The sequence below is a fragment of the Brachyhypopomus gauderio genome, unplaced genomic scaffold (genome assembly GCF_052324685.1).
Source record: "Brachyhypopomus gauderio isolate BG-103 unplaced genomic scaffold, BGAUD_0.2 sc34, whole genome shotgun sequence".
Taxonomy (NCBI): domain Eukaryota; kingdom Metazoa; phylum Chordata; class Actinopteri; order Gymnotiformes; family Hypopomidae; genus Brachyhypopomus; species Brachyhypopomus gauderio.
In genome coordinates, this window is record NW_027506866.1 from 1,742,861 (window position 1) to 1,814,949 (window position 72,089).

A 72,089-nucleotide genomic window follows, 5' to 3' on the forward strand; every position below is an offset into this window, starting at 1 on the left:
AGTATTTCAAAGTGCAAAAAGAGCAGAGCTCCTAGGTGTGTTAAACCTGATGTGATTCACTAAAATCTGTGCTCCTTATTTAAAAGGACTTCTGAGTTTAAGGATTTAGCTTTCTGCTAATTCAAAATGTTAAAAACGTTTGACTTTCTTCCTCTCTCTTTCATTTAGAGTGCAGGCACAGTAAGAAATGCACAAACATCTCCATCCTCAAGTAGAATCCATGTTGGGCTTTATTTTTGTCTGGAGGTCTGGCTGGCAGCTCTCATGTGGTCGGGAGGTTCTTCACAATCTCTCTTAGGCTCTTGCGGATATTGGAAGGTTGGTAACCAGCGCAGTCCAGCAGCGCGGGGCCCATGTGGGCATGAAGGGCTTGGCATAGGTGGACAGTGGCCCCTCTCACGCTTCCACCCCTCCCGTGGACCGTACCACTGTTGCTGGAGGTCCCCAGGAGCTACCAGAGCAGAGGGAGCACCTTCTGCTCAACCAGTTGTGGCTTGCAGGGGTAAAGTTCCCTAACCAGCTCTATAAAAAGGACATTTAAAAGGAACAATGATAAATAAATCAACCCTGGACAGCACTGGGTTATTACAGAAGCATTTTCTTAACCTAGAAAGATTTCATTCAATTAAAGTGACAGTATTTGGTAACTATGGTAACTCTCTGGAATGATTATTATCAATATTATAAATATTATTAATGAATATAGGAATTATAGTATTTCTGGTAAATCTTTTATCTTTTTTATATCTGGCATCTCTTAGCATATCAGTGGAATGACTTTCTGAAAGAATAGTTTTTTGATGTCTACACATACATTTGTTTAATGAGTTAACATGGGGCATAGTGGATGGGATAAAAAATCCTCATCATTTATCCAATCATGAATCGCTACCTTGGATTTCAGAGTGAGGACAGTGTCCCTGATGGTTGCCAGGTCTTTGGCAGGGATGTACTTTTCCACCATCTTATCAAAGTCGTGGTGGGAGGACAGGAACAGCAGCATACGCCGGCCAAAGCGCCTGAGACGAGGAACAGACCCCAAAACAGGAGAGAACCGTGAGGGACCCGTAACTCACAGCACACTGACCATTTATCTTACCAGCACAATTTTACAAGGCTGTCTGTGTCTAGAAAACACGATAGTGTATCTATTACTCTACAATTTAGCAGCATTTGCTGACTTCAGAGTATCAGACTAGGAGACTAAAAGAATCAGCAAAATATTACTATCTGGGAAACTGAATAAGCTTTGTAGAATTCTCGTTCTGATCCCAGTACTAACTTGGTTTCTTGTGAAGAGTCCTGTGCCAACTTGGAGACTGCAAGAATAATTCGCGGTGTGACGTCTTTCGCCCCAGACAATAAGCGGCCAGCACCAATCTTCTCTACCAAAGTAGCCAAGTGCCGAGCAGTACACTTTCTTACTGCAGCATTCAGATTACTTTTGAGGAAAACAGAAGGAAAAAAATAACTATTATAATAATAGTAATAACTATTAATCCATCCAATCAATGTATACAGTACAACTTTTAGCTTCTATAAAGAAACTTAAAACCCTTATGTATGATCTAAGTGCACAATCAAATGATCATATTCTATTCGATTGCTTAGCTTGCACCAGTTAGTGTACATGTGTATTTTTAAACAGAAAATGTTTGTATGTCCTCTGTGAGCTAGCTAACTAGCCTATTTTTTAAGCATTGTGAAGGGCAGTTTGGATCAGCAGAGCGGAGATGGAACGCAATAAAAATAACATATAAGAGGATAAATAACTAAAAATATTGATATAGGCCAGGGCAATATTTTGAAAGAACATTGGAGAGGTAAAAACAGCAGCCAAAATTAGTGCTGTGTTAGCTTCTTGTGACTGTTGTTGCTATCTGAAAGCCACAGTTTAAAGCTCACTGCAGGCTAACTGACCAGAGTCCTCCAGCGAGAAGGGCGTTCATGCTCCGAATGGGGGTGCAGTTCTGCACCATGCTGTCCAGAGCTGTGTCCATGTCCTGCCTGATGAAGGCATTGGACTCCGCTGCTTTGTGGAGGAGGACCTTAGCTGTAGCCTCCACTTCCTGGTCCATCCCTTTCTGCAGGCTGGAGTACAACTCCCTCAAGGACACCACCGCCATGCGGGACACGCCAGAGCGCAGGTTCAGCACCTGCAGGAAAGACGACGTTCCAGCTCGTTTTAGCCACATCCAACACTGCCACCGCCATCTTAATAAGTATAATCCACCACTGCAATGTGTTATGTAGGCAGAAATACCTTAATCACTAATTACAGTTAGATATGCCATCTGAATTTCAATTAGATGAGAAATGTTTTTATCAAAAAAGAATTTCAAAGTACTACGTTAAATCTGAGTACTACGTTCAAAGTACTACGTTAAATCAGAGGTTCAGGAGAGTACAAGGGTGCAAGAGAGTGTGTGTGAAAATATGATGCATTCTGTTCCCGTACTGGTTTGTGTGTGATACGTACATGTGTATAAGCTGAGGGGGAGAGAGAGATTGTGAAAGGATACACATTTGGGTCTTTGCGTTGTGATTCCAGCCACATTTTGTTGTCTTCAATCAGTCTCTGCAGCCTCTGGCTATCTAGCTCAGAGGAGAGACTACACACACACACACACACACACACACACACATAATGGAAAAGCACTGTATGAGTTCATCAATTTTCCTTCAAAAATCAACAGCAGCACTGACCCTGTGAGTGAGAGTGAGAGATTGTGAGCGAGCCTGCACAGGTGTGCAAGTGTGTGTAGTCACCTTGCTGGAGTGTATCCACTATATGCTCTGGTAGCCCTCATGGGATAGCGGGCACTGGTATCCATGGAAACTCCTAAAATCAGAGCAGTCTTAATACAGGTAGTGCGGTTTAGATTGAAGCTAATCTGAAGCAGGTCTCTACACTGCACCACACTTGCACTGGAAAAGATCGGCATTATCCAAGCACAGAAAATCAATGGAGGTCATCAACTATGCAAAAAAGGCTATAAATCCAGCAGTGACTGGTTTGTGCTTGAGGGAGAGGCAGAAGTTTTCTATTTGTATTTTAAAGGTTTTACGAGTGATGAAGAAATGAAGCATTAGTGAAAGTTACTGCAGCCCACTGAGGTGACCACTGCTCATCACTGCTAATGTTTGGGGTGTGTCTGTCTCTACGTACCAGGGAAGAGTTTGCTCCAGTGGGAGTTCAAATGAAGGTCAGACCCGTGTGTTTTTGGGACAGAACAGTGTAAGAAACTGTTCTGATTGGCCAATGAAGAGGAGGCGGGGCTTGGTGTCCATGCCCAGGACGGGGCAGGAGGGAAGGAGGAGGACGGAGGTGGCTGAGGGAGGGGCTGGACGGTCCTCCCAGTGAGAGATCCCAGTGCACCCAGCACTGTGTTCAGCTGGCCAGAGATCTGCTGCAGGGACTCTGCTAACTGCTGCACTTTCACTGGCACTGCATGTGCTGAAACAGAGAGGAAGACCAGGGTTTGGGTGTATTACTGCTAGAGAGATAAAAACATCAGACAACTATGAACCATCAAGACCAGAGTGGACTCTAGAGCTGCTTACAGTTGTGGGCAAATTTTTAGTTTTCACAGTTTGCTTCCTCAGTTTATTTTTTTAAGAACCTTTTGTCAAATGTTTATGTGATATAATGAAGTACAATTATTAACAGTCCATAATTGTTTGTTGCTAAACTGCTCCTGAATCGTTGGGAGAAGTTGTTCTGGAAGGATGTTTTGATACCTTCCCTTATTTATGGCTGTGCTTTGCTTAGGCAACATTGGGAGTGACCCCACACTTTGATGGTGTGAGGAGGCTCATAGCTGCCTCCTCTGTAGGAGACGCTCCTGTAGGAGACGCTCCCTGAAGCCTCCTTCATGCAACTGAAGCACTCTCCCCAAAGTCCTTAGTGACTGGATAAATGGTTGATTGGGGTGCATCGTACAAGCCACACTGTCCTTGCCTGTGAAACCCTTTTGATGCAATGATGACTGAACGTGTTTCCTTGGAGGTGACCATGGTTAACAGGAGAAAACGTAAACGCACCACTACCCTTTTAAAGCAACCAGTCTTCTCTTCTAATCAGCATGACGGATTGATGTCAGCTGTCTTATCCTCATCAACTTTTTATCTCCTGAGCTAACGAGATCATCACTGAAATGATCTCCATTAACTGAAATGGAGGAGCCGTAATGCAATAATTTTGTATTGTAATTTTGTATTGTAAAAGGTCATTTTCATCACAGGGAATGACTTTGCAATTAATTGCAATTCATCTAATCACTCTTCACAATCTAGAATCAATACAAATTGCCACCATAAAAAAACTATGGTAGTAAACTTTGTGAAAACCAAAATTAGTGCCTTCTCAAAATGTCTACCCGTGTGTGCGTGTTGTGCATTCAGAGTTTGTCTCTCACTCGTCTCCTCTTGGCCATACTCGTCTCTGCTCGTCTCTGAGTCTCTGACATCAAATGAGACTCTCCGATCTCCCACCAGCCGCTCGCCTTCATCACATGACAGCTGAGAAAAACATTGTAAAGCCCAGGTAGGTATTAATGTGGGTTTGTACGTAAGTGTGTGGGTGCAGGCATACGCGTGTGTGTGTGTGTGTGTGTGTGTGTGTGTGTGTGTGTGTATTACCTCCTCTGTCAGTGACGTCTCCAGCTGGCTGAGTCTCTCCTCTTTCTTTCTCAGGAGCGTGTGGTCCTTCTGGACCGTCTCCCTCAGCTTCTCCTGCTCACTCACCTCCTACAGCACAGGGGAGCAGAACATCTAAGAGGAACTACACTCATGCTTCCTACTGTCTCCTATCTGACCTGGCTACATGGCTGTAGGCACTGCAAGACCTAACGTGCTTAGACCCACCACGGCACTGAAACCGTCTAAAGTAGTCTTAAAATCTCTTAATATTCTCAGATAAAGGTCAATCACTCTCCTGGTTCAAATCCTACCTGAACGATCGTTACCAATTTGTACTTGAAAATAATGAATACTCATAAGGATCTGTATTGGGTCCCATGTTATTCTCATTATATAGGCTAGCAAGCATTTGTAGGCATGGTATTAGCTTCCATTGCTATGCAGATGATACTCAGTTATATATATCTTCTAATTTGGATGATGTCAATACTACTATCAAAACTAACAACTGCATCCAAGAAATAAAGAACTGGATGGCGTCTAATTTTCTTCTTCTAAATTCTGATAAGACTGAGGTGTTACTTCTTGGATCCAAGACTGCAAGAAGCAATTGGTCGAATCTTCTTATTACACTAGATGGCTTTTCAGTAACACCTGAATCTCCTGCTAAAAGTTTAGGTGTCTCTAGTGATTTGGATCTTTCATTTTTCACACACATATGCAATGTCACTAATGCTGCCTTTGCAACTTCATGTAATATTGCCAAGCTGAGACATGTACTTTCGGTATCAGATGCAGAGAAACTGGTCCACAATCTCATCAAGATTGGACTACTGTAACTGTCTTTTAACTGGATGCTCTAAACAGTCCCTGAAGAAAGTCCAACTTGCTGCATTTGAATCCAAGAGCCAGAGTCCTAACTAGGCCTTGAGAAGTCCATCACATTAGTCCTACTCTCTCAGCGTTGCACTGGCTCCTGGTTAAATATCAAACTGATTTTTAAATTCTTCTGTTGGCCTATAAAGCATTAAATAGTCCTCCACAATATCCGAGTTAACTCACTGCATACCATAATCCATCTCACCTGCTGCTCTCTCAAAGCGCAGAAATGCGCTCAGCTCCGAAAACTACAAGATTACAGCCGAAGGCAGAGTAATGTCTCAGTACCCTCATGCCTGTGGTCACCTCCAGGCCCCTCCCTTTAGTTATGCTGCTAGGGATAAGCCTGCTGGAGCCACATGCTAAATCACTGGCACGTGTACTATATATATGGAAGTTTAATTTGATTTTACATATTTAACCTGCATTCTGTATCTTGACTACATGTTTCTACAAAGACAATTCCATAAAGCAGCTAGAAGATGCTCTGGGTTGCCAGTGGATGTGCTGATGCTGTGGATGCATGTGCCAATACGGCCAGCATCCTACCTGAGGCCCAGCATCCATATTGGAGAGACTGTGACTGCTCAGATAGACACAGGACTATAAATATGAACTTAAAGTTGCTGGGCCAATGGAGCATGGCTTCCCTTTTGGGTCTTGGTCCTCCCAAGGTTTCTTCCTAATCCACCTAGGGAGTTTGTCTCTGCCACACTCGCCCCCGTCTTGCTCATTAGGGATCTGGACCCATGCGCTCGTGAAGCTGCTTTGTGACACCATGTTTTGTAAAAAGCGCTTTATAAATAAAACTGACTAGACTTGACGGACCTGGCAGAGAGGCTGAGCAGAACCTCCTGCAGCGGACCTCTGCGGGCTGGGGTTGGCCGTCCTTAGTGCCGCTTGTCTCGCTCTCAGACAGCTGGTCTCTTTCTCTAAGAACTGTCTTGCTCTCTGCAGAGAAACACCTTCACACGAGATATACTCCCGCAAGCTAGAGAGAAAGAGAGAGAGAGAGAGAGAGAGAGACAGAGAGAGAGAGAGAGAGGAGATTACAAACGAGTATATAAACATATGATAAATACATACAATCGGACAGCCTCCATCCCCACCCACACACACCCCCCACATACTCGTCTATGCTGCTGTGGTTGTTGTGGGAGGTGGGCACAGGGGAGAGAGGAGGTTCCAGGTCCTCCACTCCGAGGGAGCCCTCCTTCTCTCTGCTCTTCTCCTTGCTCTCCTCCTGTTTCTTTCTCTCCAGGTTATCGTCTCCATGCTCTCTCTGCTCCACCTCGCTGACAGACACAAACCACACCAACACAGATCTGTACATGTACACACTCTGTGTACCGTGTATTTGTGTCACCAGAGACCAGTACTGACTCGGTCAAAGCTAGTGTGTGTTTGTGTGTGTGTGTGAGAGTGTGTGTGTGTGTGTGTGTGTGTGCCCACACATGCGTATGCGTGTGTATATTATCTAAACCTCCAGCGTATCGACAGAAGTTGGTATACGTATACATTAGCCAAGTCTTCAGGATGTGTATTATAGCATGTTTGTGTGTATATGTGTGTGTGGGTGTGTGTGTGTGTGTGTGTGTATATGGGTGTGTGTGTGTGTGTGTGTGAGAGAGTGTGTGTGTGTGTGTGTGTGTGTTACCTGAGCCTTCTGTGGAGTTCATCACATCTATCCTGTAGAAGCACTGTATTGCTCAGTAGCTTCTCTCTCTCCTCCATCATCCTTCTGCTCTCCTCCCTCTCCCTCCTCCTTCCCTCTCTCTCTTTTTCCAGCTCCTCCCTTTCTCTCTTCCTCTCATCTCTTAGTCTGTCCAGCTCCGCACGCAGACTGTCCCGTTCTCTGAGGACACGTGAGAGAGCCTGGGACACACACACACACACACACACACACACACACACACACACACACACACACACACACACACACAAAACCTAGTATAACAGTTCACAATGACACACACACACACACACACACCTGGGGGACACACACAACCTAGCATAATAGTTCACAATGACACACACACACACACACACACACACCTGGGGGACACACAACCTAGCATAACAGTTCACAATGACAAACACACACACACACACACACCTGGTCATACACTCTCAGATACACACACACAAACACCTGGCCACACACTCTCAGATACACACGCACACACACACACACACACACACACACACACACACACACACACACACACACACACACACACACACACACACACACACACACACACACTCACACGCACCTCTATCCCCTTCTCAACATCATCTTCTTCCTCACTCAGCTGTTGTCTCCTCTTCTTCAAATCTGCAGCCTACAGACCAACAGTACGAACACACAGATCATTTTATCAGGCAGCTGAGTGACTGGACTGAAGATACACACACATGCATGCACGCACACATACACACACTCCAAACTTGACCTATTCATTTTTTTCCTTCAAAACAGGTCATTGACTCAGTTAACTTCTCAGCACAAAGAACTGACTGACGAATGATTAGTAACTTATAAGTACAGTTATAAGGGCACCTAATACAATGGAGCTCAGTGTACCAGTTGCACATACACACTCAAAGTAGCTAAAGTACCTGAGTTTGGAGTAGCACACACACACCTACACACACTCAAATAAAGCAGGTAAAGTACCTGAGCATGGAGTAGCACACACACACACACTCAAATAAAGCAGGTAAAGTACCTGAGTTTGGAGTAGCAGTTCCTGACTTTTGAGCTCTTTGGATTTCATGTCCAGTTGCTCCATCATCTTCTGCACTTCTAACTCCTAAACACACACACAAGAAAAACAAACAAATACAAACAACTCTCACCGTCTTTATACACATAAACACCCGACTGGGTCCGGCAGAAGAGGCGTTTTTGCGCGTGCGTATCGTGTGGGTGTGGGATCTTACTTTCTGCATGTGTGTTTTGTGGGTGTGTTGGAGCTGAGAGTCGAGCTGTAGTCTGAGCTGATCCAGCTGGGATGTGTGTGAATCCTGCATCCTCTCCTTCTCCTCCAGATGAGCCCTCAACAAGCGCTCCCTCTCCACGCTCTCCTGCACACACACCGTGTGATGAACACACATTGGCTCTGCCTCTCAGGTGATCACTGAGCTGTGAGTAAATGAATTCTCCCTACTGCACCTCCTCCAGGTGTTTGTGTCTGAGGGTGAGGAGCTGCTCCTGGTGCTCCTGCGACAGCTGCTCCAGCTTCCTGCTGTGCTCCCTCTGCACCTCCTCCCTCACCTCCTGCAACAGACCAGACAGCTGACCACACTCACACACACACACACACTCCTCCTCTCTCTTTGTCTTTTCTTCCTCCACGTCCAGCTCAGTCTCCTCTGCCACGCTGCTCCTGCTCGCTGTCCCCCGAACCGTCTCCGGCCTCAGCCAGCAGAGGGCGCTATTGTTCTTCAGTGGCTCTTGCAGTCCACCAGAGGGTTTGGAGAGTGAGGAAGAGGATGGAGGGGAGGAAGGCTCCAACATCATCCTGTAACACCCAACAGTGTAATGTTACCAATCATGACACACACACTACTCACAAAGTTATAGACATGTTTGGCTTTCAGGTGAAATTTATGGAAAACGTTCACACCTCAGTGATATTATACAGTATCTTGAAAGTAGAAACATGCAATTGTGATTTCCTCACTTAAAACAATTTATTGAAACAAAGTCAAATTCTCCGAGTCAATTTGCTGAACTTGTGAGCATTTGTGCATTCTGACTTGGAAGTCACACAATCTGACTGCACAACAGAAGTAGATTTAAGATTAAATATGAAAATGTTCAAGGACGATGTCCAAATTTTGAACTGAATTGAAGTTGAATTATCAAAAGCTGTGTGTGTCTATGCATGTGTGTGCGTGTGTTGACCACATTCTGGTATCAACAGCATTAATGAGACCAACCTCTCTGCCACTTGTGGTCTCATCTTCTCATCTTCCTCTCTCTCTCCATCTTTCTCATCCTGAGACTAACAGACGAATGGATAAATGGATGGATGGATGGACGGAAAGGAAGAAGACAAAAAGAAACACTGAAAGAAAGAAACACTCTGGTGCATGACCTCAAATAAAACCCTAACCTCAAATAAACTTTGAGGTCTCCTCACTTATGCCACTGCTATAGTGTTTGTAGAGAAAGACAGGCAGACAGACAGAGAGAGGGAGGGAGGGAGGGAGAGACATATAGGAAGAGAGGCAGTGTGAGTGTTAATGAGTACCTGCAAGGGTGGGTCAGGGCTGTGGTCTCTTAACGGAGTGAGATCTTGGCGTTCTGGTTCGGATCTCTCCTCCACAGGAGCACTGCCACTGACTTCACTGTCCTGCTCATACACAGACAAACACACCAACACATGCAAACACATATACATGAACATGCATGTACAGACATTCACAAGATCATTGTGTGTGTGTGTGTGTGTGTGTGTGTGTGTGTGTTTGCGAAAGGTAGAGCAAGGTGCTACAGTAACACCAAGATCACGTGAGCACACACAGTGATGTTAGTGGCGCTGTATAAATGTGTGTGAAAAGCTGGGAACATAATGTGTGAGTGAGGGAGAGTGAAGAACATCGTGGCCACCTCATACTGCAGTCCCCCTTTCAGGATGTCCAGGTCCAAGTGTATGTTCTGCAACAGGTCTGATGACCCTAGCAGACTCTACGTACACACAAACACACACCGCAACACGGATACAGAAAATCATTCCTCATACTTTACTGCACTGTAAAGACTACAAAGGTGACAGTGAGCTAAAAATCAGAGCATTATATTCTAGCGGGTGTTTTCACCTCATGGACAGACGCCGCCTTCTGCTCTTCATCCTCCTCTTCATCCACCTCCAGATCTGAATTAAATATGGGCGGAGCCAGACTCTCCAGCTGTCGTCCTCTTAGCGAATGCAAATTTGTTCCGGATACATCCTAAGATACACACCATCATACGCTCTACACCTCTGCCATGAACTCAGACCTCCATCACTTCAAAGTCAATTTGGTAAAAGCTAAACTTTGCAGAGGAGTGACGTGTTCTTTTACCTCCAGTGACGTATGTAGGGTTTGTTCTTACACCACCTTATAAAAGTATACAATGAGGTTTCATTCCCCTACTAGAGGATATAGACTGTACATGTTCACCCCTACTAGAGGATATAGACTGTACATGTTCACCCCTACTAGAGGATATAGACTGTACATGTTCACCCCTACTAGAGGATATAGACCGTACATATTCACCCCTACTAGAGGATATAGACCGTACATTTACCCCTAGTGAGGACTTTAAAGGATGAAGGTCTGTGGAGTTGCCCAGGGACCCTCGCAGTCCTGGAACTGAAAGGTCACACATCCCTCTCAGTGGAGCCAGAGGAGCCAGCAGCTGAGAGACAGTGATAGAGTGAGTGAGTGTGTGTGAGAGAGAGAGAGAGAGAGAGAGAGAGAGAGAGAGAGAGAGAGAGAGAGAGAGAGAGAGCTTTAGCAGAATGGCACACACAATTTAGCTTTCTTTCTCCTTTCTGCTCAACTTTAGGCGACTGCTGTCCTAAATCTTTTGATATACTTCGATGAGCAAATAATTGTTCAATTCATTTCAGTGTTCTTAGAAACACAGCAGTCAAGAATGTGTAGAATGGAAGAGAAAGTGTGACAAATATAACTGCTGTGTAACAAAATACATTTTAGGGTACACAGATCCAAACTCACTCTTGGGGCCTTCAGTTCCTCTGGTTCCTTCTTTTTTTTCTCCTTCTTCTCTTTCTTCTTCTTCTTCTCCTTGTTCTTTGTGGTTCCTGTGGAGGCGGAGCCTGAGATGGCAGAGGCAGTCCGGTGGACTGGCCCGTGGAGAAGTTGAAGTAATAAACTTCTCCAGTCACATCCTGACTGGAGAGTAGGAAAGGGAGACAAGCTCATCACATAGATAAACACACACATAAAAACACATGACATGTAGACAAGCCTAGGTTCTCCAGCACAGGACTGTCCACAAAGGTGTCAACAGGACAACATCTGAAACACTGAGTGGTGCTCTGGGTCTCATTGCTCAGATTAATAGTGCCAGAAGGCCAAGTCTACAAGCAAATCTGCTGCATAGAGTGATGAAATATTAATTTTATACTTTGCAATTGTTAGTTTTGGGGACAACTAACATTAAATATCTCCTGGATCTTGTCTTTGTGTGTTTTATCTATGAAGGTACTGACACCACTGTCACACCTGACAATAAGGTTATAACATACTTTCCCCCAAACCATTTGAATACAGAATCCAAAAATGTTAAATAACATGTTTCATATGTTAAAATGTGTCTGATCTTTCATGTCACATCAAACTCCCCAACTTCAAAAAAATCATCTTCTGCCTGTTATATTTTCTCTTGCCCAATCTTATTTCCCAGTCAAATTATTCAGTCTTCTCCAGACTTGCAGTTCCATGGTCTTTAAAAAAAAGTTGGGCTGTCTAATTTGCTCATCTAATCACCTAGGTCATAAGTGATTTAATGCCCACTTCTTGCAAGCTTCCAGAGAGTCCGTGTGACATTATGACACTCACAATAAAGTCCTGATGCATCCTACCTCTATAAATGGTACTTAAAATTATAACTGAGTTACAGGGGACAAAGGGCCTTGGTACGTCAGGTAATCAAGAACCTGAATGAACGGGCCAGCATGAATGAGACGTAGAGTTCTTGGAATGGAAGCCATTCCTCAATTAAGGGCACATTAGAGTATGCTTGGATTTTTCTAAAGGGAACCAACACTCACACCAACGCTCACTGCTCTGTGTGTAAGGATAAGAAAACTGTTTCATTATGGGTGACTGTATGAGAATGAGCTTGTCCTACCAGGGTTTCCATTCAGGAGGTAGTGGGGCTACAGCCACCTCTCTGGCCAGCCATAGGAGCTCTGGCTCCCTCTCAGGGTCAATGCCAATTTGTCTGGCAAAATCATGGATATCTGAGGAGCAATACAGATAAGAAGAATATACCCACAATAAGTATGATATTTTCAAATCAAGACAAAATCCCACAAATTCAAATATTTAAGTCCATAATGCATGGAGATTGATTCTATGTTATAAAGTGTAGCTATAGCTTGGACGAACATACAGGAGTCCCAACTGGAACTGTGTTGTTAATATTATTACTATATATTATAATATTATTATATATTATTAAGTTATTATGTCAATGTTATAATTTAGTTTTTAAATGATGGAACTGTTGTAGCTTGTAGACTTTATCAATGGTGGATATTAAATTATACAATTTCAGTAACATATATTAAAGTTCAGGGCCGGAGTTCAGGGCCACTTTTTCAGCCCGGGAGTTTCATGCCCAAATCCGGCCCAAAATTATTTTTCCATCCCAATCGGCCCAAACTAGAGATTGACATGAGCCGGACCAACGAGAATCCTCCCGAATCTCCCGATTAGCCACTCCGGCTCTGTTAAACATGGCAAACTTTAAAATTATGTTTTGGATTGTACTTTTTACAATGCTGTCCCCCGTTGCCACTACAAATCGACTGAAATACTCACCTGAGGAACTGTATCGACTTCGGGCTAATTATGAACTTCCAACTGAACTCAGATTACATCGTGACGTTCTTCGTCGTTCAAGATATGTTCATCGAGGATCTCGCCGAAATTTCAGTTTTAGTGGTGGAAATCCTGGAACTATTTGTGCACTTTGGTCTTCGCGACAGCGGCATCAGAGGAGCTCTAACCGGTCTGTGGATCATGGTGTGCTAATGCCAATACCTAGAGCACTTGTGAGTGCATACGCGACTTGTTTTAAGTTTGCTCTTTATAACATTCGGTCCATTACCAACAAAGCCCTCTTGATTAATGATTTTATCACGAACAATAACCTGGACTATTTCTGTTTGACGGAAACCTGGCAGCGAGAGAATGATTACTTCCACCTCAACTCAGCAACTCCACCTGGATTTGTTCATATGTGCAAACCTCGCTCTTCTGGTAAAGGCGGCGGTCTTGCGCTGATCTATCGCGAGAGTTTGAAAGTAAGACCAGTCTCTGTACCTGAACAGTCCTCGTTTGAACTTTTGGCTTTTGAACTTTGTGGACCTATACCTACCATTATAGCCGTCCTGTACAGACCTCCGAAATCATCAAGTACTTTTATCAATGAACTTTCAACAGTTTTAACTACACTTAGTGCATTATCTCCTAATGTCATTTTAACTGGAGATTTTAATGTTCATTTCGATGATGCTGATCTTATGCTTACTAAAGATTTTAAAGCAATGTTAGACTGTTTTGGCTTAACACAGTATATCAATTTTTGTACTCACAATAAGGGACATATACTTGACTTGGTCTGTTGTTCTGGCATCATACCATATAATATAACTTCTACTGAATTACCCATTTCGGACCATAAAGTTGTGCTATTTAACATCAACTTAATATCTGGTAAATCAAGGGTGAAGCGTACAATATCCTATCGCAACATTCGTCATGTTAATCCTGAAGATCTTTTAAGTTTCATTGGCTCAGAATCCTCTTATCCATCTACTGTCTCACCTACTGATCTAGTGGACTATTATAACAATAGTCTATCCCTTGCATTGGACGCTGTAGCTCCGTTGAAAACGCGGGTTGTTTCATTTACACATAGTGCTCCATGGTACACCTCAGAGCTACATCAGCTAAAAACAAAAGGTCGACAACTAGAGAGACTATACTCTAAGACTGGACTTTTAATTCATAAACAAATGTATTTTGATCATGTACTCCATTATAAGAATGCACTCTTAACAGCAAAAACGAATTATTATGCGAACATTATCGGCATAAATGCAGGGAACACTAAAACTCTTTTCCGCACAGTGAAAAGATTACTCAAACCTTCCGATATAAATATGAGCAGTAACTCAACTGAACAATGTTCTGTTTTTTTGAAGTTTTTTAATTCTAAAATTGCTGAAATCCATAAGCAGCTAATTTCTGATAATGGTATGCAGTCTAGTTCACCACTAGTGAGTGTTATGAATCTGTCTCCATCAACTGTTCTGTGTGATTTCTGTCTTCCAACCGAAAGTCACATCTATGAACTTATTTCAAAATCAAATAACTCCACATGCAACCTGGATCCTATTCCCACAACTTTAGTTAAAGCTTGTTTACCTTCTATTGTTTCTCTGATAACCTTAATTATTAATTCTTCCTTGACTGCAGCTATAGATCCGCCTGCACTGAAAGTTGCTATGATTCGACCAATTTTAAAAAAACCTGGTTTGGAGCCCAATGATTTAAATAATTATCGCCCTATTTCGAACCTACCATTTATTTCTAAAATTCTTGAGAAGGTAGTTGCAGCTCAACTTCAAGCTTACCTTGATGACAATAATCTTTTTGAACAGTTTCAATCTGGTTTTCGTCCTAAACACAGTACAGAGACAGCTATGGTCAAAATCACTAATGACCTTCTCCGTGCTGCTGATTCAGGCTTGGTTTCAATTTTAATTCTTCTCGACCTCAGTTCAGCCTTTGATACAATATCACATCAGCTTCTTTTGGATCGGCTGGCTGGTATTGGCCTCTGTGGCACTGTATATCAATGGTTTGTCTCCTATCTTGCTGATAGAAAACAATTTGTTCAAATTCAGGATTCTCGATCAGAGACTTCCAGAGTTTGTCACGGTGTACCACAGGGTTCAGTATTAGGGCCACTTTTATTTATTATATATCTTCTTCCTCTTGGCAATATTTTTCGATATCATGGGATTCATTTTCACTGTTGTGCTGATGATACACAGCTCTATGTGTCCAGCAAATCAGCCTCTGTTCTTACTTTGGATTCACTTACTGCCTGTATCCATGATCTACACTTATGGATGACAAGGAACTACTTAAAATTCAACAACAGTAAGACTGAGGTACTTCTTGTGGGTTCTAAGTCCACTATCTCAAAAGTTTCACCTTGTTCTCTTCTCATTGCTGGAATCACTATACCTGTCTCTACGCAGGTTAAGAGTCTTGGTGTTATTTTAGATAGTACACTCTCTTTCTCTGATCATATCAGCAAGGTCTCTCGGACTGCCTTTTATCATTTGCGAAATATCTCCAGACTACGTCCTATTTTAACACAATACTCAGCAGAGGTTTTAGTTAATGCTCTGGTTACATCGCGCATTGACTACTGTAATTCAATTTTGGTAGGCATTCCTAAAAAGATTATTCACAGACTCCAGCTAGTTCAGAATTCTGCAGCACGAATTATTACACGCTCAAAATCTTTTGATCATGTCACACCTCTGTTGATTCAGCTGCACTGGCTTCCTGTGTTGGAGCGGATTCAGTTTAAAATTTTGCTTTTAACTTTTAAGGCACTACATAACCTCTCTCCTGGCTATTTAGCAGATCTCCTTCAGATATACACCCCATCCCGTTCTCTGCGGTCTTCATCAGCACGCTTATTGGCACTTCCTGTCATTAAGCTTAGCACAGTGGGTTCTAGGGCCTTCTCTCATGCTGCACCTAACCTTTGGAATTCACTACCTTATCATATTCGGATGCTGGATTCAATCGCAGAGTTTAAATCTGCTTTAAAAACTCATATTTTTAAAATTGCTTATTCACTTAATTGACTGTGTTTATTTTATTGTATTTTTTACAAAGTGGATTGTTTATATATTCTCTGTATGGGTTTACTGTTTATTGTTATTTAATGTGAGATGTAAGGTGACCTTGAGTGACTTGAAAGGCGCCATTAAATAAAATGTATTATTATTATTATTATTATTATTAAAGTTTTATCCGGGGTCCTAAACTGTAACAGGTAGTATGCGACAGCTAATGTACCTTGTTCAGATGGGATATAATTCTCATCATAATCCTCTTCCAGGATCAACTGGTCTCCAACTGGTCTCTGAAGGGCATCTGCTGTCATGTTGATTGAACATTAAGAAAAAGATTATGAATAACAGTGCAGTAGACAGATCACCTCGCCATATTGTCTCTAAACTCTCCGTGGTACCGTTCGCTAGGCTAACCTAACTAACTAGCCAATAATAGAATTCCATAGCAATAATAGCGTCCACAGCAACCGTAGCATTCCACAAAAAGCAACGTTATACCCAAAATACCCAAATACCCACCAGCAGGCTGGAGGTTGACTGGATCCATCTGTTTCAGGACCTCGCCTTGAACATGGGGCTGAGCAAGGTGTCTCTGCCTCTCCATGTCAGGGCCTAAATGCAAAACACCAACCCAGGGCACAGAGGAATGTGTACTGTTAAGATCATCAGGTCTATAAGAAGGGCTACAGTGCCATTTGAATTCATTACAATGTTGAAGAATATGTCATGTCATATTTTCTGATAAAACTGATGTTTTACTGGTCAGGTCATGTGCAGAAAGCTGATGGTTCTGCACCTCTGCCAGTCCTTACAAACAAATGTAATAAATGTTTTTTTTCTACTTCATCATGCATGGTTATTTGGTTTGTTGAATACGCATGTAATCTTCAGTGTTACACAGTACCAGTGTGGAGTGGTCCTTCTACAGGGGTGTTAACATGGCCGACATCTGGGGGTCCCGCCGTCCTTCTGTGAGGGAAGGGTGCTGGTCCACAGGGATCCGTGTGGATCACTGTCGCTTGGGGGTTGTAGGGCACACCTGAAAATCCCACAGCAGGTAAAGTGAAACCCAGCACGCCTCTCAGTGAGGCTCAAATGCCTTGTAAGTGTTTCCCAATGAACAAGTGATTATAAGAAGGGCTATGGTGCCATGTGATGTCATCAGAATGTGGGGAGAAAGAATTTAAGAATTTAAGAATTTGTGATGTCATGTTAGAAATCTGTTTCTTTTTAAAAATGTTTATTTTTATTTGCTTTTTCCATGGTCAAAGAAATCAAAGAAATAACCCATGGTCTATTAATTATATTATCCTGTACCATGTGTAAATGTAAAATAAAGATCTTGACAGTTGACAGTAGAATAAATATACATGTTATTTTTCTGAACCTTAGAAACCTACTACATAAATGTGTATATTTAATTTTTTATTATTATGATTAAGCCTATGGAAATCCATACTCATAAGAACTAAATATACTGTCTTACATAGAAGTATAAAATTATGTATAGTATATGAAAATGTATTTTTCTCACCATGAGTGGTAAAACCTGGTGTGTCTATGAAGTTCTTCTGTTCCTGCCCAGGCCTTGGCTGGTCGGTTCTCCTGTGGAAAAAACTCATTCTCGAGATAAAAAATTAGAAAGAATAGAAAGATAGAAAGATATACAACAAATAGAAAGATATGGGATTGTAAATTAAATATTATTTGTGAGATTTGTAATGTTTGTAAGTATTGTAAATCACAGCAAAATGTCATGCGACTACTTCTCAGCTTTTCAGCATCGAAATTGAAATCCAAACATTCCACCTTCCCAACCAAACATTCTAATCCAAACATTCCAAAGTTGAGTAGCACGTCATATCACAATTTCCTATTTTTTTAACCAAAACACCAAATCAGCCAGGCTGCTACAATAACCTGATGCAGCCTGGCTTGTACCCAAAGGGTTCATACCAGAGACCGTATATATATCAGTAGCGAACCGTGACCATTAAAAGTGGGCCCCCCTTTCCTAATTAACTGCAATAAATAAAAAATAAAAAACTGAGACGACAGTACAGCTTTAGAAACGCAATAAACAATAATATCTGTACTAGATAACTTTTTAAGCAAAATAAGGTTCCAACAATATGGTCCACAGCTCCGTGATCCTCTTTGTAAACAACGCGCACGTCAGCTAGCGTTGCCACAGCGGGCGGAAATTATCATACAGTTAAGCCCGCCCACTAAGAGGGAAGATATGATTGGTCAATTTTACTGTCATTTGAAACTAGGTGCACGCACCACTTCGTCGTTTGGTGTAAGGATGTAACCATATTTCCGGTTGGTATGCGGAAGTGCAGATGTTTATGGCCGAGTCTATGAAATTCACAAGGTGCCTGTTGGAGTTACCGAAATTTACCGTCAACGATGTGCGTCGTATTGTCAGAGCATCAAGTACAACGCCACAGAGTAAACTTGAAAAGGGTTTCAAGTTCTACGTTTCATCCTACCTCTGCAATTTTGAAGGTAAGTGGCTGACGCTAGTTAGCTAGCTAGCCTGAGGTGGCAGTCTAATGAAGTGATGTTGTTTTTAGTAACGAACCGACCTGTCCTAGTACTAGAAATGCCTTTTAAAAACATGTTTGTATTTCTGATGGAAGTATCAGGCAAAAGTAAGGCTAACGAGATAACAGTGAGGGCTCACTGCTACAGATCTATGAAGAAAACAGATACGCCACACCAGCTGAGAGTAGGACTGGTTAAAATGACACGAGTTCTGTTCAGTGTCACGTTCAAAGTTCTGTTGAACAAGTTCAAAAGTTAGTTCAGCACAAGTTCAATCTTTTATCCTTGCTCTTACTTCACGTAAGCTGTGATAGCCATAGGCATTGGTTTTCAAAGCTTACAATGGTAGCCAAATGCAGAGTAGCTGAGTGGGAATCATTAGCAGTCTGTTTTGCCTATAGTAAACAAATGGGAGTTTATTTTACAGTTCGAGCTATTGTTATCTACCTCTATGACTCAAAAGCAGAATATAGTCCACCTCAGCTATTCTTCAAACTGCATTTTCTAAAATCTGTCAATCTCTTTCAAATCTTTTATCTTCTTTATTAACATATGGCTTCAACACTTACACCTATTAACATATTCTGATAACACTCTTCAAGAAGCAGTTGAAGTAAAACCTGCACTGTTCTGTTGTTGGTGGTGGAAACAACAAAATAATATAAATATAAGTAGGCCTGTTTCACTCCTATGTGTAAGCATTTCATCTGGAGTGAAAATGAAGTTTAAATCTAAAATATATTTTATAGTTTATAGTTGCTCAGTGAACTAGTAGATTGAACCATGCACAACACTGTAGAATAGAAAGACAGTATAGCCAAGTGTTTTAGGAGTGATGCAAAACAGCACAAACGTTACATGAGACAATAGACAAGTGACATTCATAGGGTTGCAACGGTATGAGATTTTCACGGTATGATAACCGTCTCAGAAAATACCGCGGTATCACGGTTATCACGGTATCACAGTTAGTTTGTATATTATTAAAAGATACACCGACCCTTAAAGAAATTACAACAAGTTATTTTTGTTCAATTAACTATTTATTGTAGAAACCTGGAACTATTGTATACAAAATGTGTCCTTTAAAAAAATAAGCTGTACACATGTTTATATAAATACTGCAAAATTAGAGAAACCTAAATCATGGATTTCAGTACAATTATTTAAGTTTAAATTATTTAATATCTGATAAACTCAGCCTGGGTCAGTGTCTGATCAACAACTGTTGTAAACGTCCGTTGTACTGCCAAGTTAGAATATAACCAGATACTGCAGGAAGAGAGGATTTATTTCTGACATCATCACAATAGAGATTTCTATTTTAAGGTTTTCACACCGAGTCTGGTTTTAACATATCAAAAACAGGTACGTTAGAATTTGAACGCATGTAAATTAATAGCGTCTTTCACATCCAGTGAAAGCAAGGACCATAAAAAGCTAGGTTTATACTTTCACTAGTGACCGTAGCACGCGACTCCGCACAGTTCTTTTGTCTTACGTTAACAAATACGAGCCTCTTTTAATTCCAGGATGAAACATGAGAGAACGTGAAGACGTTAAGATTGGGCGTTTTGGAAATAAACAACCATTAAATAATGTGATGAAAAAGCGAATTATTTCGAGTATATTTATAAATATTTAACTTAATTAAGTTTAAGGTGCTGGGAAATATTGAAACGGACCTTTAAAGTGACGTACAAGTGTTTTAATTCCACCTTTTAAACGTGTATGAATCCTGCAAACATGACTTTGTTCATTTCGCTGAGGCGCAGTGCGCGCAAAGTTACAAAATTCGAGAGGTGCACGACCTCGCGAATCGACAGCGCGCGAGACCCTCGCGCACGGGCGGAGCCACCGCGATTACGTCATTTTCGCCGCTGGTTTTAGTTTAGCTTTTTTTTTGTTAAAAAAAAGCGGAGCGGAGTTGCGCATGCGCGGGTCAGTTTCTCCGCTGGCTTGCTTTTTACCGGTAATAAGCAAACGCACACGGTATGATAACCGTGCATTTTAATACCGTGGTATACCGTGAAACCGGTTACCGCTGCAACCCTAGACATTCACCACTAACAACATGATGGGACAGAAATTGCGCCTATTGACATTGCTGAAGTCTTCTTTTCAAGATATTACATTTTGCCTCTTGTGTATTTCAGATGACATTACGTGATTCAATGCCAGTTGTGCTCATTAACAGCAACTGCTCTTGTGTTGCTGGTTGCGGAATCTGCAACCACTTGGTTGCATTGCTTTTCCAGACTGCTCATTATTCTGAATCTGGCATGTCTGTCGTGCCTCCTGTCCTTTCATGCACACAGACAGAACAGAAGTGGCATAAACCACCAACAATGGTTTGTCTTATTTCATTATTTAATGTTAGTTAATGTATCACAGTCACTTTACTAACACCATCTTTTAAATTAATAGGGGGTGAAGCCTGGACCCGTGGATGCCATGGTTGTCCTAAAGCCAAAACCAGGTGCTACTACAGCCAGTGGAGTTAGGTATGTAGTACCAAATTTAATAGGCAGATTACAGTGTGTGGTGAAAAAATAAATGCTTTTGATCATCTGATAAGACCCTGTTCTCTTCAAAATTTAATTTAGCCTCGTTGTACTTCAGATGACATGTGATATGTGATTCACAATCAGTTGTGCTGGAGAACAGATTACAATGTGTAAAAATAAATGTTATTCACTCTTCTTTTAGTACACTTTTCAAGGGCTACAGCGGTGAGCTCCCACACCGGGCCACCCTCAATCCTGGACCGGTCTACGCTGGAATGAAAGCAGATTCTCTTCCACTCATCTGCACAATGAACATCTCGCCTGACAAGCCACTTGTGGACTCCATCTTTGGGAAGGTACAAGTTGGCCGTGTACTGTCCTATCAACAACCACCACCTCCATCTGACAGTGTTGTCATACATGAGGATGCACCCCCATTCCCGAGTCTGCCACTAGAATGTTACCATCTAAGCCCACCTGAATATTCATTTGTGCCAACACACCAAGAACAGCTACACCTAAGCTCACTTTCTGTGACCTTGTCACAGTCACACCTTATTGAGGAGGCAACAAGATCGCAAAGTGCTACACCTGAGTGTCATTCACTTAGGAGAGAAAGAGTGACTGCCTCACATTTCAGAGAGGTGAGCCACGTTAGAGGTCCAGGTGCTGCAGAAAGCCTGGCAGAAAGGATAATCCGAGGGACACGACAAACAGCACACATGAAGAGGGGACTTGAAATGGAAACAGGGGCCTTAAAGGACTATGCAGTTCTGAAAAACTTGAACTTGACCCACTTGAGCGTCCATCATTTGGGCTTGTTGAAATTAAGTGCCCAAATGCACAAAGCTATGTAGACTGCAAATTCCTCAAAGTGGCACAAGGCCTACACAGATTGAAGGAGAGCCATTGTTATTATTGGCAAATCCAGGGCCAGTTATTGATTACTGGTATGCAGTGGTGTGATTTAGTTATCTGTGCCCATGATGATATTTTTGTGCAGCGAGTTTAGAGAGATAGCAGTGTATTAGAAGAGGTGAAAAGGAGGTGTGACATGTTTTTCTTTAACACTTACATGCCAAAATACCTCTCTATGCCCAAGCAATAGAAAATCATAATGAACTCATGAACAATTAAAACAATTTCAAATTATTCTGTCAATTGTATTACTATTGTATTCATTTCATTTTTACAAATACAGTAAAAGTTAAGAAATACATAATGTTGTATTGTGTTGTCAATTTTACATATAAAAGTGAAAGCATTTTATACTATTTATCATATTGCACTGTACCTTAACATTGCAGCCAATATTTACAGACTAGCATGACCTAAAGCAGGGGTCGGCAAGCTTTTTGACTCGGAGCCACAAAAGCAAAATAATTGGAAATTTATTTCAGTGACGATGACATGTCACTCAAGCGAACCGAAACTAAATACTGGACATTTGTGAAATTCCACCCGAACATTTTTTAAGTCTCAAAAATAATATACGTTAATTAAATACTCATTAATTCTATTCAAAAGCTTAGCTGCATGCGGCTCTGGAGCGGCGGCTTGCCGACCCCTGACCTTAAAGGGATCATTTTAAGGTTGGAGAAAATATAAAATAATAATAAATCACCATCATTCACATTACATCATCTGTCTAATTCTGGATTGAGATTAGCCATTGTTTGCCCAGGCTTTTACCAAGGGGCCATTTTGATAATTCACCAAAAGACAGGCAACAGTAAAAAATTTGGTTTATGCTCCCTGTGATTGAAAGGGGGATCACTGTGCTGAATATTTTATGTTCTTTGACTCTGCGAATCACACGCTCAACATGGACTCTCAGTCTTGCAATGGACTGTGACGTTCTGATCTCTGACCTAGACAGTTGAGCTCTCTTTGACAGAAACGTGGGTATGTGGACTTTGCATGGAACGCAGTCTTCAACAAGGAAACCCTTGTCCACCATGATGGCCATAGATGGGTCAAGGAGGGCCACAATGCCAGACTGCTTTAAGATCTCTTTATCACTGATAGCACCTTGATAAAGAGAAGACACAAAGGTCACTGCGCCATGAGGGGCTATCCCAATCAACCCTTTGAATGTACAGTGTGATTTATAAGTGGAAAACACTTCACTCTGGAGGAGAAGGGAATTTGGAGTTTGACATCTCAGTTCTGTGCAATCTAAAATTATTTGAGTGTCAGCATAGTCCTGAAACACATCTGGGAGGTGAGTTTTCACAGTGTCCACATCTAACCAAATAGAAACAGCTCCCAATACAGTATAAAGGAAGTTGGCCCAGGTGTTAATAATACGACTAACAGTTGACCGATGTATTCTAAATCTGTGAGAAGGGGAATGCTGCAGGCCGGAGCCCCGGTGGGCGTGGGTAAAGGGCGTATCATGTGTCAATCATTTTCGAATGCAGCCAATCAGATACTAGACTTTTGTTGTCAATCAATTTTTATTAAGCCAATTATCAGCCAGAGTTAGCTGTCAATCATTTTTTAATGCAGCCAATCATCTTAACAGATCTGCCAAAAGAAGGCGGAAACTGCACGGAGAAGCTCCTTAAACAGAAGTATATGCCGCTCTTACACAAAAGTAGCTGAATAAAAACATTAGAAGAGCCATGACTTTAGACATTTTAAAATCAAAGTTTAAAATACTTCTCACTTATTTTTCTGGAACGGCACTTTAATGTTTTTTCCTTTATTGCACGTATTGCATCATTTGTACATCATATATATGTGGCGAGTGTAAATTGGTAGCGGAGGGGAGGTGTAAATGGACACAAATTATGTATTATATCGCGATCGATCGCCATGTATAAGCGCCTCCGCCGAGCAGAGCGTTGAGGAGCGATTTCGATTGGAGGATCGTGCTCTATTTTTTATTATTCATTTTTTTGCCGATGCTGGTCCAGCGTGTCGCGTGCCACTGATTATGCCTCGGCGTGCCAACGGTGGCCCGCGTGCCATAGGTTGCCGACCCCTGCTGTAGAGCCTTTGAATATTATAACCATTGTCGAAATTAAGCTCAGCAAGTAAAGTCAAAGAAGGACGCGATCACACAGTCTCATTGAAAATGTAGGAGTTAATGAATAAAGTGCACCAACGCAAAACCCGTGACATAATCCAAATAAAGTTTGAAGACTAGTATTGTTTTGATATAATCAAATGACGATGGAGTGTTGGAGTTATCGGACAGAGTTGATCAAATCAGAGTTAATCCAACTCAATGACTCCCGCAAAGATGTAATTAAACTCTGCCCACGAATTTCTCTTGGCGAAAGATGTACACGGTGAGCATACAATAGCTAGCTCTCCATAATTATGAGGATTAAAAGCAATGCCTGATTATATCAAAACAATACTGGTCTTCAAACTTTATTTGGATTATGTCACTGGTTTTGCGTTGGTGCACTTTATTCATTAACTCCTACATTTTCAATGAGACTGTGTGATCGTGTTCTTCTTTTACTTGCGCTACATTACTGGTCACATCTGAGCTTAATTTCGACAATGGTTATAATATTCAAAGGCTCTACAGCAGGGGTCGGAAACCTATGGCACGCGGGCCACCGTTGGCACGCCGAGGCATAATCAGTGGCACGCGACACGCTGGACCAGCATCAGTTAAAAATTAATAATAAAAAATAGAGCACGATCCTCCAATCGAAATCGCTCCTCAACACTCTGCTCGGCGGAGGCGTTTATACTTTGCGATCGATCGCGATATAATACTTAATTTGTGTCCATTTACACCTCCCCTCCGCTAACAATTTACACTCGCCACATATATGTATGATGTAAATGATGCAATACATGCAATAAAGGGAAAAAAACATTAAAGTGCCGTTCCAGAAAAATAAGTGAGAAGTATTTTAAACTTTTATTTAAAAATGTCTAAAGTCATGGCTCTTCTAATGTTTTTATTCAGCTACTTTTGTGTAAGAGCGGCATATACTTCTGTTTAAGGAGCTTCTCCGTGCAGTTTCCGCCTTCTTTTGGCAGATCTGTTAAGATGATTGGCTGCATTAAAAAATGATTGACAGCTAACTCTGGCTGATAATTGGCTTAATAAAAATTGATTGACAACGAAAGTCTAGTATCTGATTGGCTGCATTCAAAAATGATTGACACATGATACGCCCTTTACCCACGCCCACCGGGGCTCCGGGCTGCAGCATTACATATATGAAATCTGTGGGCCAAATCCTTTTGCATCAGTCCCAATGACAGGTAGTTCATGAAGAGAAAAAACTCATCAATTGGTTGAAGAACCTGGGGAAAAAATACATTATCCTATTGTCATATTACATTATGACTATCAAAACTTCTTTTGATGTAAAGATTAATTTGAAAATGATGACATAACATGCTTTGTATGGACAAGACGAAAACATTTACCGTTGCACTGGCAGAGTGAGGGACCTGATCAGTCTTCTCAACAGTCTGTGCTCTTGTAACCCGTATGATGTGGGTGGCTGGCTCTATTTGCTTCCAAAAGCCCATGAGGTGGGCATGGCTTGCAAATCTGTGGAATATAAAAGTTATATATAAAGTTATATAATGGCTAATTCATTCACAATGTATTTCAGACACCAGAGAAGGCCCATCCGTGTACTGTGTCCTGCCATATTTTTTATTTACCTGGTAAAGAATCGTATGTCATCATCAGAGGCAGAAAACCGCTCCAAACAGAACTTGCTGCTGACAGTTAAGTCTTCGATTTGTTTTCGGAGCCTTGGTATCTCCTCGCGTAGCTCTTCATTTTCATTGAGGGAGAGATCAAGAGCAGCAGGCTCATTACTGACGCAGTAGTCATGTTCATGACACGGTAAGGGGTCATCATCATCATGGTCAGTCTGCATCTCTGTTAGATCAGTGTTGGGTGGACGCTCTGTTCTTTCCCATACTCCAGGTTGTGGAGTTGGAATAGTATAGTTATTCCATTGAAATAGCACAGGAAAAGCTCCAGGTCGCAGTCGTCGTCGTCCAGTAGGATTGGGAGGTTCGAGCAGCGATAAAATATCGCAAACACACACGGGAAGTACTCGTGATAATAAAATGATCTCTCCTGATCTTAACCACCCATTGTTTCTGCAGTTCTGAGTCCTTTGGAAAGGTGTGGAAGCTCAGGTAGGAATTACACCTTGTCGATGCTGTGCACAATGGTACACAGCAGTGGTGGTTGGACCTGCTGTCTGTACGTTGTTGAAACGATACTTTTTTTTGTTTAACTGTCATGTTTAGGACACGTAAACGGACAGGAGATGAAGGAAACTTCCAAGTAAATAACGGTAAATATGCTCGTTACAAGACTGGTGAGGTGAATAGCTAGCACAGTGTACGCTTTCAATGGCTACCGGATGTCAACAACCATCCTAAACTTTTAGCAGAAATTAAGTCACTTAACAGCGTGCACATATGCCATTGTCCCCTGATTGTCCTCAGGTATTATTGTTTGTGTGTATTTGTAACTTTCCATATTCCCCAGTAATTGTTCTAGGTAAAGACACTCTTGAACAGTAGAAGCAAGTGCCATATACTCTGCTTCGCATGTGGAAAGTGCAACAGTAGGTTGCTTCTTCGTCTTCCATGAAATAAGTGCGCTGTTCTCACTTAGGCTCACACAGTATCCTGTTGTACTGCGGCGATCACTGGTATCAGCCGCCCAGTCTGCATCGCTGTAGGCTTGTATACCAAGATTCTCAGTGTTGTTTCTCCTAAAGGTTAAACCTTTGTTTGATGTACCTTTAAGGTATCGCAGGACATGTTTCACAGTGACCCATTGCTCCTGTGTAGGCTCAGCTAGGTACTGTGACAGCCTGCTCACCACAAAACTCAGATCAGGCCTAGTGCAGGTTGTCAGGTATATCAGACTGCCCACGGCCTCTCTGTACATTCTGATGTCTGTCATTTTAACTGTATTCAAGCTTTTGCTCACAAGGAGTTTCTCTTACCCTACATTCTGACATGTTAAAACGCTGTAGAGTTTTGTTCGTGTACTTTTCTTGTGACATCTTAATACACCCACCAGAAAAATCAAAATGTATACCAAGAAAATGCTTGAGTTGCCCCAAATCCTTCATCTTGAATTGCTGTGCAAGCATCCCTTTCACTCTTTTCAATTAATTTCCATCCCTTGCAGCGATGATTAGATCATAGAACCATACAATTATGATCACTTTCCCTTCTTTTGACTCTTGAGAATATACACAATGGTCAGCTTGGTTTTGTGTGAATCCATTTTCTGTTAAACAATTATGTAAAACCCTATTCCAATTTCGTCCAGACTGTTTGAGTCCATAAAGTGATTTCTCCAGCTTATATACTGTAAGAACGCCGTTTTCACATCCATCTGGTGGACCAGTAAATTTTCCTGTACTGCCTTTTGTAACACAACTCTTATTACTCGTTAGGTCTGCTGTTGGTGAAAACGTTTCCCCATAGTCTACTCCCATTTTCTGGCTGTAGCCCTTAGCGGTAAAAATCGAGCCTTGTATTGGTCATTCCCATCTACACCAGACTTGATTGCGTAAACCCACCTACCCCCCACGGGTTTCTTGCCCACTGCTAGTGTTGTCGGGGTGAAGGTTTTGTTCTCATTTAGAGATTGGATTTCTTCATCCATTGCTTTTCTCCATTCTTTTGAATTGTCTGATTGCATTGCTTCATCATAAGTCTGTGGAATGCCACACACTGCTCTACAGCAGTAGTCTACTGTGATATGCATTCCATCACTATCCTCGTCTTCAGTTACGTAGTCACCTAGGTAATTTGGTGCCCTTCTATCTCTAGTTGGATACCGCCTACTCTCAGGATATAAAGTTACACAGGTCTAATAATTAGGAACAAACTAAAATACAAATTATTTATAATAAATACATTTTATATATTATATTTTTTTATAATAAATTATTTTTGTTATCATTAAAAGTCAGTTTCCAGTAATTCAATTTCCCATGATGTAATTTATTGACATGAGACAGTACTCATGCATTTACTCACTACTTGAGTAGCTTTTTATCAAAGTGCTTTTTTACTTTTACTCAAGTAAATTTTTGGATGCATACTTTTACTTTTACTTGAGTAACATTTGGTTGAAGTAACAGTATTTTAACTTGAGTAAAATTGTTGAATACTCTACCCACCTCTGTCAGTGTGTGATGTTCATACATGCAGCCCTAATCCTGTAATTAGGCTTGTTGACGCAGCTCTAGTTAGTGATGCGCGGATCGATACTGAAATATCCATTCCATCGATACCAGGTCTTTATGTTGTAAAATCGATTTTCAAATCAAAATATCCATACTTTTGATACTTCAGTCATTTGAGGTAATGCAAAGCACTAACAGGAACACTGTGGAAGTAACAAAAATATTGAGATCTTGTCTAAATGATATGCGGTTGGTGGGAACTACTTTTTCTTCCGCCTGGGTCAGTGCATAATGCGTAAGTACTGCGGCACACACACACACACACACACACACACACACACACACACACACACAGACGCTCACTCAGTGTACTAGGGCGCTGTACGTACGCTATGGCGGAACGCAAGAGAAGTCATGTGTGGAGCTATTTCAGCCCCACAAAGAGCCAAGATGCTGTTTGTGATTTGTGTAAAAAAAAACTATAAGGAGTTGTGGCAACACAAGAAATCTTGTTAAACACCTTAGGGTAAACCCAACGGTCCAATATGAGGCTTTCATGCTTAGGCGGACAAAATAGGAGAGCACTGTGTCAGGTGGTGCTAAAGGTTGTAAAAAAAAATCGGTTGCAGGTCACTAGGAGCCCTTCATCCCTTCAATCGCATGCCATTACCATACGATTCCTTTCCAAGGGAGCGCAACATCTAGTGCTTCCTAACAACACATTTAATGTTGGCCATTTGTACAATATATATAGCACTACACATTCGTATATGTCTCGATGACGGTATGCCAAAAAATATATTACCCTAATGATATATTTAGGAAACAGAATAGTTCTATATTACATATATTTTAGTTCTACATTAACTGTTCAAACGTTATTTTATTTTTTCCCTGTGCAAAATAAGATTTCGCTACCAGAATGCGTTACTATTTTGCATATTGAGGCTACTAAACCAATCAGCTTGAAGTCGCCATATTACGCCCTCTGACGTTTCTAGAAAGTAAAAACAGGAAACTAACGAGCTAACTGTGATGCCCGCTGTTCATTTACAGAGGGCCACGCAGTTATAATTCAGCTCAATACCAGTTTCAAATGACAGCTAAATTGACTAATCATATCTTCCGTCTTAATGGGCGAGCTTAACTGTAGCCCGCTGTGGCGACGCTAGCTGTCGTTAGCGTACCACCGTTAGATAGTTTCCACTCGCGTTGTTTACATATTCCGCTCCCGAGGAACACGGAGCTGTGAACCTTATTTTGTTGGTACCTTATTTTTGCTTATCTAGTACATATGTTATTGGTTTATTGCGTTTTTAAAGCTGTAATGTCGTCTCAATTTTTATTATTTATTATTTTTTAATGGCTTAGGTGCACGCACCACTTCGTCGTTTGGTGTAAGGATGGTACCATATTTCCGGTTGGTATGCGGAAGTGCAGATGTTTATGGCCGAGTCTATGAAATTCACAAGGTGCCTGTTGGAGTTACCGAAGTTTACCGTCAACGATGTGCGTCGTATTGTCAGAGCATCAAGTACAACGCCACAGAGTAAACTTGAAAAGGGTTTCAAGTTCTACGTTTCATCCTACCTCTGCAATTTTGAAGGTAAGTGGCTGACGCTAGTTAGCTAGCTAGCCTGAGGTGGCAGTCTAATGAAGTGATGTTGTTTTTAGTAACGAACCGACCTGTCCTAGTACTAGAAATGCCTTTTAAAAACATGTTTGTATTTCTGATGGAAGTATCAGACAAAAGTAAAGCTAACGAGATAACAGTGAGGGCTCACTGCTACAGATCTATGAAGAAAACAGATAGCTACGCCACACCAGCTGAGAGTAGGACTGGTTAAAATGACACGAGTTCTGTTCAGTGTCACGTTCAAAGTTCTGTTGAACAAGTTCAAAAGTTAGTTCAACACAAGTTCAATCTTTTATCCTTGCTCTTACTTCACGTAAGCTGTGATACCCATAGGCATTGGTTTTCAAAGCTTACAATGGTAGCCAAATGCAGAGTAACTGAGTGGGAATCATTAGCAGTCTGTTTTGCCTATAGTAAACAAATGGGAGTTTATTTTACAGTTCGAGCTATTGTTATCTACCTCTATGACTCAAAAGCAGAATATAGTCCACCTCAGCTATTCTTCAAACTGCATTTTCTAAAATCTGTCAATCTGTCTTTCAAATCTTTTATCTTCTTTATTAACATATGGCTTCAACACTTACACCTATTAACATATTCTGATAACACTCTTCAAGAAGCAGTTGAAGTAAAACCTGCACTGTTCTGTTGTTGGTGGTGGAAACAACAAAATAATATAAATATAAGTAGGCCTGTTTCACTCCTATGTGTAAGCATTTCATCTGGAGTGAAAATGAAGTTTAAATCTAAAATATATTTTATAGTTTATAGTTGCTCAGTGAACTAGTAGATTGAACCATGCACAACACTGTAGAATAGAAAGACAGTATAGCCAAGTGTTTTAGGAGTGATGCAAAACAGCACAAACGTTACATGAGACAATAGACAAGTGACATTCACCACTAACAACATGATGGGACAGAAATTGCGCCTATTGACATTGCTCAAGTCTTCTTTTCAAGATATTACATTTTGCCTCTTGTGTATTTCAGATGACATTACGTGATTCAATGCCAGTTGTGCTCATTAACAGCAACTGCTCTTGTGTTGCTGGTTGCGGAATCTGCAACCACTTGGTTGCATTGCTTTTCCAGACTGCTCATTATTCTGAATCTGGCATGTCTGTCGTGCCTCCTGTCCTTTCATGCACACAGACAGAACAGAAGTGGCATAAACCACCAACAATGGTTTGTCTTATTTCATTATTTAATGTTAGTTAATGTATCACAGTCACTTTACTAACACCATCTTTTAAATTAATAGGGGGTGAAGCCTGGATCCGTGGTGGATGCCATGGTTGTCCTAAAGCCAAAACCAGGTGCTACTACAGCCAGTGGAGTTAGGTATGTAGTACCAAATTTAATAGGCAGATTACAGTGTGTGGTAAAAAAAATAAATGCTTTTGATCATCTGATAAGACCCTGTTCTCTTCAAAATTTAATTTAGCCTCGTTGTACTTCAGATGACATGTGATATGTGATTCACAATCAGTTGTGCTGGTGAACAGATTACAATGTGTAAAAATAAATGTTATTCACTCTTCTTTTAGTACACTTTTCAAGGGCTACAGCGGTGAGCTCCCACACCGGGCCACCCTCAATCCTGGACCAGTCTACGCTGGAATGAAAGCAGATTCTCTTCCACTCATCTGCACAATGAACATCTCGCCTGACAAGCCACTTGTGGACTCCATCTTTGGGAAGGTACAAGTTGGCAGTGTATTGTCCTATCAACAACCACCACCTCCATCTGACAGTGTTGTCATACATGAGGATGCACCCCCATTCCCGAGTCTGCCACTAGAATGTTACCATCTAAGCCCACCTGAATATTCATTTGTGCCAACACACCAAGAACAGCTACACCTAAGCTCACTTTCTGTGACCTTGTCACAGTCACACCTTATTGAGGAGGCAACAAGATCCCAAAGTGCTACACCTGAGTGGCATTCACTTAGGAGAGAAAGAGTGACTGCCTCACATTTCAGAGAGGTGAGCCACGTTAGAGGTCCAGGTGCTGCAGAAAGCCTGGCAGAAAGGATAATCCGAGGGACACGACAAACAGCACACATGAAGAGGGGACTTGAAATGGAAACGGGGGCCTTAAAGGACTATGCAGTTCTGAAAAACTTGAACTTGACCAAGTGTGGGCTAGTGATTCATCCAGATGCATCTTGGCTGGGTGCATCACCTGATGGACTTGTATATGACCCACTTGAGCGTCCATCATTTGGGCTTGTTGAAATTAAGTGCCCAAATGCACAAAGCTATGTAGACTGCAAATTCCTCAAAGTGGCACAAGGCCTACACAGATTGAAGGAGAGCCATTGTTATTATTGGCAAATCCAGGGCCAGTTATTGATTACTGGTATGCAGTGGTGTGATTTAGTTATCTGTGCCCATGATGATATTTTTGTGCAGCGAGTTTACAGAGATAGCAGTGTATTAGAAGAGGTGAAAAGGAGGTGTGACATGTTTTTCTTTAACACTTACATGCCAAAATACCTCTCTATGCCCAAGCAATAGAAAATCATAATGAACTCATGAACAATTAAAACAATTTCAAATTATTCTGTCAATTGTATTACTATTGTATTCATTTCATTTTTACAAATACAGTAAAAGTTAAGAAATACATAATGTTGTATTGTGTTGTCAATTTTACATATAAAAGTGAAAGCATTTTATACTATTTATCATATTGCACTGTACCTTAACATTGCAGCCAATATTTACAGACTAGCATGACCTAAAGCAGGGGTCGGCAAGCTTTTTGACTCGGAGCCACAAAAGCAAAATAATTGGAAATTTATTTCAGTGACGATGACATGTCACTCAAGCGAACCGAAACTAAATACTGGACATTTGTGAAATTCCACCCGAACATTTTTTAAGTCTCAAAAATATTATACGTTAATTAAATACTCATTAATTCTATTCAAAAGCTGAGCTGCACAAGGCTCTGGAGCCGCGGGTTGCCGACCCCTGACCTTAAAGGGATCATTTTAAGGTTAGAGAAAATATAAAATAATAATAAATCACCATCATTCACATTACATCATCTGTCTAATTCTGGATTGAGATTAGCCATTGTTTGCCCAGGCTTTTACCAAGGGGCCATTTTGATAATTCACCAAAAGACAGGCAACAGTAAAGAATTTGGTTTATGCTCCCTGTGATTGAAAGGGGGATCACTGTGCTGAATATTTTATGTTCTTTTACTCTGCGAATCACACGCTCAACATGGACTCTCAGTCTTGCAATGGACTGTGACGTTCTGATCTCTGACCTAGACAGTTGAGCTCTCTTTGACAGAAACGTGGGTATGTGGACTTTGCATGGAATGCAGTCTTCAACAAGGAAACCCTTGTCCACCATGATGGCCATAGATGGGTCAAGGAGGGCCACAATGCCAGACTGCTTTAAGATCTCTTTATCACTGATAGCACCTTGATAAAGAGAAGACACAAAGGTCACTGCGCCATGAGGGGCTATCCCAATCAACCCTTTGAATGTACAGTGTGATTTATAAGTGGAAAACACTTCACTCTGGAGGAGAAGGGAATTTGGAGTTTGACATCTCAGTTCTGTGCAATCTAAAATTATTTGAGTGTCAGCGTAGTCCTGAAACACATCTGGGAGGTGAGTTTTCACAGTGTCCACATCTAACCAAATAGAAACAGCTCCCAATACAGTATAAAGCAAGTTGGCCCAGGTGTTAATAATACGACTAACAGTTGACCGATGTATTCTAAATCTGTGGGCCAAATCCTTTTGCATCAGTCCCAATGACAGGTAGTTCATGAAGAGAAAAAACTCATCAATTGGTTGAAGAACCTGGGGAAAAAATACATTATCCTATTGTCATATTACATTATGACTATCAAAACTTCTTTTGATGTAAAGATTAATTTGAAAATGATGACATAACATGCTTTGTATGGACAAGACGAAAACATTTACCGTTGCACTGGCAGAGTGAGGGACCTGATCAGTCTTCTCAACAGTCTGTGCTCTTGTAACCCGTATGATGTGGGTGGCTGGCTCTATTTGCTTCCAAAAGCCCATGAGGTGGGCATGGCTTGCAAATCTGTGGAATATAAAAGTTATATATAAAGTTATATAATGGCTAATTCATTCACAATGTATTTCAGACACCAGAGAAGGCCCATCCGTGTACTGTGTCCTGCCATATTTTTTATTTACCTGGTAAAGAATCGTATGTCATCATCAGAGGCAGAAAACCGCTCCAAACAGAACGTGCTGCTGACAGTTAAGTCTTCGATTTGTTTTCAGAGCCTTGGTATCTCCTCGCGTAGCTCTTCATTTTCATTGAGGGAGAGATCAAGCGCAGCAGGCTCATTACTGACGCAGTAGTCATGTTCATGACACGGTAAGGGGTCATCATCATCATGGTCAGTCTGCATCTCTGTTAGATCAGTGTTGGGTGGACGCTCTGTTCTTTCCCATACTCCAGGTCGTGGAGTTGGAATAGTATAGTTATTCCATTGAAATAGCACAGGAAAAGCTCCAGGTCGCAGTCGTCGTCGTCCAGTAGGATTGGGAGGTTCGAGCAGCGATAAAATATCGCAAACACACACGGGAAGTACTCGTGATAATAAAATGATCTCTCCTGATCTTAACCACCCATTGTTTCTGCAGTTCTGAGTCCTTTGGAAAGGTGTGGAAGCTCAGGTAGGAATTACACCTTGTCGATGCTGTGCACAATGGTACACAGCAGTGGTGGTTGGACCTGCTGTCTGTACGTTGTTGAAACGATACTTTTTTTTGTTTAACTGTCATGTTTAGGACACGTAAACGGACAGGAGATGAAGGAAACTTCCAAGTAAATAACGGTAAATATGCTCGTTACAAGACTGGTGAGGTGAATAGCTAGCACAGTGTACGCTTTCAATGGCTACCGGATGTCAACAACCATCCTAAACTTTTAGCAGAAATTACGTCACTTAACAGCGTGCACATATGCCATTGTCCCCTGATTGTCCTCATGTATTATTGTTTGTGTGTATTTGTAACTTTCCATATTCCCCAGTAATTGTTCTAGGTAAAGACACTCTTGAACAGTAGAAGCAAGTGCCATATACTCTGCTTCGCATGTGGAAAGTGCAACAGTAGGTTGCTTCTTCGTCTTCCATGAAATAAGTGCGCTGTTCTCACTTAGGCTCACACAGTATCCTGTTGTACTGCGGCGATCACTGGTATCAGCTGCCCAGTCTGCATCGCTGTAGGCTTGTATACCAAGATTCTCAGAGTTGTTTCTCCTAAAGGTTAAACCTTTGTTTGATGTACCTTTAAGGTATCGCAGGACATGTTTCACCATTGCTCCTGTGTAGGCTCAGCTAGGTACTGTGACAGCCTGCTCACCACAAAACTCAGATCAGGCCTAGTGCAGGTTGTCAGGTATATCAGACTGCCCACGGCCTCTCTGTACATTCTGATGTCTGTCATTTTAACTGCATCATCACTGTATTCAAGCTTTTGCTCACAAGGAGTTTCTCTTACCCTACATTCTGACATGTTAAAACGCTGTAGAGTTTTGTTCGTGTACTTTTCTTGTGACATCTTAATACACCCACCAGAAAAATCAAAATGTATACCAAGAAAATGCTTGAGTTGCCCCAAATCCTTCATCTTGAATTGCTGTGCAAGCATCCCTTTCACTCTTTTCAATTAATTTCCATCCCTTGCAGCAATGATTAGATCATAGAACCATACAATTATGATCACTTTCCCTTCTTTTGACTCTTGAGAATATACACAATGGTCAGCTTGGTTTTGTGTGAATCCATTTTCTGTTAAACAATTATGTAAAACCCTATTCCAATTTCGTCCAGACTGTTTGAGTCCATAAAGTGATTTCTCCAGCTTATATACTGTAAGAACGCCGTTTTCACATCCATCTGGTGGACCAGTAAATTTTCCTGTACTGCCTTTTGTAACACAACTCTTATTACTCGTTAGGTCTGCTGTTGGTGAAAACGTTTCCCCATAGTCTACTCCCATTTTCTGGCTGTAGCCCTTAGCGGTAAAAATCGAGCCTTGTATTGGTCATTCCCATCTACACCAGACTTGATTGCGTAAACCCACCTACCCCCCACGGGTTTCTTGCCCACTGCTAGTGTTGTCGGGGTGAAGGTTTTGTTCTCATTTAGAGATTGGATTTCTTCATCCATTGCTTTTCTCCATTCTTTTGAATTGTCTGATTGCATTGCTTCATCATAAGTCTGTGGAATGCCACACACTGCTCTACAGCAGTAGTCTACTGTGATATGCATTCCATCACTATCCTCGTCTTCAGTTACGTAGTCACCTAGGTAATTTGGTGCCCTTCTATCTCTAGTTGGATACCGCCTACTCTCAGGATATAAAGTTACACAGGTCTAATAATTAGGAACAAACTAAAATACAAATTATTTATAATAAATACATTTTATATATTATATTTTTTTATAATAAATTATTTTTGTTATCATTAAAAGTCAGTTTCCAGTAATTCAATTTCCCATGATGTAATTTATTGACATGAGACAGTACTCATGCATTTACTCACTACTTGAGTAGCTTTTTATCAAAGTGCTTTTTTACTTTTACTCAAGTAAATTTTTGGATGCATACTTTTACTTTTACTTGAGTAACATTTGGTTCAAGTAACAGTATTTTAACTTGAGTAAAATTGTTGAATACTCTACCCACCTCTGTCAGTGTGTGATGTTCATACATGCAGCCCTAATCCTGTAATTAGGCTTGTTGACGCAGCTCTAGTTAGTGATGCGCGGATCGATACTGAAATATCCATTCCATCGATACCAGGTCTTTATGTTGTAAAATCGATTTTCAAATCAAAATATCCATACTTTTGATACTTCAGTCATTTGAGGTAATGCAAAGCACTAACAGGAACACTGTGGAAGTAACTAAAATATTGAGATCTTGTCTAAATGATATGCGGTTGGTGGGAACTACTTTTTCTTCCGCCTGGGTCAGTGCATAATGCGTAAGTACTGCGGCACGCTCACACACACACACACACACACACACACACACACACACACAGACGCTCACTCAGTGTACTAGGGCGCTGTACGTACGCTATGGCGGAACGCAAGAGAAGTCATGTGTGGAGCTATTTCAGCCCCACAAAGAGCCAAGATGCTGTTTGTGATTTGTGTAAAAAAAAAACTATAAGGAGTTGTGGCAACACAAGAAATCTTGTTAAACACCTTAGGGTAAACCCAAAGGTCCAATATGAGGCTTTCATGCTTAGGCGGACAAAATAGGAGAGCACTGTGTCAGGTGGTGCTAAAGGTTGTAAAAAAAAATCGGTTGCAGGTCACTAGGAGCCCTTCATCCCTTCAATCGCATGCCATTATCATACGATTCCTTTCCAAGGGAGCGCAACATCTAGTGCTTCCTAACAACACATTTAATGTTGGCCATTTGTACAATATATATAGCACTACACATTCGTATATGTCTCGATGACGGTATGCCAAAAAATATATTACCCTAATGATATATTTAGGAAACAGAATAGTTCTATATTACATATATTTTAGTTCTACATTAACTGTTCAAACGTTATTTTATTTTTTCCCTGTGCAAAATAAGATTTCGCTACCAGAATGCGTTACTATTTTGCATATTGAGGCTACTAAACCAATCAGCTTGAAGTCGCCATATTACGCCCTCTGACGTTTCTAGAAAGTAAAAACAGGAAACTAACGAGCTAACTGTGATGCCCGCTGTTCATTTACAGAGGGCCACGCAGTTATAATTCAGCTCAATACCAGTTTCAAATGACAGCTAAATTGACTAATCATATCTTCCGTCTTAATGGGCGAGCTTAACTGTAGCCCGCTGTGGCGACGCTAGCTGTCGTTAGCGTACCACCGTTAGATAGTTTCCACTCGCGTTGTTTACATATTCCGCTCCCGAGGAACACGGAGCTGTGAACCTTATTTTGTTGGTACCTTATTTTTGCTTATCTAGTACATATGTTATTGGTTTATTGCGTTTTTAAAGCTGTAATGTCGTCTCAATTTTTATTATTTATTATTTTTTAATGGCTTAGGTGCACGCACCACTTCGTCGTTTGGTGTAAGGATGGTACCATATTTCCGGTTGGTATGCGGAAGTGCAGATGTTTATGGCCGAGTCTATGAAATTCACAAGGTGCCTGTTGGAGTTACCGAAGTTTACCGTCAACGATGTGCGTCGTATTGTCAGAGCATCAAGTACAACGCCACAGAGTACACTTGAAAAGGGTTTCAAGTTCTACGTTTCATCCTACCTCTGCAATTTTGAAGGTAAGTGGCTGACGCTAGTTAGCTAGCTAGCCTGAGGTGGCAGTCTAATGAAGTGATGTTGTTTTTAGTAACGAACCGACCTGTCCTAGTACTAGAAATGCCTTTTAAAAACATGTTTGTATTTCTGATGGAAGTATCAGACAAAAGTAAAGCTAACGAGATAACAGTGAGGGCTCACTGCTACAGATCTATGAAGAAAACAGATACACCACACCAGCTGAGAGTAGGACTGGTTAAAATGACACGAGTTCTGTTCAGTGTCACGTTCAAAGTTCTGTTGAACAAGTTCAAAAGTTAGTTCAACACAAGTTCAATCTTTTATCCTTGCTCTTACTTCACGTAAGCTGTGATACCCATAGGCATTGGTTTTCAAAGCTTACAATGGTAGCCAAATGCAGAGTAACTGAGTGGGAATCATTAGCAGTCTGTTTTGTATGTTTTGCCTATAGTAAACAAATGGGAGTTTATTTTACAGTTCGAGCTATTGTTATTGTTGTAAACTGTTATAAGTAGCCTCGTTGTTTAAGTTGTTCACCATAGGGTGGCAGTATAGCGCCTTATACACGTACATGTATAAGAGAGTTAGAAACCTGCATGTTGGGGTAGAAATCCCGTGTACGTGTGCTGGAATAGAATAAATAAGCCTTCGAGCTGCCTTCCCTTCCGTGAAGTGTTTGTGCTGCCTCTATATCCAATATACTACATATTTGGCGACGAGGATAAACTGGAACTGGGACTGCTCAGTGAATTTAAAAGAATCCCATGATGGCCACGGTAGGAACTGTGACTCCGTTTGATTCCCAGTTGCAGTCCTGGGAGGAGTATTGCGAGATGCTAGAATATTTTTTCGAAGCTAACGATATCGAAGACGCGGATAAAAAAAGAGCCATTTTGATAAGCTGTGTGGGACCTGCTACATATAGCTTAATGAGAAGTCTAGTGAGCCCTCAAAAGCCGGGAGATAAGACGTTCGAACAGTTGGTTAACTTGCTCAAAGCTCATTTTAACCCCAAGCCAAGTGAAATTGTGCAGAGGTTTCGGTTTAACTCCAGGATGCGCAAAGATGGTGAAACTGTGGCTGATTATGTGGCGGAACTACGGAAACTGGCCCAAGATTGTAATTATGGCGAGTCCCTACCAGTAATGCTAAGAGATCGGCTAGTGTGTGGGGTCAACGATGATCATATTCAGAGGAGATTACTGGCTGAACCAGATCTGACGTTCGAGAAAGCGCTGAAAACCGCGCAGGCTATGGAGTCAGCTAGTCAGAATGTGAAGGATTTGCAGTGTCATGTTCTCGATGATTCTGGGAAATCTTATAAGTCGCAAGCAACAGTTCATCGTGTGGGGGCAGAGCATAAGAAAGAGCAAGTGTGCTACCGATGCAATGGGTCGCACTCAGCAATGGAGTGCAGATTCGCCAACCAATGTTGTCACAAATGTGGCAAGAGAGGCCATATTAAAAGGGCATGTCGCAGCAAGGATGGCGTGGGCACGGACCGTGGTAAAAAGGCGTCTTGGGAGCCACGTGGTCAAGCTAAGCTGGGCAGAGTGAACAAAGGGCGGAGAGCCCATCTTTTAAAAGAGGAAGAAGAGGAGGAGCCAGCTGAATGAGAGATGCACACAATTTACAGTGTTGAAGAGCACAGTTTACATAAAGTAGCGCCAATTACAGAGAAAGTGAACATAAATGGTGTGGAGGTAACCTTTGAAATTGACACTGGCTGTGGAGTGACGGTAATGAACAGGGATCAGTACGTCAAGCTCTGGCGAAAGACACAAATACCAGAATTAGAGAAATGCAAAATGGTGCTAAAAACATATACAGGTCAGAGAATAGAGGTTCAAGGTAGGACAGAAGTGATTGTGTATCACAATAACCAGGCAAAGTCTCTTCCATTAATTGTGGTAGATGGAACAGGACCAAATCTGTTGGGCAGAGACTGGTTGCAGCAGTTGGCAATAGTGGTACAGTCCGTAAACCAAGTAGCACCAGAAAGGAAACTCACTTTGGAGGTAGTGTTGGAAAAGCACTCTGAAGTCTTCAAGGACGAGTTGGGTCAACTTAAAGGTACCAAGGCACAAATACATGTAGATAAGGAAGCCTTACCTAAATTCTACAAACCAAGGCCAGTGCCTTATGCCATGAAAACCTTGGTAGAAAAGGAACTCCAGAGACTCTTAGAAGACAAAATCATAGAGCCAGTTAAGTTCTCAGAGTGGGCTGCTCCAATAGTTCCTGTTCTTAAGCCTGGAGGAGCTGTAAGAATTTGTGGGGATTATAAACTCACTGTGAATCGAGTCTCCAAGCTGGAACAGTATCCAATACCGAAGGTCGAAGATCTGTTTGCTAACTTGGCAGGGGGAGAAAAATTCACAAAGTTGGACATGAGTCACGCATACCAGCAAGTGGTATTGGATGATGATGCTAAGAAGTATGTGACTGTCAATACGCACAAGGGTCTGTTTACGTATTGTCGCCTACCATTCGGTGTGTCCTCCAGTCCTGCCATCTTTCAGCGCACCATGGAAAGCATTTTGCAAGGCATTCCCCGTGTAACAGTCTACTTGGATGATATACTGGTGAGCGGGAAATCAGAGGCAGAACATCTCAGCAACTTAGATGAAGTGTTGACACGGTTGAGGGAGAGTGGCCTTCGCCTTAAACGAAGTAAATGCAGTTTCCTAGGCAAAGAAGTAGTGTTCTTAGGCCATAGGATAGATGCTACAGGCCTACACCCTGTATCTGAAAAGGTGCAGGCGATTCAAGAGGCACCCCCACCTAGGAATGTGACAGAATTGAAAGCTTTCCTGGGGTTATTGAATTATTACCATCGATTCTTGCCAAATCTGTCCACTATTTTGGCACCCCTGCACAAACTGTTGAGAAAAGACACCGGGTGGAGCTGGGGAAGCGAACAGCAAAGAGCTTTTGAGAAAGCCAAGGCTCTCATGGAGACATCAGGAGTCTTGGTACATTATGATGCAAGTAAAGAGTTGCTGTTGGCGTGTGATGCATCCCCGTATGGAGTGGGTGCTGTTCTATCGCACCGCATGTCGGATGGTTCAGAACGACCGATTGGATTTGCATCTAGGACACTTAATCCAGCAGAAAAAAATTACTCACAGCTGGACAAAGAGGGTTTAGCAGTGATATTTGGGGTGAACAAGTTTCACAGCTATTTGTATGGGCGAACCTTCACAATAATCACAGACCACAAGCCACTCCTCACCTTGTTTAATGAGCTGAAAGGAGTTCCACAGATGGCTTCACCTAGGATCCAACGTTGGGCAGTTACCTTGCGAGCGTATGAATACACTATTGTGTATAAAGCGGGCAAGGATCACAGTAACGCAGATGCCCTTAGCCGATTGCCAGTAAAGGTGACAGAGGAACCCTCAACAGATGTTGAGCGAGTACTGTTCTGGATCACATGGATGTGATCAGTACTGGATCAGTACTGGATCACATGGATGCACCATTGGTGACAGCGAGACAAGTGCAGAAGTGGACAGACAGAGACAAGGTATTAGCTTTGGTACGGGAGTATGTACTAAGGGGTTGGCCATCAAAGGTCAGTGATCCTAGCTTGGTGCCCTATGTACACAGACAGGAAGAACTCAGTGCTAGTGAGGGATGTGTGTTGTGGGGGTCCAGAGTTATAGTCCCACCTGCAGGTAGGGAGGGAGTGCTGAAACAGTTACACCAGTCACACCCTGGCATAACTCGGATGAAAGCTCTGGCACGCAGCTACATCTGGTGGCCAAAACTAGACGAAGATATTGAAGCATTGGTCAGAACATGTACAGTGTGTCAAGAAAACAGAGCTCGCCCCGCGGTTGCACCCCTTCATCCCTGGGAGTGGCCAGAGCAGCCATGGAGGAGAGTACATGCAGACTACGCGGGACCATTCATGGGAAAGATGTTTCTGATCTTGATAGATGCTCATTCTAAGTGGATGGATGCATATCCACTTAACAGCTCTACTTCCGTGGTCACTGTAGAATGCTTGAGGAAAAGTTTCAGTCAGCATGGTATTCCAGAGATGCTGGTAACGGATAATGGAACATGCTTCACCAGTAGGGACTTTGCAGAGTTTATTAGACAAAACGGCATTAACCATGTCACGACAGCTCCTTACCATGCGTCATCCAATGGATTGGCAGAAAGGGCTGTGCAAACATTTAAGACCTTGTTAAAGAAGACTACAAGTGGCAGCATTGAAACCAGAGTATCTCGAGCCCTCTTCAGTTACCGCATAACACCTCAGAGTACTACAGGGAAGTCACCAGCAGAGCTGCTGCAAGGAAGGAGATTGCGATCCACCTTAGACTTAATCCATCCAAACCTCAAGGGTAGAATGGTACAGCAACAGTTAAGGCAAAAGCTCTACCATGACTTGCATGCCAAGAGTCGAAGCCTTGAGGAGGGAGATCCTGTTTACACTCAAAACTTTGGATCGGGGCCAACTTGGATTCCAGGATTAGTGGAGCAGCGAACTGGTCCAGTCTCATGCAGAGTAGCACTAGGCAATGGCAAGATTGTGAGGAGGCACATTGACCAAGTGAGAAGCAGGACTGCTTCCTACTCTTCAGCAGACAACTTACCTGAGACGATTTCTACAAGAGCAACTGCAGCCGCATCGGGTCAAAACTGTGAACTGGAGAATACCGTGGCAAGTGGGAAACTACATGTGCCAGAGGCAGCAGATGCGCCTGCTTCCCAAGTCTCGCCCATAAGTCATCAGCAGACGTTACTTCGGAGGTCCGAGCGAGATCGAAAAGCACCTGATTATCTGAAGGAATTTGTTAGAGTAGTGGTGAGTTCCCCAGCCACAGGGTAAGAATGAGCCCTGGAACTCATTGAGACTGATGGTAGTCTACCCGGACGTCTCTAGATTAGTGCACCTTTATAGCACTGGTTTGTGGACTTTAAAACTTATTAACATGTGTTGGTTATTGGGGTGATAGTGAATATGGTAAATGCAGAAATAAGTTTAATTCAGAGGGGGAGGAATGTTGTAAACTGTTATAAGTAGCCTCGTTGTTTAAGTTGTTCACCATAGGGTGGCAGTATAGCGCCTTATACACGTACATGTATAAGAGAGTTAGAAACCTGCATGTTGGGGTAGAAATCCCGTGTACGTGTGCTGGAATAGAATAAATAAGCCTTCGAGCTGCCTTCCCTTCCGTGAAGTGTTTGTGCTGCCTCTATATCCAATATACTACAGTTATCTACCTCTATGACTCAAAAGCAGAATATAGTCCACCTCAGCTATTCTTCAAACTGCATTTTCTAAAATCTGTCAATCTGTCTTTCAAATCTTTTATCTTCTTTATTAACATATGGCTTCAACACTTACACCTATTAACATATTCTGATAACACTCTTCAAGAAGCAGTTGAAGTAAAACCTGCACTGTTCTGTTGTTGGTGGTGGAAACAACAAAATAATATAAATATAAGTAGGCCTGTTTCACTCCTATGTGTAAGCATTTCATCTGGAGTGAAAATGAAGTTTAAATCTAAAATATATTTTATAGTTTATAGTTGCTCAGTGAACTAGTAGATTGAACCATGCACAACACTGTAGAATAGAAAGACAGTATAGCCAAGTGTTTTAGGAGTGATGCAAAACAGCACAAACGTTACATGAGACAATAGACAAGTGACATTCACCACTAACAACATGATGGGACAGAAATTGCGCCTATTGACATTGCTCAAGTCTTCTTTTCAAGATATTACATTTTGCCTCTTGTGTATTTCAGATGACATTACGTGATTCAATGCCAGTTGTGCTCATTAACAGCAACTGCTCTTGTGTTGCTGGTTGCGGAATCTGCAACCACTTGGTTGCATTGCTTTTCCAGACTGCTCATTATTCTGAATCTGGCATGTCTGTCGTGCCTCCTGTCCTTTCATGCACACAGACAGAACAGAAGTGGCATAAACCACCAACAATGGTTTGTCTTATTTCATTATTTAATGTTAGTTAATGTATCACAGTCACTTTACTAACACCATCTTTTAAATTAATAGGGGGTGAAGCCTGGATCCGTGGTGGATGCCATGGTTGTCCTAAAGCCAAAACCAGGTGCTACTACAGCCAGTGGAGTTAGGTATGTAGTACCAAATTTAATAGGCAGATTACAGTGTGTGGTAAAAAAAATAAATGCTTTTGATCATCTGATAAGACCCTGTTCTCTTCAAAATTTAATTTAGCCTCGTTGTACTTCAGATGACATGTGATATGTGATTCACAATCAGTTGTGCTGGTGAACAGATTACAATGTGTAAAAATAAATGTTATTCACTCTTCTTTTAGTACACTTTTCAAGGGCTACAGCGGTGAGCTCCCACACCGGGCCACCCTCAATCCTGGACCAGTCTACGCTGGAATGAAAGCAGATTCTCTTCCACTCATCTGCACAATGAACATCTCGCCTGACAAGCCACTTGTGGACTCCATCTTTGGGAAGGTACAAGTTGGCAGTGTATTGTCCTATCAACAACCACCACCTCCATCTGACAGTGTTGTCATACATGAGGATGCACCCCCATTCCCGAGTCTGCCACTAGAATGTTACCATCTAAGCCCACCTGAATATTCATTTGTGCCAACACACCAAGAACAGCTACACCTAAGCTCACTTTCTGTGACCTTGTCACAGTCACACCTTATTGAGGAGGCAACAAGATCCCAAAGTGCTACACCTGAGTGGCATTCACTTAGGAGAGAAAGAGTGACTGCCTCACATTTCAGAGAGGTGAGCCACGTTAGAGGTCCAGGTGCTGCAGAAAGCCTGGCAGAAAGGATAATCCGAGGGACACGACAAACAGCACACATGAAGAGGGGACTTGAAATGGAAACGGGGGCCTTAAAGGACTATGCAGTTCTGAAAAACTTGAACTTGACCAAGTGTGGGCTAGTGATTCATCCAGATGCATCTTGGCTGGGTGCATCACCTGATGGACTTGTATATGACCCACTTGAGCGTCCATCATTTGGGCTTGTTGAAATTAAGTGCCCAAATGCACAAAGCTATGTAGACTGCAAATTCCTCAAAGTGGCACAAGGCCTACACAGATTGAAGGAGAGCCATTGTTATTATTGGCAAATCCAGGGCCAGTTATTGATTACTGGTATGCAGTGGTGTGATTTAGTTATCTGTGCCCATGATGATATTTTTGTGCAGCGAGTTTACAGAGATAGCAGTGTATTAGAAGAGGTGAAAAGGAGGTGTGACATGTTTTTCTTTAACACTTACATGCCAAAATACCTCTCTATGCCCAAGCAATAGAAAATCATAATGAACTCATGAACAATTAAAACAATTTCAAATTATTCTGTCAATTGTATTACTATTGTATTCATTTCATTTTTACAAATACAGTAAAAGTTAAGAAATACATAATGTTGTATTGTGTTGTCAATTTTACATATAAAAGTGAAAGCATTTTATACTATTTATCATATTGCACTGTACCTTAACATTGCAGCCAATATTTACAGACTAGCATGACCTAAAGCAGGGGTCGGCAAGCTTTTTGACTCGGAGCCACAAAAGCAAAATAATTGGAAATTTATTTCAGTGACGATGACATGTCACTCAAGCGAACCGAAACTAAATACTGGACATTTGTGAAATTCCACCCGAACATTTTTTAAGTCTCAAAAATATTATACGTTAATTAAATACTCATTAATTCTATTCAAAAGCTGAGCTGCACAAGGCTCTGGAGCCGCGGGTTGCCGACCCCTGACCTTAAAGGGATCATTTTAAGGTTAGAGAAAATATAAAATAATAATAAATCACCATCATTCACATTACATCATCTGTCTAATTCTGGATTGAGATTAGCCATTGTTTGCCCAGGCTTTTACCAAGGGGCCATTTTGATAATTCACCAAAAGACAGGCAACAGTAAAGAATTTGGTTTATGCTCCCTGTGATTGAAAGGGGGATTATGGAGTCAAATTAGGGACTTTAATGGTGACGAAAAAAAAATAATATCGCAAATATAAGATTAGCATTTTGCATTTTACGTTCCTAATTTGTTTCTGCAATACTTTCTCCCTTTTGCGTTTCTTTCTTTTCTTTGCGCGTCACTGCTTTTCTTTGCGTCTCGCATTTTACGTTCATAATTTTTTTTTGCGCTTCGCTTCTCTCTTTTCTTTGCTCCGGTTTTACCCTCTGTGTGGGGGCGGGGAAAGAGGCGTGGCCAAGAGCGAAAGGCGTGCTGTGAACGTTCAGCGTCATCAGTTGAACCACACAGCACTGCAATTTGGTTACTGGTATCAGGGCAGACGGTCGCCCAGCTGGACCACAGGTATATGCGTGCAGACATAGACATCAGGTGCTAAAGCACCACCAACTCTGCCCTTTATCAACGAAAGTGGCCTTTTAAAACTTCGTTTAAAATATATATATTATTATTATTATTAACATTTTACTGAGGTCGGTTTGAAATGATCTTTTGAAAACCTGAGCGAATAAAAACAATGCCCTGAAATGCGCCACCACCTCGCACACACCCGACCTCTCTCTTCCTTTAACACCAGATGCGCTGCTGCAGCAGTTCAGTTCAGCGAGTGGAAGGAAGCTGAACTGACGCTGAACGTTCACAGCACGCCTTTCGCTCTTGGCCACGCCTCTTTCCCCGCCCCCACACAGAGGGTAAAACCGGAGCAAAGAAAAGAGAGAAGCGCAAAAAAAAATTATGAACGTAAAATGCAAGACGCAAAGAAAAGCAGTGACGCGCAAACAAAAGAAAGAAACGCAAAAGGGAGAAAGTATTGCAAAACAAAAGCAGCAACATAAAATGTGAAACGCAAAGAAAAGAAAGAAACGCAAAAGGGAGAAAGTATTGCAGAAACAAATTAGGAACGTAAAATGCAAAATGCTAATCTTATATTTGCGATATTATTTTTTTTTCGTCACCATTAAAGACCCTAATTTGACTCCATAGGGGATCACTGTGCTGAATATTTTATGTTCTTTTACTCTGCGAATCACACGCTCAACATGGACTCTCAGTCTTGCAATGGACTGTGACGTTCTGATCTCTGACCTAGACAGTTGAGCTCTCTTTGACAGAAACGTGGGTATGTGGACTTTGCATGGAATGCAGTCTTCAACAAGGAAACCCTTGTCCACCATGATGGCCATAGATGGGTCAAGGAGGGCCACAATGCCAGACTGCTTTAAGATCTCTTTATCACTGATAGCACCTTGATAAAGAGAAGACACAAAGGTCACTGCGCCATGAGGGGCTATCCCAATCAACCCTTTGAATGTACAGTGTGATTTATAAGTGGAAAACACTTCACTCTGGAGGAGAAGGGAATTTGGAGTTTGACATCTCAGTTCTGTGCAATCTAAAATTATTTGAGTGTCAGCGTAGTCCTGAAACACATCTGGGAGGTGAGTTTTCACAGTGTCCACATCTAACCAAATAGAAACAGCTCCCAATACAGTATAAAGCAAGTTGGCCCAGGTGTTAATAATACGACTAACAGTTGACCGATGTATTCTAAATCTGTGGGCCAAATCCTTTTGCATCAGTCCCAATGACAGGTAGTTCATGAAGAGAAAAAACTCATCAATTGGTTGAAGAACCTGGGGAAAAAATACATTATCCTATTGTCATATTACATTATGACTATCAAAACTTCTTTTGATGTAAAGATTAATTTGAAAATGATGACATAACATGCTTTGTATGGACAAGACAAAAACATTTACCGTTGCACTGGCAGAGTGAGGGACCTGATCAGTCTTCTCAACAGTCTGTGCTCTTGTAACCCGTATGATGTGGGTGGCTGGCTCTATTTGCTTCCAAAAGCCCATGAGGTGGGCATGGCTTGCAAATCTGTGGAATATAAAAGTTATATATAAAGTTATATAATGGCTAATTCATTCACAATGTATTTCAGACACCAGAGAAGGCCCATCCGTGTACTGTGTCCTGCCATATTTTTTATTTACCTGGTAAAGAATCGTATGTCATCATCAGAGGCAGAAAACCGCTCCAAACAGAACGTGCTGCTGACAGTTAAGTCTTCGATTTGTTTTCAGAGCCTTGGTATCTCCTCGCGTAGCTCTTCATTTTCATTGAGGGAGAGATCAAGCGCAGCAGGCTCATTACTGACGCAGTAGTCATGTTCATGACACGGTAAGGGGTCATCATCATCATGGTCAGTCTGCATCTCTGTTAGATCAGTGTTGGGTGGACGCTCTGTTCTTTCCCATACTCCAGGTCGTGGAGTTGGAATAGTATAGTTATTCCATTGAAATAGCACAGGAAAAGCTCCAGGTCGCAGTCGTCGTCGTCCAGTAGGATTGGGAGGTTCGAGCAGCGATAAAATATCGCAAACACACACGGGAAGTACTCGTGATAATAAAATGATCTCTCCTGATCTTAACCACCCATTGTTTCTGCAGTTCTGAGTCCTTTGGAAAGGTGTGGAAGCTCAGGTAGGAATTACACCTTGTCGATGCTGTGCACAATGGTACACAGCAGTGGTGGTTGGACCTGCTGTCTGTACGTTGTTGAAACGATACTTTTTTTTGTTTAACTGTCATGTTTAGGACACGTAAACGGACAGGAGATGAAGGAAACTTCCAAGTAAATAACGGTAAATATGCTCGTTACAAGACTGGTGAGGTGAATAGCTAGCACAGTGTACGCTTTCAATGGCTACCGGATGTCAACAACCATCCTAAACTTTTAGCAGAAATTACGTCACTTAACAGCGTGCACATATGCCATTGTCCCCTGATTGTCCTCATGTATTATTGTTTGTGTGTATTTGTAACTTTCCATATTCCCCAGTAATTGTTCTAGGTAAAGACACTCTTGAACAGTAGAAGCAAGTGCCATATACTCTGCTTCGCATGTGGAAAGTGCAACAGTAGGTTGCTTCTTCGTCTTCCATGAAATAAGTGCGCTGTTCTCACTTAGGCTCACACAGTATCCTGTTGTACTGCGGCGATCACTGGTATCAGCTGCCCAGTCTGCATCGCTGTAGGCTTGTATACCAAGATTCTCAGAGTTGTTTCTCCTAAAGGTTAAACCTTTGTTTGATGTACCTTTAAGGTATCGCAGGACATGTTTCACCATTGCTCCTGTGTAGGCTCAGCTAGGTACTGTGACAGCCTGCTCACCACAAAACTCAGATCAGGCCTAGTGCAGGTTGTCAGGTATATCAGACTGCCCACGGCCTCTCTGTACATTCTGATGTCTGTCATTTTAACTGCATCATCACTGTATTCAAGCTTTTGCTCACAAGGAGTTTCTCTTACCCTACATTCTGACATGTTAAAACGCTGTAGAGTTTTGTTCGTGTACTTTTCTTGTGACATCTTAATACACCCACCAGAAAAATCAAAATGTATACCAAGAAAATGCTTGAGTTGCCCCAAATCCTTCATCTTGAATTGCTGTGCAAGCATCCCTTTCACTCTTTTCAATTAATTTCCATCCCTTGCAGCGATGATTAGATCATAGAACCATACAATTATGATCACTTTCCCTTCTTTTGACTCTTGAGAATATACACAATGGTCAGCTTGGTTTTGTGTGAATCCATTTTCTGTTAAACAATTATGTAAAACCCTATTCCAATTTCGTCCAGACTGTTTGAGTCCATAAAGTGATTTCTCCAGCTTATATACTGTAAGAACGCCGTTTTCACATCCATCTGGTGGACCAGTAAATGTTCCTGTACTGCCTTTTGTAACACAACTCTTATTACTCGTTAGGTCTGCTGTTGGTGAAAACGTTTCCCCATAGTCTACTCCCATTTTCTGGCTGTAGCCCTTAGCGGTAAATCGAGCCTTGTATTGGTCATTCCCATCTACACCAGACTTGATTGCGTAAACCCACCTACCCCCCACGGGTTTCTTGCCCACTGCTAGTGTTGTCGGGGTGAAGGTTTTGTTCTCATTTAGAGATTGGATTTCTTCATCCATTGCTTTTCTCCATTCTTTTGAATTGTCTGATTGCATTGCTTCATCATAAGTCTGTGGAATGCCACACACTGCTCTACAGCAGTAGTCTACTGTGATATGCATTCCATCACTATCCTCGTCTTCAGTTACGTAGTCACCTAGGTAATTTGGTGCCCTTCTATCTCTAGTTGGATTTTTTGTGCTCGAATGGCTGTTTCCTATTCTCCTTGCTGCTTATAGCCACTAACCGTTAGATGGCGCGATTTAAACAAAAACAGGAGCACAAATGTAGCAAGGCTGCCCCCTTGTGGCGCAAAAGAGAATTAAAATGTTCACCAACTGGGATTAAACAAACTAACAAATCCCGCTGCAAGTGTGCGGGACAGAACAAATACATTATTGCTTATGTCATGTTTATCAAAATGTGTTGTACGTATTGTCTGTTGAATTGTCTTACTCTCCAAAACATCGTCTTACTTCTTTTTTTTTGTCGTTACATTTTGGTAATTTTTTCCTAACTTGATTAAATTATTTGCAGGTGAACATTCAGATACAGTAAAAAAGGGAATTTGTGAAGGTTTAGATCAACCAATGGTCTCAACTACAGGTCAGAGGTGCGTCTCATGAACCTTTACTGTAATTGGCAAACATTTATAGAGGCTAAACACTGCAGTATCACAAAGTCTCATAATGGAAACACAAGGCCATGTGCAGGGTGAACAGCCAAGAAGAGGAGTAAGACTGTGTGGTGTAAGGCTGAGGGGACAAAACAGTGAAATAAGGGCAACAATTGTGGACCATGTTGTACATGTAAGTCATGGTTTTACAATGGCTGAAGCTGGTCACTGGGTGCAGCTGAATATTGGAAGAACAACTGTGTCTGTGTTCAATTGTTCAAACATTTCATAGAGAAAATGTATGTAAATTCAGAAATGTGTATATTCTCTGGAGGCTGTATGTGCTCAGGTTGTTTTGAATGTGTAGAATAAGTTTCTTCTAATTTTGCAGTTTTTCCAGTCAGCTGTCTGTCTTTTCTGAATTTCAATCAGATTTGTTTTTGTCAACAAATTGCAGTGCAAACAATACAGTCAAACAATATTGCTGTACAAAATTGATTCCAGCCCAATTTCTTTCTATCAGTCTCCCACATACAGTCATGTGTAACTTTGTGTTCTGTGTAACTTTGTATTTTGTGTGTAAAATGTATTGTTTCATTTGATATACCACAGCATGTGCAGCATTCTTGAAATCAAAAGCTTAGCTAGTTTCCATCAGAATGTACTTACAGTCTGCACTGACTGTGACTTGTGACTGTAACGGGCCGCCCAATGGATGGGTTCCCTTTTGAGTCTTGGTCCTCCCGAGGTTTCTTCCTATTCCCCACCATCATAGGGAGTTTTTCCTCACCACTGTCGCCTTTGGCTTGCTCATTAGGGATATGGACCCATAGTATTGTTAACCATGTAAATCCTATAAAGCTGCTTTGTGACAACATGTGTTGTGAAAAGCGTTATATAAATAAATTTGACTTTGACTTATAGTTGCACTGACAACATGACTAATTATTTTGACTGCCTTGTTCATAGGCAATGGCACACAGACTAGATACTCTGATGGCACTGACAAATTGACTGACCTAAATATTTGCTTTTGAAGCAAAAACAAAGAATTTTGAGTGAATTATGTGCTTTGCAACTGTTTTGAAAATCATGATGAAAGAAATGTACCAAATCGACTGAGAAAAACTGTAAATCAAATCTAGCTACCACCAACTCTCTATCTCCACAAATATGGACTTGTGCTAAAGGGCCGCCCAGTGGAGGATGGGTTCTCTTTTGAGTCTTGGTCCTCCCGAGGTTTCTTCCTAATCTCCACCATCATGTTTTTCCTCGCCACTGTTGCCTTTGGCTTGCTCATTAGGGATCTGGACCCATATGATTGTAAAGCTGCTTTGTGACAACATGTTTTGTAAAATGCGCTATATAAATAAATTTGACTTGACTGACTATCTATCTATCTATCTCTCTCTCTCTCTCTCTCTCTCTCTCTCTCTCTCTCTCTCCAGAGATGGGTAGAGGTTCACCAATCTGTCAATATTGCATCTAAATATTTTCTAAAAAGAAGTGCAAATATTTTAGCCAAGACTGTATACAGTTTTATATTATTAGTCAAAAACGTTCTAATCACTTACTTTAAGTCAATACAATGAATAAGATATTAACTGATTTTAAATAAGAACCCTGATTACAAAATGCAAAACAGAATGTGCATTTCCTAGGACATATGTTATGAAGGTTCAGTTGGTGCAGTGAGATTGCTGTTTATCCATTTCTATTCTTATTGTGCTTTATTTCAGACCAACACGTTGTCACTAAGTGGAGGCCACACAATAAAGAGAACGATATGGTGGATCTCCAGCAAGGTCTTCACCCCAAACCTGGCAAAAAGCCTTAACTGGTGTGGCAGGGGACACAAGCGAGTATTAAAACAGACAGCCTGTGGACAGCTTGTTATTGGTGAGTATATTGGAACGACTTACATGTTACATTTTTAGCTTTAGCATAAAGCGCATAGCATTTACGGACTCTTATAGGTCATGTGGTTTTTAAAGTTTTACGGCAAAATGACCGGTAAATAACAACACCTTTGTATATTTTGGAAAATACTACTCCTCCTCCAATTACTTACTATGCTTGTAACCTAATACCTTAAGCCTAGCCTAATAACAGATACATTAGATGATTTATTTCTTACATGCAGTTTAATTAATGTATTCAGGGTAATATAGCTGATAAATGTGTAGCCCTTATGCCTCTTTAACAAGAATAGTAATAATATTCTACATTTTGACACACAGCTGCCGCAGTGAAGAACCCAGCGCTACCCGCTCCCATGAAATCAGAGGCTGAAAAATGCCTAAAAGACTACCTCCACCTGGCACCAGCAAGACGCTCATCTTTAATTTGTTAATTACACGTTTGTTGCATATTGTTGATTTTCTGTTAAATAAACATGTTAAATGAAAATCCCTTTCACTTAATTTTGTTTTGTGGTAATAATATTAATAATATTAATTACATAAAATAATATAGCATAATTTTCCAGTGTATATTTCTGTTTGAGTCTTTAGGCTTCTTAGTGGCTCATACGATCTCGCTGCTTGTGTATTTCATAGCTTTAACTTAGGGAGGAAGAAGAATATAAAATCTAGCTTTAAATGTAATTCAATCTGGTTTGATTTTAAATGCCACATTCAGGTACGTTCAGATTCTGCATTTTAGCTATACTGTACATATAAGTCTGGAATGCAGCGTATGAACGTCATTTTGGCATCCAAGCCTGCCGTTTAAAAGACGTACTGCAGATGAATAAACGCCGTATTAAATAGTCTAGGAGAGATCTCATAAGCGTCTCCGAGACGCAGGCGCGATCATGACGCAGCCAGGTAGGTCTGTAATGCAGCTGCTGGAGGTCTTTCACGATCCACCACAGACTATCAGAGACGTGTTGGCGATGAGCACGCGCTCTTAAATACGTATTCCAGACGAACTGTGTTACATCCAGCAGAGTCTCTGAGATGTACATGTGCTATCAGTTTATCCTTCTATACAACCCCCTTCACCAAGCGTTCGGCTGAAGAATTAAAAGCATAAAGGAGTTTGTAGTGGACAGACCCAATTTTAGGGTTCGTACGGCTGCTTGAAATACTTGGAAATACTTTCATTTTAATGTTGCATTTTCCAGATTAAAAAAAGCTATTGGCTAAAGCATTTGAAGATGCTTGAAATGAACTGTGTTTCGTTTCGCAACAAATAGCTATTTGACTGAATGGTTCGCTTATATAACGTTACAAATACATAAGTTACAAATACATAAGAAATGTACCAATCTCTTGTAATTCCAGCGGTAAACGCGAGAGTGCATTAAGACGTTAAGATTGTGTGCTTTGAAAATAAACTACCATTAAATAAAATATTGCTAGTTTGTTAGGTAAGGTAGAGCTACTGGATTAAATCCTACCCAAACGAGCATATATCTTAACTACATATTAATACGCCAACGTGATCGTTTGGGGGGGGGGGGGGGGGGGTGGTTAGGTAATAGCTAGCGAGCGAATTAGAGAAAAAGCAAAACTGTAGCTGGCTACCCAAACACGCACATTTAAAACAGTGCTGTTGTTTTGTGTATTGTTTTGAAATCGACCTTATATTTGATCTTATATGCTAATAAAGCAGCGCTGCGTAGCGCGTTGTGGCGCCTGTTACCACAATCGTAGAATTCGAATTGAGCTTCCATGGAAACCGCTAGTTTACATTACGCGTTGTCATAGTGATGTGCAAACAGAACAACATTTACGGTCGACTACGAATGAATTCCGTGTCGTTTTCTTCTGCTTTTTATTCAAAAAGTTTGTTCTAATAACTAAATAAGATATTCAGATTGGTTAAATCTCTACCACCTGGTCCATGGCGTACTTTGACTCCATGGCTACAAGCAGCAGTTTCCTCAGCATGGACGACTACCGTCTAGTGCAGCACGAGGTCCTCTGCTCTGCCTCCAACAGATACGAGGTGCTGGAGTTCCTTGGCCGCGGGACTTTTGGCCAGGTGGCCAAGTGCTGGAAGCGCGGCACCAGTCAATCTGTCGCCATCAAGATCCTGAAAAATCACCCTGCCTATGCCCGCCAGGGCCTGATCGAGGTGGGGAAATTATGGTAGATTTAAAAGAGGTTTTGAGAATCAATGTGTCAGGGCTGGCTCGGCTGCCACTCCCTCTACCACCAGGAGTTGCGGGACGTAATCAGCAATGATCCGTTTCAGCTGTCTGAAGTTTTGTTTATTGTTTTACCGTGCTCTCACGGCTTATATTGTTTCTCTTTTCACACGTCAAGTACCTCCCTGTACTCCCGCGTTACACAATTGTAGCCCTGATTGTGATGTTGCTTTGTTCCTGCTCTAATAAGATGTAATAGGCTGATATTGGCTAACACTGCAATTTGTAATCAGGGGCAGTGGCGGCTGGTCAATATGGGGCGCTGGGGCGCCGCCCCCTTAATATTGTTCCGATATTAAAATGAGTTCATTATAAACTGCGATAGTGAGGAAATTATTTAGTGACACTGTGTGTCTAATTGCCATGCTTGAATTTATTAAAAGTGTAAACACATAATTGTATTTAATTGGTTACATTGTGCGCACTTCCTGTGTGCGGGGCACCGGTCTAATGAGAGTGCATGGAGAGGCATAAACTTTTGCCAAGCACTGATCTGAGGCTGCAGTTTAATTGGTCGGTTTCAGACACACCCACTCTTGTTGGACACACCCACTCTTGTTGGTAGTGTCAGTCAGCTGCGGTTCGTTAAAGCTGGTTTATACTTTCGCGAGTGATCGTAGGGCGAGACTCCGCCCACCTCGCGCGAACCTCCAACGTAAATCGGTTCATGTTGAATATCAGCAGGCTGGAGCAGCAGCTCATACAAAATGAGAGAAAATTCAGTTTTATCTTTACAAAATAATCTTCTCACAAAGCATTCACTTGAAGAACGTTAGGGCAAAATTCATGTTCAAATAAATAAAGGGCAATAAGACTGCTTTATTTGTTTTTAATTTGTTTACACCCCCCTCAATTATTTGTGCACCAGCCGCCACTGATCAGGGGTCATTTCCCTCTGGAAAAGAGCATCTGCCAAATATAGCAAAAGTAAATGTCTGAAGGGAGCCATGCAGTAACTGGGCTGATGCTATTGAAGTTACGTAGCATATTAGCCCTTGAATGCTGTGCCCACATAACTTAACGCCTGTCCCATCTTCCCCCATCTGCTCAGATGAGCATCCTGAGCCGTCTCAACAAGGAGAACGTAGACGAGTTCAACATTGTTCGCTCGTACGAGTGCTTCCAGCACAGGAACCACTTATGCCTGGTGTTTGAGATGCTGGGGCAGAGCCTGCAGGACTTCGTCAAGCACAGCCCGCTGCCGCTGAAGTGCATCCGGCCCATAGTGCAGCAGTTGGCCATGGCGCTCCTGAAGATGAAGAGTCTGGGCCTGATCCACACCGACCTCAAGCCTGACAACATCATGCTGGTGGACCCCGTCAGGCAGCCGTACCGGGTCAAGGTCATCGACTTCGGCTCCGCCACCCACGTCTCCAAGGCCGTGTGCTCCTCCTACCTGCAGACCAGATACTACCGGTGAGTGGCGCGGCCTAAGGCATATTGGAAACAGATGCATGGTTGTGGGAATCGCTTCCGCTCTAGTGTGCTTGAGAGGTGAACTGCCCGTTGTGGATGGCTATGGTGACACGGCTGCACATTAAGATTGTGATAAGCATTACGATGAACTGCAACGCGTTTGATTGCCATTTGATTTATAAATGATGTATTTTTAACTGGATCATGTAAGTGTTGTCATTTATCCAAACACCAAAGAATATCTTAATATCTTCAGTGCCTGAGAAGTTAAGATGCTCTCAGCACACATAAAAATATTTATGCTTCAGGCTTTGGTAATATCAGTACAGGGTACCCGCACTGCTCCATTGTAGTTACACCATGGCAGTGTTGTTCTGTATTTACGTAGTGGAGAACAGCACATCAGTATGTAGTGTCAGTGTGTCAGTGTAGTGTCAGTGTCAGGTTACACTACAGTAGTAGATGGGTAATGCACAGGCCAGTATTGTACTACCAATTTACCAAAAGAATATTTCAGGTAGTAAAAAAAATACTTCTTAAAGCTTTTACATTTTCACACATTAATTCATCACTCTGTGTTAAAGTGAGTACCTTTGAATCACCACAAACCACAGTATCATGCTAAACGTCATGATGGACATTTTTGTCTTTTTGGTCCAGATCGCCCGAGATCATCCTGGGTCTCCCGTTCTGCGAGGCCATCGATATGTGGTCCCTGGGCTGTGTCATCGCCGAGCTCTTCCTGGGCTGTCCCCTGTATCCTGGAGCATCTGAATACGATCAGGTCAGCCCACGGGCCTCGGACCCAAACCTCGCCTTTCTCACGCTTCTGTCTTTATTCACGAAGCATCGAAGAACAGTGCTTATTTAGAGTCTGCTTTCCCACCTCCTTTCCAGAACTTCCTCGCTGTGTAATAAAGATGTAAATCTTGTTTGGGAGAAGAGTGGAGTTGCTAACAGTGATGGCCACCTTTATTCTAACTATGCAGCTTGCTAGCTGTTCTGTAATGACTGGCAAAGAAGAGACTATGAATGATTTTTGGGGAACCAACAAAACAATTAACTCAAATGTGTTGAGAGTGTGATCTGTGGGCCCTTTAGGCCTGAGATGTGTTTGCTGGCTATAATTGGTAATCTAATAAGAGCTCTTTACAGTAGTGCTAGGAATACTGTCTTGCAGTGGGAAAAAATCTCAGGTTTGCATGACAGTGGAATTCTAAGATGGGTCCAGGTGAAGCTCCCAGTACAACAGGGTTGACTGGTGCAAGGTGTTTTAGGAAAGCGAAGCCCTTACTGTGTTAGAGGTGCAGACCCATGGTGGCTTTGTGGCTGTAGGGACATGTAGGGTTTGGATAGAGTAGTTGTCTTTGCTAGCTCGTCTTCAGGATCAATATATGAACATAAAATAAAGTCATCCCATCATACCATAAAATCATCCCTCCTGTACGCTGTCGCCGCAGATCCGGTACATCTCCCAGACGCAGGGCCTTCCAGCAGAGAACCTCCTGAGTGCGGGAACCAAGACCAGATGCTTCTTCCACAGGGGCTCTGGCTCCAGCTACCATCTGTGGAGACTCAAGGTCCCCCATCCTTCTTGTGCCATGTGTTCGGTTCATAAGAGATCTGTAATGGCACCTGACAGTACACCTGAACGTTTTTTCTCCTTCTATGTTCCCCAGACGCCTTTAGAGCATGAGGTGGAGCTTGGCGTCAAGTCCCAAGAGACCAGGAGATACATTTTCGACCGTCTCGATGACATGAAGCAGGTTATTTGTGCTCTTGTACACCTTATTGCACGCTTAGCATCACTGCTGTGACATGCAAATGAAGAACAAAGCGCACCAGCTGCTGGTGGAGCATGTAGAGCAAGGTCTTGGTTTTGAGTTCAAGGGTTCGAGGGTTCGTGCTGTCATAATAAGAAGTGTATGTAAGTCACAACAGCGCCTGTGAAATGCAGAGGAACACACGGCAATGTTGCTGCTGAAACAGCGTCTTAGGCACATCGCCGCCCTCTGCTGGCACATAATATGACCTACCCGTTCGTCTCCCATGCAGGTCAACATGCCCATTCTGGAAGGCACAGACGTTCAGGTGGAGAAGGCTGACCGGTGGGAGTTCATCAACCTGCTTAAAAAGATGCTGACGCTGGACGCAGGGAAACGGATCACGCCATTGGAGACTCTCAAACACCCATTCGTCACCATGGCTCACCTCTCTCACTACCCTCACAGTGCACAGTGAGTATGTACAGGGCCGTCCCTCCGTCTCACACAGTCCAGCCTGTGTTCCAGCTCCGACGCGGGCAGGATGGTTTGCGTGTCGATCATTATGCAGGGCTGGGCGCTCCATAATTTGCTTCTTTCCTGTTAAATGTATTCAGACAAGGAGCTAAGAATTCCAACTGGAAGCACACTAAAGTTGCATGCAAATGGAAGAAAACCCCAAAGAGCTCTTTTTAAGGAACGCCATCTTATTGTAACTTGCTGTAGCACAGTGCTGTAACTCACCTCTTTCTGTCTCACTGACTCTGTGTGTCACTCTCGTTGTCTGTCTCACTCTCTGTCTCTCTCACTTTGCAGTGTAAAGTCTTGCTTCCAGAACATGGAGATCTGTAAGCGGAGGTGCACGGGCTTCGACGGCAGCAGAGGCCTGTTCGGCAGTGGGGGTGTGGCTGGGGGCGGGGCTGGGGGCGGGGGCCAGCACCAACTCCAACCTCCCAGTCACCTTCAGCAGCCAGCCCGACCAACACAGCCAGGTGGGCCTGCCAGCACAAGCTTGTCGTGTGTTGCACCAGTATCCCCAAACCTACAGCTCACATTAAACACTGCAGGTGTTCAGATAAGAAATTACTCACCGGAAATGTGCTTTTCAGCTATGTTTGAAGGGTCTTGCCATTAAGTACATGTGACCTGTTTGTTGGTTGTGTGTGTGTCCTCTGCCACGCACCCATCTCAGCCCATCATCATCTCGGACACACTCCGCCCCGCTGTCAGAATAATCACCATCTCCAGCGACACCGAGGGCAAGGACAATGCCAAGATCCTGCCCACCAGGTGCCCTCACCACGAACTCCTTTGCTCCGCCTCCTGTGCCTCTGAGCTCTGTGTTTGCTCTGTGTTGAAACGGTCACCCTTCTGTTTGCTCACTTTGTGGATTTAAACACTCCTCCCTAGCTGCGGCGTGAACAAGCGGGTGGACGTCAACAGCTGTGTGACCGTGCGGGACTCGGACACCTGCAGCCCGCTCAGCCCCAGGCGCCTGCCCACCTTTGTGGAAAACGCCGGCACCCTGCCCAAGTCGCTGGCCATGGTCATCCCACCAGGTGAGTCCCACGCGCTCTGCTTCTCCCTCCCCTCCGGCTCTGTCGACAGGTCGCAGTCGTTGATCACTGTCTCGCATCTCCTTATAGAATCGAGCGCCGCGGCCTCCGGGATGGTCCAAAAAGACCTCGGTTGTGCCTTCTGCCAGAGCAGCCCTGCCCGGCGCCGAGAGACACAGAGCCGCGTCCTCCAAGTTTCAGCCTCTCTGAGCCAGGTAGAGCGTCTGTAGAGCAGTTTGCCTTCTCACGCTGCAGCTGCCGTCACACTTCACACTGCCCCATAGAAAATCTTATCTTCGCCCTGTTGTCTTATCCACATGCTGCAACCAGGTGTAGTCCAGAGAGCAGTTCAGCTGGGAGTATTGATATCTCACTGCCATTTTGTGTCTTGGCTCCTCCTACAGGTTCAGGATCTGTTGTGATCTCATGACAGTTCAGGAGGCAGATCCCCCTGGCACCAGTCCACCAGTCAGGAGGATCAACTCACTCCCTGCTCTTTCTTCAATTTGCACTCCTGTTACATTTGCACATTATATTTCTAATTCATTGCATACGTTCACTTTAATCGTAATTACACCAGATTCCTCATACATTCACTTTGCACATACAGTATGTTTACTTACTGCTGCATACGCCACTTACTTGAATGTAAATTTCAGAGACCTCTATTTATTTTATTATATATATAAACAACTCAGCTATATTTTTATCTTTATTATTGTACTTACCGTTACTATTGTACTATTCCTTTTTTTACTGTTTTAGTTAATGTTAATTTTAAGTAAATGTTTACCGCTGCACTATGGAGTCTGAAAGTAACGTAATTTCAATCCTGTGTATGTCCTGCACGTATCACAGATTTGACAATAAAGTTGACTTTGACTTTGAACTACCCCTCAGCAGGCTCTTCTTACCTGAAAAAAATGACTTTATTACAGAATTTCAATACTGCAGTGTCTGGGCTTTTTTGTTTGTTTGTTAGTCCATTTTTGTTTGTTTTAGCCTATTTTAGTATCTTGTTTTTAAATTATGTTTATTTCAGATGCATCATCTGTTTTATATATTTATTTTTATTTAACATTTATTCAACCAGGAGGAATCTCACTGAGTTACAATAACTCTTCTCCCAGGGAGTCCTGGCCAATATTTGCAGAACAAAACAATTATACACAATGACATACAATACTTCTATACACAACACAATTTCAGAGAGGGTAAGAAGCCTAGGTTTAAGACAGCTTGACGCTCATTCCAAACATAAGGCGCATACAATGAAAAAGCCATTTTCCCCAACTCAATCAATCAATCAATCAAATTTTATTTATATAGCACTTTTTACAACAGTTGTTGTCACAAAGCAGCTTTACAAGTGCCGAGTCCTAGCCCCCAGTGAGCAAGCCAAGGGCAACAGTGGCAAGGAAAAACTCCCTAGTTTTTTGCATGAGGAAGAAACCTTGAGAGGAACCAAGACTCAGGGGGGGAACCCATCCTCCTCTGGCCGACACCGCTCACCATGACCAACTCTGTTCTTTCTAATGGGCTATCTAAGAGCAACTTATTTTGTGATTTTGTATTATATAAATAAGATAAATTAGATTGAAATGGAAGTAGATTAGAAATATATAAAGGTATTTTCCCCATTAGGGCCTTTGCAATAAAAAATCAATACATGATACTTCCTACTAATAATTCTATCCACTGAATTTCTGTGACATTACATGTACACCGTATACGTCCTGTGTGTGGGGCGCCGAACTAATTCGTGTCTATTAAACTTTTGGCAAACACGTGACTTGGAGAAGCTTTTTAACATTGTGTGATAATGCAGACACAAAATAAAGACAATTGTATTCTTCATCACAGCTGTGGCGTTATGGTGAAATATCTGATCGGTTGGAGCAGTTCTTAACCAATTAGATTGTGTGGCAGGAACTAACTCTTTTATACATGTGCTAGCAATGTATTAATTTGGATAGATTGCTGATAATGCTAGCTTGCTGCTAACGTTAGCAAGCATTTTATTGCTCAAAAATAACTTTATTATAGAAACTCTGTTCATGTCACGTTATAGCCTATGTCTTGTCATTCACTTGATCTTTTGTATGAAGCACACTGTTTTGCTTTTGACTGAAAGCAGTAATGGTTTAAAATGTTATTTGATGCCAAATGATAATAAACAAGTTCATATCTATGAAACCAGTGTTGTCAGTGAAGTTCATTTACAATAATTATAACAATTAAGTATTAATAATAAAAAATCTCATAAGTAAAAGTATTAAAAACTTGATGTATTAACTGTAAGCAGTTCTTTCTTAATAGTTTAAGGTATTTGTAATTGTGTAGTTAAATTAACAAGTAAAAGCAACTGAGTAATTTTAAATTGAGTAATTTCAACTTTTAATTAGTTCACTCTATTTAAATCATATAAGTATGAATTGTATCCATACAACTCAATACCTCTGTTTTTTAATGTAGATTGAACTTATTAGGGTTAACAGTGTGTGATAATGCAGACACGAAATAAAGACGACTATTGTATTCTTCATCACAGCTGTGGCGTTATGGTGAAATATCTGATCGGTTAGAGCAGTTCTTAACCAATTAGATTGTGTGGCAGGAATGAACTGTTTTATACATGTGTTAGCAATGTATTAATTTGGATAGATTGCTGATAATGCTAGCTTGCTGCTAACGTTAGCATTCAGTAAATGTGTTGCTGTGTTAGAGTTTTAAAAATGTATCTCAAGTATTGGGAAACGCATGTTAGCAGTCGTAAAAAAACTAAAGGATTTCTTAGAATTTAGCAGAAATTTTAGTTAGAAATACACTCACTACCAGCAGGATGTAAAGTTGGTGTTTATTTTAGCTTGTTTGAAGTAAATAAATGAAAATGCTTCCTCTCTCTCTCTCTCTCTCTCTAATTTTATGTTGTGCAAGGCAAGCATTTTATTGCTCAAAAATAACTTTATTGCTTAAAAGCACTGATTTGAGGAATCTCTGTTCATGTCACGTTATAGCCTATGTCTTGTCATTCACTTGATCTTTTGTATGAAGCACACTGTTTTGCTTTTGACTGAAAGCAGTAATGGTTTAAAATGTTATTTGATGCCAAATGATAATAAACAAGTTCATATCTATGAAACCAGTGTTGTCAGTGAAGTTCATTTACAATAATTATAACAATTAAGTATTAATAATAAAAAATCTCATAAGTATCTCTTAAGTTATTTGTAACTGTGTAGTGATTAATACTGTAGCAGGAACCACATACCAAAATTATAGCAATAGCAAAAATGCCTTTATTAAAACAGAGATATCTCTGGGGATCTCACATTCTAACATCAGAGAGACCCAACAAGTGTTTGTACATGCCGTCTTTATATACGATTTCTCCACGCCCCAAACTCACAGATCTGCTTCTATGCCTTACATGGTATTGTTGTTCGAACAAACAAGACTTCTCTCTTTGTCTCCAAACCTAACATCTCTTATACATATGGTTCCTGTCTCTGGACTGTCTGCTTGACCCGAGGTCACCATACATCAGGATGTCATACATTCATGTTTCACCCATGTCAGCATTATTAGTTCACCACTTCTGCTTGAGCAATCACCTTCTCGTTTATACTCCTTACGCATCATGATTTCCTAAGGCCCCTCTCTCGGGTTCACAGCTCGGACACATTTAAAACAATAGTTACATTTAATTCCTATATTATGTTTAAAGGGTAAGCAAAATATATTGTTGCTAATGCTAGTGCTAAGCAAAAAACTCAAAATCATAACAAAAGTTAAATTAACAAGTAAAAGCAACTGAGTAATTTAAAATTGAGTAAATTGAGTAATTTCAACTTTTGATTAGTTCACTCTATTTAAATCATATAAGTATGAGTTGTATCCATACAACTCAATTATATTAGTTTTGACAGAAGCCATTACTAAATTTTTTTGAGGCAACGAGTTACCTCTGTTTTTTAAGTAGATTGAACTTATTAGGGTTAATTGGTTGCCTTGAAGTTTGCGGTGGGGAGCAAAGACACGCGGGACACGCCTACTTTTTTGGTAGCCTATCAGTATAGTTAATTATATTTCCTCTTATGTGACTGGATTATCCTGGATGATTTGCGTTAGCGTTTGGATAGCTCGTTAGCTGACCAGGGGGCTATTCCACGAAGCGAGCTTATGAAAGCGGCGCTTATTAGAGTGAGCCTCGCTTGAGTTAGCCAAACAGTTCACTTCCGTCTAGTTCCGTTCCACTAACGAAATCCAGACGCAACCTATTCCCGCTAATTCAAGCCAGGCTTTTGTAATTGGCGATCATGCGCGTGCACACAGTATTTACACAGCCTCACTAATCGATATTCGAAAAGGCAAGAAAATGTCGAAAGAGCTGAAGAAACGAGCAGCTTTTTTTTTCTTCTGCTGAACAGGAGCTGCTCATACGTCTTTATGAGGAATATAAACACGTTATTATGAAGAAAGGCAACACATCCTGTATTAATAAAGCCAGAGAAGCTGCTTGGCATAATATTGCAGACAGATACACTACCGTTCAAAAGTTTGGGGTCACCTAGACAATTTTGTGTTTTCCCTGAAATCTCATACTTTTATTTATCAAATGAGTTGCAAAATGAATAGAAATATAGTCCAGACATTGACAAGGTAGAAATAATGTTTTTTTTTTTAATTTGAAATAATTTTCTACTTTAAACTTTGCTTTCGTCAAAGAATGCTCCCTTAGCAGCAATTACAGCATTGCAGACCTTTGGCATTTTAGCTGTTAATTTGCTGAGGTAATCTGGAGAAATTTCACCCCATGCTTCCAGAAGCCGCTCCCACAAGTTTGATTGGGTTAATGGGCACTTTTTTCGTACCATACGGTCAAGCTGCTCCCACAACAGCTCAATGGGGTTGAGATCTGGTGACTGCGCTGGCCACTCCATTACCGATAAAACACCAGCTGCCTGCTTCTTCTCTAAATAGTTTGTGCATAATTTGGAGGAGTGCTTTGGGTCATTGTCCTGTTGCAGGATGAAATTGGCTCCAATCAAGCGCTGTCCACAGGGTATGGCATGGTGTTGCAAAATGGAGTGATAGCCTTCCTTATTCAAAATCCCCTTTACCTTGTTCAAATCTCCCACTTTACCAGCACCAAAGCAACCCCAGACCATCACATTACCTCCACCATGTTTGACAGATGGTGTCAGGCACTCTTCCAGCATCTTTTCAGTTGTTCTGCGTCTCACAAATGTTCGTCTGTGTGATCCAAACACCTCAAACTTTGATTCATCTGTCCATAACACTTTTTTCCAATCTTCCTCTGTCCAATGTCTGTGTTAATTTGCCCATATTAATCTTTTTCTTTGCCACTCTGCCCTGAAGGCCAGCATCCCGGAGTCGCCTCTTCACTGTAGACGTTGACACTGGCATTTTGCGGGTACTATTTAATGAAGCTGCCAGTTGAGGACCTGTGAGGCGTCGATTTCTCAAACCTGAGACTCTAATGTACTTGTCTTCTTGCTCAGTTGTGCAGCGGTGCCTTCCACTTCTCCTTCTACTCTGGTTAGAGCCTGTCTGTGCTCTCCTCTGAAGGGAGTAGTACACACCATTGTAGGAAATCTTCAGTTTCTTGCAAAATGTCTTGCATGGAATAGACTTCATTTCTCAGAACAAGAATAGACTGTCGAGTTTCAATTGAAAGTTGTTTTTTTCTGGCCATTTTGTGATTTTAATCGAACCAACAATTGTAATGCTCCAGATTCTCAACTAGCTCAAAGGAAGGTCAGTTTTATAGCTTCTCTAATCAGCAAAACTGTGCTAACCTACTTGCACAAGGGTTTTCAAGGGTTTTCTAAATATCCAATAGCCTCCTTACAGAGTTAGCAAACACAATGTACCATTAGAACACTGGAGTGATGGTTGTTGGAAATGGGTCTCCATACATCTATGTAGATATTGCATTAAAAACCAGATGTTTACAGCTAGAATAGTCATTTACCACATTAATAATGTATAGAGTGTATTTTTGATGCATTTAATGTTAGCTAAATTGAAAAAAAAAAAAAACAGCTTTTCTTTCAAAAATAAGAACATTTCTAAGTGACCCCAAACTTTTGAACGGTAGTGTAATTTAATCCATTCATTGGCATTTTAAAAGTGTTATAGTAAATTAATAATGTTAATAATAATTTCATGATTTAAAAGTAACATGAGCAGGGTTAAGAGAACGTGGCAGCAGGTCAAGGTGAAATATAAAAATATACTCCAGAATGGTAAGTACAGTTGATTAGTCCAATGTGCAGGAAAAGGTAAAACACCATATTAAATAACTATATAAAATATTTTAGCAACCAGAAAGAAAACTGCTACTGCTACTGCTGCTGCTGGTGGTGGGCCTCCTGTAGCAGCCCTCACTCCTGCAGAAGACCTTGCTTTAGAGCAAAACAGCGGACACCCCATCATTGTGGGAATTGAAGGAGGAACATCATCTGATCCTGTCTGTCCTCATGATACACAGCCTTATGTTAAAGGTAGGTTCAGTTGTTTCTCAGATTTTACATGTTTGTTCTTACAGGCTACATCATAGTATTATTGTATTCTTGATGACTACAGTGGTGGGGGGTGTGCGGACTCTTTTAGACCCTCCTGTATTTGACAATGATGTGAGTACCATAAACCAGCCTATTTCTTATGACTGAACCCTGAGGATCGTTAACATTTATGTGTCTTAATTTGTTGTTTGCAGGGGGAGATTGCCGGACCATCCAGGATGGTACAGGAGAATGAGGACACAGTGTCTGCCTGTTCTGTAAGGCGTGTGTGTCTATGTATCTGTCTGTTAATGTGCTGTGTGATCTCATGATTTGTGTTGTATTTAAAGGAAATGGAAGAACAGAGAGAAGACCCTCAGGCCTCCATGTCCAGAGCTCACACCTCTGCAAGAGAACACGTGAGTAGTAGTTATGCAGTTCAACATGAATAAATACTTCTCAATCTTGACTATACTTCAGTCTTAAAGGAATCTGAGATTAGTGAGATCTACAAAAGGTTCTTGCTCCAAGATATAGAATGTAAAAAAGCAGATCTGCAATACAAAAAACAAAAAATATGGAAGTTGGAGCTTGAAATAAAGAAAATGGAGAAAAATGTGAGTATTTGCAAAAAGGTCTCACTTTAATATGCTTGTTTTTGCAAGATAAGTAAATCAAAGTTTCTTCTGTCCACAGGCTCAGCAAGACAATTAATAAATTTCTCTTTCCAAAAAAAAAGCCGTCTTGTTTTATGTTAATAGTGTTAATGAACAAATGCAAACAAAATATTCCCTTAACCAAAGTAAGTGTTTGCATACATGTCCCTCATAGCTCTACCATCCATGTGGTCTGCAATTAAAATGCCATCTTCCCATTGCTCCAACTGCACTCTTGGCATTTCTTCTTTTTGCAGTATTGCCACATTGTGCAAAACTGCACAGGGTGCTACGATATCACAGGCTCTCTCAGGGGTGACTCTGAGATGGCGCAAGCAGTTAAATCTGCTGTTTAACTGTCCAAATGCCATCTCACTGCATGCCCTTGTCTTAGAATGTGCACGATTGAACCTCCTCTCTGCATCTGTTGTAGGGTCTGCATATGGGGTAAGGAGAAAAGGTTGGCAGGGGTAACCCCTATCCCTAAGCAATAAGCCAGGAAAAGCACCTACAATTATAAGGAGAAGAGTTAAACACTGAGGCCAAATCTGCACTATTTTGTGTAGTTGGAATGTTCTTACCTTGGGCAAACCTCTGTGCCAGTGAGGAGGCACGAAATATTGTGCACCGAGCCGGGCCATTTTACCTCAATGTTGGAGAATAGAAATTGGCTGGTGCAAACCATTTAGAACAATGGCAAAAGTGACAAAGGGTGAAAGTTGTTCAAACCCATGAACTGACATGCTTTACATTTTCTGTTGGGTAGGCAAAACTTGCATGTACCTGTACATTGATGCTGTGAAATAATTTTTTGGTTCACATAGTCTGCCTCCATGGGTACAGATGGAGCCTTTATCCAGATGTGAGTACAGTCTATAGCACCAATGACATTTGAAAATCCTAGAGAATTCAATGCGTTTTGAATTGAATGAATTTTAGCATGAAATAGTTGATTAAGATGAATACAAAGCACTTTGGTAAGTGCTCTGGATAAGAGCATCTGTTAAAGTCATATACATTTAACTCCAGTGCCAGCCCCCTACTGCCTGACCGGATAAACCTACACCATGATGGACATTACTACATATTTTCCTTTTCTTTAATTTCTTTCTGTCTAAATTGTTGTTGTTGTCATGGTGACCGGTGTCGGCCAGAGGAGTATGGGTTCCCCCCCTGAGTCTTGGTTCCTCTCAAGGTTTCTTCCTCATGCAAAAAAACTAGGGAGTTTTTCCTTGCCACTGTCGCCCTTGGCTTGCTCTCTGGGGGCTAGGACTCGGCACTTGTAAAGCTGCTTTGTGACAACAACTGTTGTAAAAAGCGCTATATAAATAAAATTTGATTGATTGATTGATTGACTCCAAGTTACTGATCAAACCAACACTACTTCTCATGAATGCATGACAGCTGTTCTGAAAAGGATGGGAAGGATGCCTCTGTGACCAGGGAATTTGATGAATATATTAAGGAAACGCTTAAGCGCAAGGTAAACCTTTCGAATTTCACGGCAGACCGTTGCCTTACTAAGATGTTATGCATCCCCAACACTGTACAGAAATGCATGACTGGCAAAGAAGCGCAAAGCGATACAGACCGTTTGGGGTTTGGTAAGAGCTTTGCTACGTCTAGTGGTCTTCTCAATATATGGCCCCAGTAATTTACAAAGATATATAATACTGTGTCTTCTGAACAAATAAGTAGTCATCTGGAAAGCCCAGTGGATCTGTCCTGTCCTGGAATGACCTTGGAGCTGGTAGCATGAATGCTCTGCGCACTATACACGCTCCCTCTACTGGATTCTCTACAAATGGGCATGCCATGGTCAATCAGCCTTCAGCCTTCACTGTTAGCTGCTCTTTTATAGCCTACATTTTGGATTATTTGTATCACCTGTATGAAAATCTTGGTAAGGTAGTTGTCTGTGTCCATTTCCTTTTTGCACCATTAAGTTAACCACACATTTACATTATTTATACTGAACATATGTAAATTGCAGAGTGATATGATTTGCTTGTAATTTGAACACAAAAGAGGAAGTATGGGGATAAATATATACCTAAAAGTATCTTCACCTAAATTACTCAGTATTAATAATTATTAATACTCAGGTACAAAGAATTGTATTTTTTGTGATATAGAGTTTATACTAATGTATGTTTCTGCACCATAACTGCGATTAGACACTGTATTCCATTTTACACTGACCTGAATTTGTGAAGATTAAACCAATACATTAAAATGTGCAGAAACCTCACTGATTAACAATGAATATGTACTCTTAAGATCGAAATATATATATTGCATTTGGAAATATAATTATTAAATTTTGATAATAATAACCTGCAATCATTCCAAACTAATAATTACAGTACTCAATTAAATGTATAAAGATATGATATTATATGCTACATCCACAGCAATTTAATGGATAGAACTGCAGTGGAACCTTGTTCCTCAATTCAGTTTCCCAGATGGCGAGACTGACATCACGCTGCTCAGCCAATAGAAGCGGTCCCGCTAAGCTAAGCCTCAACTCTAGCCTGGTACAGAGCAGGTTAGTTCAAACGTATATGTTGCTGTAGTAACTGAGCGAGGCTCAAGTCTAGCCTCTTTCGTGGAACCGAATTTGAGCAAAATGAGCCAGGCTTGTCTTAAAAAGCCCGGCTTACTGAGTTAGCTCGCTTCGTGGAATACCCCCCAGATCCTTGTTTCTTGTGTATGTGATAAATTACATTCTGCACAGTTACCTCAGGATATGTCAACAGAAAATAACAATCATAGAACAATATATATCTATAGTCACCATGACAACAGTTATCATAAGTGTTAGTATTTCAAAGTGCAAAAAGAGCAGAGCTCCTAGGTGTGTTAAACCTGATGTGATTCACTAAAATCTGTGCTCCTTATTTAAAAGGACTTCTGAGTTTAAGGATTTAGCTTTCTGCTAATTCAAAATGTTAAAAACGTTTGACTTTCTTCCTCTCTCTTTCATTTAGAGTGCAGGCACAGTAAGAAATGCACAAACATCTCCATCTTCAAGTAGAATCCATGTTGGGCTTTATTTTTGTCTGGAGGTCTGGCTGGCAGCTCTCATGTGGTCGGGAGGTTCTTCACAAACTCTCTTAGGCTCTTGCGGATATTGGAAGGTTGGGAACCAGCGCAGTCCAGCAGCGCGGGGCCCATGTGGGCATGAAGGGCTTGGCATAGGTGGACAGTGGCCCCGTCACGCTTCCACCCCTCCCGTGGACCGTACCACTGTTGCTGGAGGTCCCCAGGAGCTACCAGAGCAGAGGGAGCACCTTCTGCTCAACCAGTTGTGGCTTGCAGGGGTAGAGTTCCCTAACCAGCTCTATAAAAAGAACATTTAAAAGGAACAATGATCAATAAATCAACCCTGGACAGCACTGGGTTATTACAGAAGCATTTTCTTAACCTAGAAAGATTTCATTCAATTAAAGTGACAGTATTTGGTAACTATGGTAACTCTCTGGAATGATTATTATCAATATTATAAATATTATTAATTAATTTAGGAATTATAGTATTTCTGGTAAATCTTTTATCTTTTTTATATCTGGCATCTCTTAGCATATCAGTGGAATGACTTTCTGAAAGAATAGTTTTTTTATGTCTACACATACATTTGTTTAATGAGTTAACATGGGGCATAGTGGATGGGATAAAAAATCCTCATCATGTATCCAATCATGAATCGCTACCTTGGATTTCAGAGTGAGGACAGTGTCCCTGATGGTTGCCAGGTCTTTGGCAGGGATGCACTTTTCCACCATCTTATCAAAGTCATGGTGGGAGGACAGGAACAGCAGGATACGCCGGCCCAAGCGCCTGAGACGAGGAACAGACCCCAAAACAGGAGAGAACCGTGAGGGACCCGTAACTCACAGCACACCAACCATTTATCTTACCAGGGCGCAATTTTACAAGGCTGTCTGTGTCTAGAAAACACGATAGTGTTTCTATTACTCTACAATTTAGCAGCATTTGCTGACTTCAGGGTATCAGACTAGGAGACTAAAAGAATCAGCAAAATATTACTATCTGGGAAACTGAATAAGCTTTGTAGAATTCTCGTTCTGATCCCAGTACTAACTTGGTTTCTTGTGAAGAGTCCTGTGCCAACTTGGAGACTGCAGGAATAATTCGCGGTGTGACGTCTTTCGCCCCAGACAATAAGCGGCCAGCACCAATCTTCTCTACCAAAGTAGCCAAGTGCCGAGCAGTACACTTTCTTACTGCAGCATTCAGATGACTTTTGAGGAAAACAGAAGGAAAAAAATAACTATTATAATAATAGTAATAACTATTAATCCATCCAATCAATGTATACAGTACAACTTTTAGCTTCTATAAAGAAACTTAAAACCCTTATGTATGATCTAAGTGCACAATCAAATGATCATATTCTATTCGATTGCTTAGCTTGCACCAGTTAGTGTACATGTGTATTTTTAAACAGAAAATGTTTGTATGTCCTCTGTGAGCTAGCTAACTAGCCTATTTTTTAAGCATTGTGAAGGGCAGTTTGGATCAGCAGAGCGGAGATGGAACGCAATAAAAATAACATATAAGAGGATAAATAACTAAAAATATTGATATAGGCCAGGGCAATATTTTGAAAGAACATTGGAGAGGTAAAAACAGCAGCCAAAATTAGTGCTGTGTTAGCTTCTTGTGACTGTTGTTGCTATCTGAAAGCCACAGTTTAAAGCTCACTGCAGGCTAACTGACCAGAGTCCTCCAGCGAGAAGGGCGTTCATGCTCCGAATGGGGGTGCAGTTCTGCACCATGCTGTCCAGAGCTGTGTCCATGTCCTGCCTGATGAAGACATTGGACTCCGCTGCTTTGTGGAGGAGGACCTTAGCTGTAGCCTCCACTTCCTGGTCCATCCCTTTCTGCAGGCTGGAGTGCAACTCCCTCAAGGACACCACCGCCATGCGGGACACGCCAGAGCGCAGGTTCAGCACCTGCAGGAAAGACGACGTTCCAGCTCGTTTTAGCCACATCCAACACTGCCACCGCCATCTTAATAAGTATAATCCACCACTGCAATGTGTTATGTAGGCAGAAATACCTTAATCACTAAT

The 72,089-nt window shown here is 41.6% G+C and overlaps 3 protein-coding genes across 3 annotated transcripts; 1 reads left to right on the forward strand and 2 right to left on the reverse strand.

Moving 5' to 3' along the window:
* Positions 1–10,326: 10,326 nt before the first annotated feature.
* Positions 10,327–12,511, reverse strand: LOC143485503 (uncharacterized). Its single transcript, XM_076984949.1, has 4 exons — positions 12,398–12,511; positions 11,260–11,436; positions 10,826–10,936; positions 10,327–10,482 (listed from the first exon to the last, which is right to left on the reverse strand). Exons 1-4 carry the CDS (start codon positions 12,407–12,409, stop codon positions 10,327–10,329), a joined length of 456 nt encoding a protein of 151 aa, XP_076841064.1. The 5' UTR covers positions 12,410–12,511.
* Positions 12,512–14,941: 2,430 nt separating this feature from the next.
* LOC143485504 (uncharacterized) lies at positions 14,942–18,626 on the reverse strand. Its single transcript, XM_076984951.1, has 5 exons — positions 17,692–18,626; positions 17,062–17,196; positions 16,677–16,769; positions 16,381–16,458; positions 14,942–14,958 (listed from the first exon to the last, which is right to left on the reverse strand). The coding sequence occupies exons 1-5, from the start codon at positions 17,777–17,779 to the stop codon at positions 14,942–14,944; spliced, it is 411 nt and encodes a 136-aa protein (XP_076841066.1). The 5' UTR covers positions 17,780–18,626.
* Positions 18,627–54,759: 36,133 nt separating this feature from the next.
* Positions 54,760–60,223, forward strand: LOC143485505 (homeodomain-interacting protein kinase 1-like). The gene is made up of 11 exons (XM_076984952.1): positions 54,760–54,993; positions 56,118–56,482; positions 57,143–57,266; positions 57,943–58,062; positions 58,162–58,248; positions 58,538–58,719; positions 59,062–59,275; positions 59,438–59,535; positions 59,656–59,804; positions 59,892–60,016; positions 60,206–60,223. Exons 1-11 carry the CDS (start codon positions 54,760–54,762, stop codon positions 60,221–60,223), a joined length of 1,716 nt encoding a protein of 571 aa, XP_076841067.1.
* Positions 60,224–72,089: the final 11,866 nt, after the last annotated feature.

Bases quoted from the DNA above. Each gene is read 5' to 3' on its own strand.
- LOC143485503 (XM_076984949.1), bottom strand. The intron at 10,937-11,259 runs GTGAGTTTGGAT...ACTGTCTCTCAG, and splicing joins AGGAACTGAAGGCCCCAAGA to CTGCTGGCTCCTCTGGCTCC. The intron at 10,483-10,825 runs GTAAATGTACGG...TGTGTATCTTAG, and splicing joins CTTTAAAGTCCTCACTAGGG to GATGTATCCGGAACAAATTT.
- LOC143485504 (XM_076984951.1), bottom strand. From the start codon at position 17,779: ATGAGTTTTTTCCACAGGAGAACCGACCAGCCAAGGCCTGGGCAGGAA. The intron at 17,197-17,691 runs GTGAGAAAAATA...TGGGATTTTCAG, and splicing joins ACCAGGTTTTACCACTCATG to GTGTGCCCTACAACCCCCAA. The intron at 16,770-17,061 runs GTACTGTGTAAC...TTTTGCATTTAG, and splicing joins AGAAGGACCACTCCACACTG to GCCCTGACATGGAGAGGCAG.
- LOC143485505 (XM_076984952.1), top strand. From the start codon at position 54,760: ATGGCGTACTTTGACTCCATGGCTACAAGCAGCAGTTTCCTCAGCATG. The intron at 56,483-57,142 runs GTGAGTGGCGCG...TTTTTGGTCCAG, and splicing joins CTGCAGACCAGATACTACCG to ATCGCCCGAGATCATCCTGG. The intron at 58,063-58,161 runs GTCCCCCATCCT...TATGTTCCCCAG, and splicing joins ACCATCTGTGGAGACTCAAG to ACGCCTTTAGAGCATGAGGT.